Consider the following 71,623-nt stretch of genomic DNA (forward strand, 5'->3'; position numbering starts at 1 on the left):
AGCTTTGACAATGATTATTAATGATCTAGTGGATGGCTTACACAGTAAAATATAAGTATTTGCAGATGATACAAAACTATGTAAGGTAGTTAACACACAGGAGGACAGTTTGCAACTACAGACAGATTTGAGTAAATTGGAGAAATGGGCTGAAAAATGGCAAATGAGGTTTAACACAGATAAGTGTAAGGTTATGCACATGGGAAGGAGAAACAGATGCTACAATTACTTACTAAAACAGGATTTTTTGGGTTGCTTACCGTAAAATCTGTTTCTCGGAGCCTTCATTGGGGGACACAGAGACCATGGGTGTATGCTGCTGCCACTAGGAGGCTGACACTATGCACAAAAAAAGGTTAGCCCCTCCTCCGCCGTATACACCCCACCGACCGGCAGGAAGTTCCTCAGTTAGTCAGAAAGCAGTAGGAGAAGTAACAGAATAGATTGAGAACAGAACAAACAACTCAACTGTAACAAACCGACAAACATAACAACAGGAGTTGTAGAACATGGGAGGGTGCTGTGTCCCCCAATGAAGGCTCCGAGAAACAGATTTTTCGGTAAGCAACCCAAAAAATCCTGTTTTCTCGTTCGCCTTATTGGGGGACACGGAGACCATGGGACGTCCCAAAGCAGTCCCTGGGGTGGGAAACAAACTTCCATCAGGCCAGTGGACTCGCCACCGCAGCCTGCAGAATCCTTCTACCTAGGCTGGCGTCCGCCGAAGCGTAGGTGTGGACCCTGTAGAATTTCACAAAGGTGTGAACCGATGACCACGTTGCAGCCTTGCAAAGCTGCAGCGCGGAAGCTCTGTGGCGCACCGCCCAGGAGGCACCCACCGCCCGGGTAGAGTGCGCTCTGACCCCTGGAGGGGCCACTCGATGCTTGACCCGGTATGCCTCCAAAATTGCCGATCTGATCCAGCGCGCAATAGTGGCCTTTGAGGCTGGGTGACCTTTCCTCGCCCCGTCAGGAACGATGAACAGAGAGTCTGACTTCCGCAAGGAAGTCGTCCGGGCTAGATAGACTCTCAATGCCCTGACTAGGTCCAGCTTGTTCAAGGACCGCTCCCGAGGGTGAGCTGGGCTCGGGCAGAAGGATGGCAGAACAATGTCCTCATTGAGGTGAAACGAAGATACCACCTTCGGAAGAAAAGAGGGCGGAGGCCGCAGAACTACCTTGTCCTGATGAAGGACCAAAAAAGGAGAGCGGCAAGAAAGTGCTGCTAATTCCGACACGCGCCGGATGGAGGTAATGGCCACCAGAAAGGCCACTTTCCAAGAAAGGAGGGAAAGGGAAACGTCCCTGAGAGATTCAAAAGGAGGACCCTGCAGAACCTGAAGAACCAAATTAAGATCCCAAGGATCCACGGGCGCTCGGTACGGAGGAACCGTGTGAGCCACACCCTGGATGAAGTTTTTGACCTGGGGCCGGGAGGCCAGCGTTTTCTGAAATAAAATGGACAGTGCCGAACAGGGTGGATAAAAATCTTGATTTTTTTAAAAAAAATCAAAAAAATCAGATTTTTTTGATTTAAATCAGATTTTTTTTATTTAAATCATTTTTCTTTTCATAGACTTTAACCATCCCAGTAAAATGTCTGTTAAAAAAATAGGTTGTAAATTAATTGCCAGACTTACCACTAGTACTAGGCTCCTGGTGCATAAGAAGCTGTGGGGGTTCATTGACATTAGTTGTATCACTATCAACATCTTCATTTCCCTTCTGGTTGCAGTTTTCATAATGTGATTTCAAACGGCAAACAAGTCCTTGGATATCCTTTTGACAGTATTTGCACTTTGCTCTTGCACCTTTCTTTCCAAGATCTGCTGCTGGCATCTCAACAAAATGAACCCAAATAGGGTCTCTCTTACGACCTGCTGCCATGGCTCACACAGATCACTTATGAAGTTTGATTGTTACTACAGCCTGAGCCAAGCACTGCTGATGTTACTACAGCCTGAGCCAAGTACTGCTGACTATCCAACAAGTTTGGGCATGTCAACTGAATGCAGGGAAAAAGAAACTAAACCAAAACTGAAACCAAGCTAGAAGTGTGGAATTAAAGGGGCAGTATGAACAAAATGTGGAGGCTATTAATAGTTTATACAATTAAGACATGCTGCTTTTAAACACCTACCTATTGCCATATAGTAAAACAAAAAAGATTTTTACTTACTTTGGGGTCCCCCCCTCACCCTGGCGTTAGATCGTTGCCCCTAGTTTCGTCCGTGTAACTATGGGCGCACATGCACACTGCTCTCACTTCTCATTTTAATCGTGATTTATATTAAAAAAAAACCTTTTGATTTAAATCAGTGATTTAAATCATGATTAAAATCATGATTTAAATCGATCCGATTTAAATAGAAAAAAATCTTTTGATTTAAATCGTGATTTAAATCATGATTTAAATCGGCGTGATTTAAATCAATCCACCCTGGTGCCGAAACTTGACCCTTCAAGGAACTGAGAGCAAGCCCCGCATCCAGCCCTGCCTGCAGAAACGCCAGAATAGAAGGGAGCGAAAAAACCAAGGGCGCGATGTCATTGGTCTCACACCAGGAGAAATAGGCTTTCCAAGTACGGTAATAGATCTTCGAAGAAGAAGGCTTTCTGGCGCGGATCATGGTATGAATCACCCGATCAGAGAATCCTGCCCGTCTCAAAACCTCGGTCTCAACAGCCACGCCGTTACATTGAGCGACAGAGAATTGGGGTGGCAAATCGGGCCTTGAGACAGCAGATCTGCCCTGTCGGGAAGCTTCCAGGGGGCGTCCGCGAGAAGGTTGACAATGTCCGCGAACCAAGACCTTCTGGGCCAATTCGGGGCGATGAGGATGACTGGAATCCCCTCTGCTTTGATTTTCTTCAACAACTTGGGAAGAAGAGGCAGAGGAGGGAACAGGTAGGGGAGCTCGAACTGTGACCAAGGGACGGCCAGAGCGTCGGCGCCCACTGCCAGAGGGTCCCGAGACCTGGACACGAATTGTGGGACTTTCCTGTTGAGGCGAAATGCCATGAGGTCTACATCCGGAGTTCCCCACCGACGGCAGAGCAGATGAAACACCTCCGGATGTAGGGACCATTCCCCTGCCGCGAGACCCTCGCGGCTGAGGAAATCGGCGGCCCAGTTGTCCACGCCGGGAATGTGAACCGCGGAAATCGTTGGAACAAAGGTCTCTGCCCATTGAAGAATTCTGGACACTTCCGCCAGAGCTGAGACACTCCGTGTCCCCCCTTGGCGGTTGATATACGCCACCGCTGTGGCATTGTCTGTCTGAATCCTGACAGGCAGGCCCTTGAGGCGCTTTTCCCAGTGGACGAGAGCTAGATGGATCGCTCGTATCTCTAGGACATTGATCTGCAGAGCTGATTCCTGAGTCGACCATCGACCCTGAACAGTGTGATTGCGGAACACTGCACCCCAGCCGATGAGGCTGGCGTCCGTAGTGACAATCTGCCAGTGAACGGGAAGAAAAGACCGCCCCAAGAGAATGAGGGGAGACGTCAACCACCAGTTGAGAGACCGCTTGATCCGGCATGAAAGGCGAACCGGACGATCCAGAGACAGAGCAGACCTGTTCCACCTGGACAAAATGGCCTGCTGGAGTGGCCTGGCGTGAAATTGGGCAAAGGGAACTGCCTCTATCGCCGCCACCATCTTCCCCAGGACCATCATGGCTGTCCTGAGGGATGGAAATCGTGTGATCTGTAATGATCGCACGCCCTGCTGCAGGGAAAGGATCTTGTCTTGTGGGAGAAATACCCTTGACCGACGAGTGTCGAACAGAAGGCCCAGAAACACAAGGCGTTGAGTAGGGACCAGACAGGACTTTTTCCGGTTGACGATCCACCCAAAACTGGACAGGGTGTCTAGAACGATCGCCACACTTAGGCGGGCCTGTTGAAAGGAGGGAGCCTTGATCAGGATATCGTCGAGGTACGGAAAAAGAACGAGACCTCTGATCCTCAACAAGGCCATCAACGCCGCCATAATCTTCGTGAAGACTCTGGGAGCGGTGGCGAGCCCGAAAGGAAGCGCGACGAACTGGTAATGTTCGTGGTGAATCGCAAACCGCAGGAACTTCTGATGTCCGGGAAATATGGGCACATGTAGATAGGCATCTTGGATGTCTATGGAACCCATGAATTCCTGCTCCTCCATGGAAGCAATTACCGAGCGTACAGACTCCATCCGGAAGTGGCGAAGGCGAACTCTCTTGTTGAGTAACTTGAGATCCAAAATGGGCCGAACTGCCCCGTCCTTTTTCGGCACCACAAACAGGTTTGAATAAAACCCTGTGAAGCGTTCCGATTCGGGAACGGGCACAATCACCCCGGAACTGAGAAGAGAGGCGATGGCCGAACAGAACCCCGGGACCAAGGTCGGATCCCTCGGCGGACGGGATTGGAAGAAGCGAAGAGAAAGAGAAATGAACTCTATTTTGTATCCTGTTGATACAACCTCTCTGACCCAAGCGTCCTCTACTGAGGCGAGCCAGACGTCGCTGAAGAAAAGAAGTCGACCTCCCAATTGGAAGGGAACCACGGGAGACCGATGGTAGTCATGCGGATGTAGACCGTCCAGATCTAGATCTGGACGGTCTTCCCTGGGAAGAGTGGGACCGCCAGGACGGAGTGGGCCTGAAGGAAACCTTCTTTCTTTCCTGACGTGCCTGTGGCCTTTGCTGGTTGGAAGGGTTTTCCGCCGTATTGAAACGGCGGAAAGTCCGAAAGGGACGAAACTGACGCCTTGGAGGAGGTCTGCGAGGCTTGGAGGGGAGAAGAGAACTCGTACCTCCGGTAGCGTCCTTAATAATCTGATCCAATTGTGATCCGAAGAGACGCACTCCCTGAAAAGGCAGATTGGTCAGAGACTTTTTAGAGGACAAGTCCGCCTGCCAGGCCTTGAGCCAAATTGTACGTCGGATTGCCACGATGTTACTTGACGCCTGAACTGTGCAAGATGCGGCATCCAGGGAGGCAGAAAGCAGATAATCCCCCGCATGGGAAATCTGATTGGCGAGATCGGCCAAATGCTCTGGTCGTGCCTTATCCAGAATGCCCTGCCGAAGGTCGTCTGCCCAAGTGGATATGGCCTTTGCTGCCCAAGAAGAAGCAAAGACTGGACATACCGCTGCTGATGCCGCTTCGAAGGCAGATTTTGCTAGAGATTCTATGATCCTATCATTAGAATCTTTTAGAGACGCCACACCTGACAGCGGAAGGACCGTATTATTAGAAAGTCTGGACACGGGAGGGTCCACCGAGGGAGAAGCGGCCCAGTTGTCCGTGAGCTCTTTAGCAAACGGGTACAGTACGCCGAGACGCTTTCCTCTTTGAAAGCGTCTGGTCGGATCTGCTCTCTCCTTTGTAAAAATCTTTCCAAACTCAGAATGGAAGGGAAACACCCTGCATGGTGTTTCCGCCCGTCTGAACGAAACCTCCTGATCTGAGGATTTCGCAGGGGCGTCAGCGATGTCAAAGGTATGGTGAATCGCGGCAATGAGGTTTTGCACCGTAACCTTCATGTTCGCATCCTGGTCCGAATCCAGCTCTAAGACCCCTTCCGATTCCGAAAGCGCTTCGCCTGACTCGGGAGAGGAGGCCCGAGAGGGAGACTGCTGGGGACTATGGGGTGAGGTAGGACGAGGGGAGGACTCCGCCTGGAGGTCCTGCCTGGGCCTCTTGCGACTGCCGCTGGCTGGCTCAGATGGGACGTCCTGAGACGTGCTGGGTCCCGCCGAAGCTCCCAAGGGCAACTTGTCCAGAACGGCTACTAGGGACTGAGACACCTTGGTGAGGTCTGCCACTGACTGTGATAGAGAGGAGGCCCAGCCCGGCATGGGGGGCTCACTCACCACTGGGGCTATGGATGGCTCCTGAGCGGCGTCGGGCTGGATTGGATTGCTACAGTCCAGGCAGAGGGGAGTGGACTGACCTGAGGGAAGTTTGCGATTGCAAGAAGAGCAGGCAAAGTACTTGACTAAGGTGCCAGAGGAGGAAGGGGAACGAGCGCGGTCAGACTTAGAATTAGACATACTGACGGACAGTCACTGAAGCCTTGCCGGAAGGTGGGGGGACAGGAGGCAGAGGAGGGTGTCAGTCTGCAGTATGCAGAGCTACTCACGGTCCGGTGTCCTATCGCAGCTTCCAATAAATGGAGATGCACGGTTCGTCCAGCTTGCAGGGGCACGGCTGAGGGAACAGCGTCCGGCTGACAGGCTGCGAAAATGGCGGCAGCCAGAGAGGAGCCGAGCAGGAAGCGCGCGCTTTCCTGCAGATGCAGAGGAGGGAGGTAGGCAGGGCTAGGCGCCGATGATAAAAATGGTGCCGCCCGCTAAGATGGTAGGGTGGGAGGGACGGCGCCGCCTCCGGGACGCTCAACCTGAGGGGAGAAGGCCGTGGGCGGGCTTAGAGCGGGCGGGAGGGAAGCCCGCCCGAGAATGGAGAAGGGGGGCGTGGCCGCGACGCCGGACAAGGCCCCAGATGAAGCCGGGGCCTGAATTAGAAGAGGCGGCCGCCTGTCAGCACAGGGCGGCGCGGAGGCGTCGCAGAACCGCCGCTGTGGCTGCTACTGAGGACAGCTAGGACCCGGCAGAGGGGGGGGGGAAGAGCTGTCCGATAACCAGCCAGGGCCTAAATAGCTGCAGCGGCCGCCTGGAGGCGTCGCAGCACTGTCACAGCGACCGCTGCCGAAGAATCCATGGAGTGGCCTGGCGTGGAACCCGCAGGGGAGAATGGGACTCAGGTCTCATACTTACCCTCCTGATCCGTTTCATCCAGCGTACTGTTTCAAGGAGAGTATCCTGCGCCTCAACCGACCGACCGGCTCTGGTAGGCGAGTGGGTGGGAGACGGGGAGCGAGGACCATCTGGAACGCCACATCCATGTTAGGGGTCTTGGTCCTGCTGTAGACTTATGAGGTTACGGGGTGGCAGTATACGCCGTACTCATAGTCTCTTTGTGGGACTACAGATGTGACTATTCACACTGTATCCCTCCGGAAAAACCTGAAAAGAAACGACGCACATCGAGGTAGATATGGGTCTAATCAAAGACCCGTGTCCACCTCCTACTGACACTAAGCTAAACTGAGGAACTTCCTGCCGGTCGGTGGGGTGTATACGGCGGACGAGGGGCTAACCTTTTTTTGTGCATAGTGTCAGCCTCCTAGTGGCAGCAGCATACACCCATGGTCTCTGTGTCCCCCAATAAGGCGAACGAGAAATGGGAAACTGCTGGGGAAATCAGACATGGAAAAAGACTTAGGCATCTTAGTCAATAAGAAGCTAAATTGGAGTGCCCAGTGTCAGGCAGCTGCCACCAAAGCAAATAGGGTCATGGGATGCATTAGAAGAGGTCTGGGGACACGAGATGAAAACATAATTCTCCCTCTGTACAAATCACTCATCAGACCACACTTGGAGTATTGTGCAATTTTGGACGCCGGTGCTCAAGAAAGACATTACTGAACTTGAAAGGGTTCAAAGGCGGGCTACTAAAATGATAAATGGAGTTGGTTCACTACAATACCCAGAAAGGTTATCAAAATTAGGTCTATTTACTCTAGAAAAGAGAAGACTTAGGGGAGACCTAATATATATGTACAAGTATATCAGAGGGCAATACAGAGATCTCTCCAATGAACTGTTTGTACCAAGGACTGTGACAAGAACAAGGGGGCATTCTCTTCGTTTGGAGGAAAGACAATTTCTGCACCAGCATAGAAGAGGGTTCTTCACGGTAAGAGCAGTGAGGCTCTGGAATTCTCTTCCTGAGGAAGTGGTGATGGCCAACTCACTGAACGAATTTAAGAAAGGAATGGATGCTTTTCTTGTGAGTAATAGTATAGAAGGTTACGAATAACAGAATATTATATGTAGATGGTTGACCCAGCTAGGGGAAGGAATTTTTTTCCCTATGGAGAAAATTGGCTTCTACTCTGTGGGTTTTTTGCCTTCCCCAGGATCAACAATGCAGAACAGCTGCACTAAAAATAGGCTGAACTAGATGGACATAAGGTCTTCCTTCAGCCTTCAAAACTATGTTACATTGGCTTCCACTTTCTTTTCCTTTGAATCTGTTTTGATATACCAATTTTCCTTGTTATCAGTTGTCGCATGGCCAGATTACTCACCTGGGAAGAACTCTGTAAAGGTTTCTCGAAGGAGAGAAAGCAGCAGTTCCCGGAGGCGACTCTCATGATGAGATGGAGAGCAGAGCGACACAAGATTTTTCATTTGATCTTCTACCTTGAAGAGATAAAGACATTTTCTATTAAATCAGTACAGTAAGCATTGATGTCAGACTGTCACCCCACATAAGACATTTAGTAGATTGCTTTAGTTTTTCGCTATTAAATTATACGTAGTTTTATAAAAGTATGAACATTCCCAAAGGTTCAGTGATAACCTATTGATCGGTGGGCATCTGACTGTTTGGCAGAACGACGAACTTTCATTCCTGTTAGAATGGATCGGCATTGCATATGATCCACCGCTGCTCCATTCATTCCCTACTGAACCACGCTTTACTCAGCTTTTTACAGAAGCTGCATAGAGAATGAATATAGCGGCAGTCGGAGCAGATCCCAATGATTGGACCCTCATCGATCAAACTTCTTTTAAGATGAAACCCCCTTTAAAAAGTATTAACGTAACACCACCCTTTCGACTACGCCAGTTCTTTTTCTTTTCGTTTACTGAATAAGATTTAGCCCAGAGGTCAGAAACCTGCGGCAATACAGCCATCGTGAAACGACAACTCTCAGGGAGCTAGCTGTTAAAGCAAGCTGGGAGTTGTTGTTCTACAACTGGAGTCCGGACCAGTGATCTAGTAGTTTTCTTTCCTTTAATACTTACATCAGTACAGTGTATGAGCTGTTTGCTAAGCGTTTCAGGATCAGGAGGCTGCAGACTCCGGTGGTTTGCTCCTTTCTTGTTTTTAAACTCTTTCTTTTCACGTGGTTTTAATTTCAGGCGACGACCTTCCAGTGTAATGTCAGCCTGAGAAAGAGCGAGGTTCACGCCGTCCTGATTCTCAAACTCTACGATGGCATAAATGCCCTAAAGTGAGGTAAACAAAAGTTAGAAAAGGCACAAAACAGGCTTGTCAAATCAACAGGTTGCAATGACTTTTAATGGGGTCTGCTGTACCCCAACACCTATGTGAACTTCTACTAAGTATTTATCCAGAGAAGCAATCTGCATCGAACTAGAAATATTAGGTGCTGCATAAACTTAGTAAAAGATCATTAAACATTTCAACCCTCCTAGCTCTAATGCCACCAGACTTATTAGCTTGTGATTCAATTCTTAAGCTTTATAAGATCTGTTTGCGGTCAGTGAATATAAAGCTGGAAATCCGTGCAGGCCAAAAACTTCTGTCAGCTAAGGGTTTGTACAATGTCTACTTTTACTCCTCCGCCTTTATACAAAATATGTACTTGCCCCACATCGCCAAATCCATGTGGTTAATAATACCGGTCTTCAACTACATGGATGGAATTGTCAAAGTAAGAATGCCAAATGCTGCCTACAAAGGACCTAATTTTATTTGCCCGTGTGGTCCCGCACCAGCTGGAAGGTACTGTGAGTGGCCTCTGGCAGCAACTCCATCAGCATGGCCAAATTGCTTATATTAAAGCATCAACTGAGGGTGCTGCTTGTACTCTCCGGGCACACGGGAGGTATGTTTTCGAGTAGACAGATGTACCACTACCACCAGTGGAGAACCTAAGGCTAAAAAGGTATATACACTCCAGCCAGGCTCTCTCTGACATTCATAAGTACCCCAAAGATATAACAGAAAATGTAAAAGCAAGGTGAAGAACATTCTAACCCGATCTTTGTCCATCACAATATTCTTTACTTGGGATATTCTTTCAAAGACTTCTTTAATTTGCTCCTCGGAGGAGCTTTTTGAGAAGCCGGTGACAAACACGCTGCGCTCCTGCTGCTGCTGGCGCTTTTCTCGCTCCTCGCACAACCCCTTGTGGCGCCGTCCCTGCAAGTGAGCAGTGAGGCTTGTACCTGTGAGAAAGATTCTTTAAACACTGAAATCCAACATGGTTGATTCATTAGCAGGAAAGCAGACTGAAAACACGCTACATTACGTTACCACAGGCAAGATATTACATAGTGTTTATATCCATCAGGTCGGGGTGTCTGGAGAGGGTAGGTGCCGGCTGGGTAATACATCAAGTGTTGCCTGTAACAGTGCCAATTGCTACTCTTTAACCCAGGACATTTTTTTTTTTTTTTTTTACTATGGGCATAAAAACTAACAGACAGGTAGTGGCTAACGGAGGCATCTACCTGCCTATTCTACTCAGCGTGGGCTTAGAGCAGTCATGGACAGCTCCAATCGGCAAATCAGCTGCTCCACATCAACAGAGCAGCCCCTCTTCTGGGCTGCTCTGTCGTCGGGACATGACTGCTGATCTCATGCCAATGGACAGCCGGCTCCCCAGAGTTAAGCAGAGGGGAGCTAACTGTCATTCAGCATGATGCTGGCAGTCATAATCCGACAACAGAGCAGAGAGGAAGAGAAGCCACTGAATTATCAGCAGGAGCAGGTTGTGACCACTCTGTGCCGGCAGAGGTCGGTGCTGGGCACAGCAAACAGTTAGTTACCAGCTGCGTTCTTAGGCCTGTAGTAAGCAAAATTAATTCACCTTGGATAACCCCTTTACAATGCTGCAGTCTATTTCTTACAGACATTTAACTCATTTGATCTTAGTGGTGCTTCTGTTCTGACGCCCACTGACGTGATCGTGATTGGATACCTGCTGAAGACCCATCTTGCTATTCTTGTAAAGCCCGGCCATCGGCTTGGCTTATAGAAGTCTGTCATTTGTTCTATATAATGCAGCACTTCAGTATTAACAAATACAAATAGCCCAGACTATACAGATAAAAAGAAAAAAAAAAAATCTTCAATGCTTTATTTTAAAAATTAGAAAGCATGATTCATATAGAAAGTGCTGCAGAAAGATCACTGCATTAACCAATGGGGATAATTGGTATTAGGGCTAAGAAAGCTGTGCTAATACCTCAGAGTCCAAGATGGACTGCACCCTATGCTAAGTACTAGCTGCATCTGCTCCGATTCGAAAATGGAGCCACATAAGTGTTGACTGAATGTGTGCACCATTCACTCTGACAAAGATGGCACCTGCTCCTTGTGCTGGCGCTTCCCCATCTTTTTACCGCTCGCTGCATCTGTTCAGATTCAAAGATGGCATAAGCACCCTGTTAAACACTGGCTGTGTGGATGTAGAACGCAACCAGTACTTAGTAGAGGGGGTGGGTGCCATCTTAGATTTTAAGCTTTGATGCACACTTCAACACTGCTCCAACCGGCTCTTCACTTTACCCGTACGTAGAGCTGGTCGGAGCAGTGTTGAAACATGTCTTGACCTTGGGGGCCAAGGGGTCTTCTTCTTGATCTGTGCAGCACACCACCACTATGGGTAAGCACTCTATATAGATATTGATAATATCACTTTGTTCATCCTGGAGAAAGGGTATGGTGGGTGACTGAATGGTACCAATATGGTTTAATGTCATTTAACGCACCAACACGATGATGAAGCTGGTTTCTTATTCTGAAATTTATTTTTTTTCCATGTACAAAAATTACAATAATGAAATACAATGCAGTGAGGTGCCCTGATGTGAATACACTTAAAAGCAGCTACAAAAGTTATAAAACTGGCATGAAGTGAGCACTAAAGGGTGATATTGAAAGAGTTAAATAACTTTGGGCCACTGATCTCACACGGCAGACACATAGATCAGGGTGCCCCACATCAAATTCAGGTCACTCCAGCCTGGCCATAATGTGTTCTGGGCATCAGAACTACAGTAGCATCAAAGTGGGCAGTCAGTTTAGATTATTCGAATAAGAACCGGGGTTTTACATGCGTTAAATGACTTTGGGCCACTGATCTCACACCACCATTACACACAGAGTGAGGGTCCGCATCCAATTCAGGTCACTCCAGTCTGGCCCAAATGGGTTCTGGCATCAAAGTGGGCAAAGAGCCAACATTGACAGTTTTGAATAAGTGGCTATTTGCCCACTTTGATGCCCAGACTGGAGTGACCTGAATTGGATGTGGGGCATAAAAATGTGTGTGTCCGCCTAAAGTCATTTAACCCTTTCAATATCCCCTTCAGTGCCCACCCTGATGCCCATTTTGTGCGAGTTTTATATCTTTTGTTGATGCTGTTCGGTGTATTCACATCACAGCTCCTCGATGTGTTTTATTTCATTATTGTCATTTTTTTTTTATTTTTGTTGTTAAACCTGTAAAAAATAAAAAAAAAGGAAAAAAAATTGACGAATAAGAGACCAACATCAGTTATGGGATAAAGGGCTGCAGCACTAACAGTGGGGGGTCCCCAGCTTTCATGTAGGGGGGCACAAAGCTCCTCTATGAGCAGTGGAGGACCCCTTACCCTTTTGTATATAGGGGAGTCGCTCTCGCATGTAATAACCTCTATATACGGTGTGCGCGGTCACAACAAGCTGCAGGAGCCGAGCATGGCACCCGCCAGGCAGGGACCCGGTGATGACGCCACTTACGGTTCGGGATGCTGACACCGCACAAAAGGCACCGGAAAGCGCCTCTGTTTTTGCACTGCACGTCTGCAGGGATCTGACCGCAGCCATCGTTTTCCACGGCCGCCATGGTGCCCGGCGCACAGTGATGACGTCACCAGAGTGGCGGCCAGATGAGTTCCGGGTGGGCGCGCTTTGATGTCGTCATGAACATTATGGGGTGATGGACAAAGGAGCAGAGCAGCGATGCGCCGGCAGCCACCCGCCTGTGACAGGAGGAAGGCGCACAGTACTCAGTGCCACACAGCGCAGTCCTCATCCTAAACCTCTCTGGGAGGAAACGCTAGCATTTTCCATGGAGATTCCGCTTTGTTTATTTTTTTTTTGCATTCCCCCCCCAAGAAACAAGTGCCTATTACTAAGGCAAAGATCGTGATGGCAAACACTCCAAAATAGGCCCCGTCCAATCCATAGGAGGCAAAAAAAATACTCCAGGAAATGACAGGTTTTTTTTTTAATGCCTTAGTAGTGATGAGCGAGCGTGTTTGGATCAGGTGTTATCTGAGCACGCTCAGGTGCTGACCAGGTGTCTTCGGCGTGCTCGAGTAATATGGTATGTTGGAGTCCCTGTGGCTGCATTTTGCACTGTGCTGGGATAAGGTGTTATCTGAGCATGCTCAGGTGCTGACCAGGTGTCTTCGGCGTGCTCGAGTAATATGGTATGTTGGAGTCCCTGTGGCTGCATTTTGCACTGTGCTGGGATAAGGTGTTATCTGAGCAAGCTCAGGTGCTGACCAGGTGTCTTCGGCATGCTCGAGTAATATGGTATGTTGGAGTCCCTGTGGCTGCATTTTGCACTGTGCTGGGATAAGGTGTTATCTGAGCAAGCTCAGGTGCTGACCAGGTGTCTTCGGCGTGCTCGAGTAATATGGTATGTTGGAGTCCCCGTGGCTGCATTTTGCACTGTGCTGGGATAAGGTGTTATCTGAGCATGCTCAGGTGCTGACCAGGTGTCTTCGGCATGCTCGAGTAATATGCTATGTTGGAGTCCCCGTGGCTGCATTTTGCGCTGTGCTGGGGCTCACTTGTGTCTTTTGGTGGCAATGTTAGCACACCGGTCCCTGGCCATGCTCCAAGGACATCGGTCAACCGTCAAGGGCGCGTTGGGCTGGATCTCGGCCGGGTGACTGGCAGCTCTGGAGGACACCATCGCCCAGCTGTACCTAATGTGGCCCTGCCCAAAGCTGCAGCTCATCCAGGGGCTTCAGGCTGTGACTTCAGATATTCTTTAATGCAAATACAGAATGGTAACTAAATGTTTACTTTTTATGCAGAGGGGTTTTTAAAAAAAAAAAAAAAAAATAACGGTAAAAGGTTTGATTAATCTGTATCACTTTTTTTCTGCAAATAAAGGGTCCATATAAAACATCACTCGCCGTGTAGATCAGTGATAACGTACTGATCAGTGCAAGTCCGACTACACGTTACAAAATGGAGCGCAATTGGGCTCCCTGAAAAAGCAGAGCACAGAAGCCTCATAGGAAATAAGCGGAGCAGTGGTAGCACACGTGCACTCGTTGCATTTTGACAGGGGTAAAAGTGCTCCATTCTACCCCTCAGTGCAGCTCCCAACGCACGTTAAGGCAGCAGGCCAGGGGAACCTTTATTATACATGGCTAGATGTAAATACAGCACATAATTTAACTTACAGGCATTTAAGCCCGACTTGCACTAGAAGCACTTTAGTCTTTTTTATATGGAGTGAGCCTATTCAGCATAACAGCCAGTAGTGACTGAGTGTATGCCAGTATTGGATCACAAAATGCGTCCACATGGCATTTTTGTAGGGCGCTTATATATTGATAGCATTTTCTGTCAGTAGTAAATGTTTTACTGTGCTCTGAGCCATATCTTAATTATTTAACCCCATGTTACATGCCTGCTTAGTGAGTTGCTCTGTCCATTCATGCGTTTTAATTTGTTTGAATAAATGTTTAATTTTTATCTCTAAAATACTCTGACTTTTTTTGCTAGAAATAGCTAGGAAGAAGTTTCATTGTTAAGATTCCACAACATGTGCACACATCCTCAGGGTATGTGCACTGTGCGGATTCTGCTGCGGATCCACAGCAGATTTAGGTGTGTTGTACAGTACCATTGTTTTCAATGGTAAACTGGAAAACGCTGTGCACATGCTGCAGATTTTTCCCGCGCGGTTTTGCTGCGGTTTACAATCCCCAGCATGTCATTTCTTTTGTGCAGAAACGCTGCAGTTTTACACCTCATCAATTATGAGGTGTAAAACCGACTTTAGTCCTGCGGATTTCACTCCAAAATCCGCAGAGCCAAAAAACTCCGTGTGCACTGCTCACAGCACTTGGGACCGGACTGTACGGCTGCGTCTTTCTATGCAGCTGAACACTCCGCCGGCAGCAGTGCTATGTACTGATGCAATTTTCTTGCATTGCACTTGCAAGTGTGACCCCGGCCTAAGGGTGTGTGTGCACACACTGCGGATTCTTCAGCGGATTTGTTCGCTGCGGATCCGCAGCAGTTTTTGCTGTGGTGTATACAGTACCATTATTCCCTATGGGAATAAAAAAAACGCTGTGCAGACGGTTTTCCTGCGGTTTTGAAACCGCAGAATTGACATGTCAATTCTTTCTGCGGATTCCGCTGCGGTTTGCCACCTCCTCCATTGTGGAGATGAACCGCAGGCCAATCCGCAGGTAAAACCACAGGTCTTTTGACCTGCGGATTCTACAAAATCCGTGCGGCCAAATCTGCACCCCAATCCGCAGCATGTGCACGTACCCCGAGTGTTCCTTGTTTAGATCCTTGCATGGAGTCTGGCATGAGGAGGAAGTAAGTCTTCACAACATGCATGCTCTCTCCCATTTGCACAAAACATAGGGAAATCTGGAGGAACAATAGCACAAATAGTCTTATCAGACACATTTGATTTAGATAAAAACAGGTATGCTAACCTGATCCAATAAGAATTACACTTTGAGGCCAGTAGTCCGCTGCTGCAGATCCACAGGGCACCGGACCAGCTTAGATATGGGATGGAGGCTCTATGGAGTAATTCAGATGTTTGCACCCAAATAACATTTTCAGCATAACTTCATCGGGGCCAGGTATGTGCCTCCTGATGAAGCTATGGTGAAACGTACGTTGGGTTCAAACATCCGAGTAGCGTGAAATAGCTCTGCAGATCTTCCAACCCATACCCTTCGCATAGAGAAACACACTGAAATCCTAGGAGCTTGGGCTTGCATGAAATGTCAGTGACCTCAATGGCTTCATGTTCTATACAAGTTGGAGAGTGTACACACTGTATAATACACTTCTCTCCCCACAAAGCCAGTGTACAGATCTTCTCCATCAATGCACACTTTGGGGCAACATTTACACATTAATTAGTTTTGCAGAAAGAAGCAAAATCAGGTAATCAACGTTTGCCATTTCTAGAAATTACAGTTGTTGCACAGAAAAATAAGTTGACTCTTTAAACCCATGTATTACTTGAGGTCTATTAGTTGACAAATGCAATTTTATACTACTTTATGCTCCTCAAAGCTTCTGTTAGGTCTACACAAACCTTCTCTTAATTCCTTAAGTAAAATACTTGTTTCTCTGTGATCCAATTTTTCTTCCCAAATATGGGCTCTACTGCTATCAGGGTGGTTGGACGGATTTTCAGCGATATCTTTTTGGTCCGGCTCCTATTCATAGTACAGCCCACCACATGCCATAACCCAGGGTATGTGAAGGCAACTGTTGTGCATATCAGGATCGCTGAGGGCACCAGCACCAATAACTCCTATAATGTAAAAGGTCACTAAAGCCATAGAACATCAGGTGCATAGATTCTTCTATTTACTGAGAAGGTAAACATCGTGATGGACCATTGCACAGGACTTTCAAAAATTTCATGGGATCCCCAAGACAGTGGATTTTGTGGGGTTCACTTTTGGGCCACTACAATCCCTTTAAAGAGCATGATATCCATTAGCACAACCATTGGTATCACCATGCCGTCCATATGGCACAGGGACAATGACACTGCGGTAGAATAGGTGATTGTAGGACAGACTAAAGACAAGGAGTCTTAGCTGGTGGTAAACGTAAGCCTAGTATATGCCTACACCATGAGCAAGGAACGTGAGGCTGAGCCCAGTGTCAGCATCATAAAGACCTTACTACGTGAAGGACTCTGGGGACGTACTGAGAAAAATTGACGGCATCCCTCTTGATAAAGACATGTGGCTGGTCACCATGGATGTGGAAGCCCTGTACACATCCATCCAGCATCAAGATGGGATTTTGGCCACAAGAACGTTTCTATGTATGTCCCAGTCATGTCCCGACTTTACCGAATTCCTGCTTTTGCTGCTTAGATTTGCTCTGGAGCATAACTTTTTTATTTTTAAACAGAGCATCTATTTACAACAGCAGGGGACTGCAATGGGTGCAGCCTTTGCATCCGCATATGCAAATCTTTTCATGGGCATGTGGGAGCGGGAAATCTTTCTCACTAGACCCATAGCGCACATCGAGGGGGTCCTGTTCTGGGCCCGCTACATCGATGACATCCTCATGGTGTGGTAGGGCTCGGAGCGGGACCTCCTCGATTTTGTCGAGACTCTAAATGACAATAAATTAAATATCAAGCTTACCTGTAAGTACAGCCAGACCTCCATTGATTTTATTGATATTAAAATTACTAATCCCCCTGGTGGCTTCTTAGAAACCAACATCTTTCGTAAAGAAACTTCCGTTAATTCGCTTTTGCATGCGACACCCTCCCATCCCCAATCATTGATAAATAGCATACCCAAGGGACAATTCCTTAGAATAAAGCGAATTTGTTCCACTGAGAAGAACTTCGCTGAGCAGGCTGATGACTTATCCAACAGATTTCAAGAGAGGGGATATTCACGGATATGCATTAAGAAGGGATTACAGGCAGCCGTAAAAGCGGATCGCAATGAACTTTTAAAACCGCAGTTTAAGCCTGCACAGGACCCTAAGGTAAGATTCATTACCACCTATAGCGCTAATTGGCGTGGGATGCAAAATTCTTTGAAAAAATTCTGGCCCATTTTGCAGGATAGGGGTTTGGCAAAATTCTTGCAGGATTATCCATCCATCACATATAAGAAATCTTCCAATTTAAAAAATCATATTGTTCGCAGTTATTATTCAGGACCTCAACCGGATAAGTCCTTTGGATCCAAAGGTCCTGCTTGGGGTTTCTTTCCTTGCGGGAATTGTATTGCATGCCCCAATATGACACGAGCTGCGACTTTCCATTCCAGTGTTGGCCAGAATTTTTTGATTACGCAGCATATCACTTGTGATTCAATTGGAGTCGCATACTGCTCATGCTCTAAAATCTACGTAGGGCTAACCTCGAGACCGCTTAAGACCAGGATTAGGGAGCATTACCGTGACATTATTAATGCAGCAGAGATACAAGACATTTCCTCCCTAAAACCGATACAGCGACATTTTACGCTAGTTCACAATTGTAATGCGGACCTTTTAAAAGCATTTGGCATAGATAAAATACACATTGATGTTAGGGGTGGAAATTGGAGAAAAACCTTGGCACAATTGGAGGCGCGATGGATCTCTAAAATTGGATCCATACAGCCAAATGGTCTCAATGAGGTCATCAGTTTCACCCCTTTTCTATAATTTTGTTGTAAACAGCTCTGTTCTTTCCGTTCTTCTTTATGTATTTTAACCTTATTGTTTTTATTTATCTTTTTATAGATTTCTTAATTTGTCGCTGTTTTGTCCCTGCTCTACCACAAGTCTGATGTTTCAAGTTTCTTGATTCTGGTTGCCCTGGTTGGAAGATTGACCTTTATGGACGAATAGTTCATATTTATTATTTCTTGTGCATGAATTTATTTTTTATAGGACGTACCTTTCTTTGGACTCCCCTTTTTTCATCCACATCTTATGTATCCTAATGTATTCTAATTAATTTCTTTCTGATGCAGATCCATGTATCTCATTATGAAAAAAATCTGCATTATTTGTATTTGCACTATATACTATGTTTTTATTCAAATGAATGTATTTATGATTCACAATTTAAGATACTTTTGTAGATCTCACGCGAACTTCACGGATGTTTTTAATATATGTATTACATTCCATTGCGCTTTTTGTGCACTCTAGCTATTTTGCACTTCTGTCACCTGGTCTTTTCACTACATGAACATGTCCATTGTTCTTATATTCATTCACTCATCCACCCACTCATTCACTTTCATACTTAGTTTTTTCATGCATCTTTTGCTTCTCCCTTCCAGGGCAGCGGGACCCGCTCTGGATGTGGTTCGGCTCTCAGCGTAGTCATGGCGACGCGTCTCCATGCCGCCGCTTCCTGCTCTGACGCGTCGGGCCGGGAGGAGGCGCGGCTTGCATGACGCCGAGCCGTGACGGCTATGATCCGCGCCGCCTACCGGAAGCGCTCCATGGCGTTTGCCTTCCCCATTCCATTTTCACATAAACAGGGCGCAAAACTACTCTATCACATGCCCCTTGATAAAGCTACCGCGAAACGCTCGTCGGGGTTCTCCTGCCCGAAACTAAGGTAAATATGCCATAATCATTCATATCTTTCTTCACTCCCAGCCTCGGGGTATATTTGTATACATTACCATTCGCACTTGCATGCAATTATTTCCATACGGTTTTTGATATTAGTTACCCCTGATTGGTGTTTGAAGAGCACTATTTCCATGGAGTCCATTTATTTTCTCTGTGCATTTTTGCATTAATCATACAATAACCATTGGCACATATTTATATGGCTTAATTTGATGGTATTTCTTTGATCCTTTTGCATTTTGCACACAACCAATTTATCTCATGGATACACCTATTCAACACGTATTGTTGATATTGCTATTTACCCCATGATGCGGTGACCCTATTGTTATGTCCTCCACCTTTTTATGAATATTTTGCAATAAAGATACATAATTTTAGACTTAGCTTCTGTTCATTTTGGATGTATTTGTTATTTGAAGCATTTTGGTCTCCTAGGTGATCTTGTTTTTGAGTAAATAAAGACCTTACTGTTAGATTATGAGAACTTACCACTATAGCATATGAGAGCAAAAATTAAAGATTCTAGAGTAAAACTTAAATTCCCTACCATCATTATGTTTCTTGTCTGTTCAGGAGGATTAGGTACCGTTACATCCAGAAGCCCTGGCTGATAACCTCAGTAGAGGAGCCTTAATGTCCAGCAGAGATGTGACCCAATCTATCCCATGCAGTGGCCCTCCTTGGTATCCCAATGCCTTCTCAAAGCAAGGCACTTTTTACATAGGCATGCACTTCAGGCTGTGGTCAGACGACCGTATGTTCTCTCATGTGAGAAAATAGGGCTGACTATGCTAATGGAACTTGGCTCAAACAAAGTCAGGGTTTAAGCAGAGTGTCCACCCCTTAGCATGATCTGATTTCCATACATGAGAAGCGCAGTGAGTGAGTGTACATCAGACTGTACTCTGATGACATCCGAGTGCAGTCCCATGTTATCGATGCACTCGCAGCACCTCGATTCGGCCTGAGAAAATATTCGCAGACCTGCACTGCCCCATAGTAAAACATTAGGCTGAGTGCTATCCAATAAAACACCAGATAGTAATCAGCCGTTTTATACGGCAGTGTGACCAAGGCTTTAAAAAAAAAAAAAAAGCTGTCCGCCTTTGAGGAATTTTCTTTTACTTCAATGTATTAAGGGCTAAAAAAAAAAAAAAAAAACATAATGTGGTTTTATTACAAATTTGCACCGCTTGGCTCTTACAGGCTTTTTGTTTCTCTGTATTTTCAGAGTTGATGTGAACTATGGTCATAAATCAGACAAGAGGTCAGAAAAAGACAGAAGGAAAAAAAAAAAAAAAAAAAAGATAAATCCTTGTGGTTAAGACTGTCATAGCGTGCCAACAAATCCTTAAGTAAAGGGGCTGTTCTCTTTCAATAAATATTGGTCTCCGACTGCTGATTATTATAAGGAATTAAAAAGCACTTCCTCTCATTCCCTGCGTCACTGGCGAGTCTCCGCTGTGGCTCCCGGGTTTGACATTGGCTACTGCCATGTCGTCGGCACCACACCCAAAGTCAGACCCCAGTAGCAGCGGCAGAGACTCGCCAGTATATCAGAGGAAGGAGAGTATAGTGTGGATTATTTCTATATGTAATAACCTGCAGGAGGAGACCATCAGTTATTGAAAAGGTAACAACCCCTTTTAATCATCCCGGAGCCAACAATAAGCAGCGAAACGTGGAGGCTACAGAATGCAAACCAAGCAATATGTCATTATGAAACTCAGTAGCAAAAAAATGTATGTTTATCCCAAAATACATGCATTTGAGTATTTTAAAAAAAGTCCCGAAAAGTGAACAACCCCTTTAAAATCACCCAAATGTTTGTGGCCTCTGTAATACGGCACAATAAATGGATAACTGAGATCAATGAATGTCAGAAGAGCGCACAGAAGTGAAGAAAGCCACTAGCATGGGGGCACCTTGACTAACGGGAAGAAATGGTCTTACATCATTAGCCCCCATTCTGTATGATCGGTTATAGATAACAATGAAGTGATAAAATTATATCAGAATGAGATTGTGCTGCCAAACTTGGTTCCTAAAATGACTTTGTAATGTAATTAAGAGCATCTTTGTAGTTAACTTCAGGAGAAAAAAAAAATTCAAATTCTTTCAGATAGAAAAAAAAAAACTTCTACAAGAAAGCAGCAATCACAAGTCGATTAGTAAGAGCCCAAATCTGAATGTACGCACATAAATGTGTGATCAAATATTATAAACCTATGAAAAAGTCCTAATGGTTCTGTCCTATATTAACCAAACGGCAAGCACCCATGGACAAGCAGTGCATTTTTTTCCCTTATTTTACTGGTGGACCTCATTTCATTGTACAAAAAAAAAACAAAACCTAAAAACAAAAAAAAAAAAATTTAATTGGGGACGCAAGCCGAGAGCATTAGCACTCCCAACAATTAGGGAAGGAAGTATATGAAGAAAAAAAATATACATTAAAATAAAAGGACGTGGGTAAAATGAAAGACGGGAGGTGAAAGAGCAAAAACAAGGCCCCGTCGCTGCTAGGTCGGAGGGGTGATATTTGGGAGCTGGATTTCAAAATGGGAGGTCTTCACTCGGGGGTCCTTCTGTCCTCAAGTGTATTTGCCAGTGAGATAAGCACCGAGTGAGCAGTACTGACTAGGAAGGGTGAAGGGGACAGAATTTGTTTTCTACGGATGGTCATTTTTTAATTTTTTTTTTTAAAAGTCCCTTAGTCTTCCAAAACAATTGGTTCACTTGTACTGGCAGGATGGGGTGTAGTGAGGGAGGGCAGGAGCCCAGATGGTCGTGGGGGCAATGGTAGCTTCAACTTCAGAGGCTGATTGGGACGTCGGGCAGCTCGGCGCATCTCCATGTGTGATAGGGATTTTCTTAAGCATCTGTAAATGGAGAAAACAATCAAGTAAAATGCTAAGTGATGGAATAGAAAAAGATCATAAAAAAAAATACTGTAAAATGCCATTAATCCTGGCACAATGGTGTTTAGAAATCCTATGCCAGAATAACAGGCCTTTAGTAAGTAACAGTAGATTAAGTCTTAGGGAAGAGCCAGACGGCCACATAACTGACGAGGATCGCGTCGCAGTGCACGGACTGGAATTTGTTTCTCCACACCCAAGTGCGACAGCTGCATAGAAACACACTGTCACGCTCATCTAGGGAGAGCAGACGGCCCGTCTGAGCATTGCGTCGCGATCTTTGTCCAAATTATACGGCTGACTCTTCCCTTAGAGAAGCGCTCACAGAATATCTGGGGCATACATTTGCTGGTATGGGCTCTTAAAATGTACGTTTTGTGCCGTGGTGGTACTGAGGCTCACACATGGGTATGGACCCTGGAGAGCCCGGTAAACATACACCTTGTGATGTCAAAATTCTAGAACTCTGGTGCTTCCCTCAAGGATTCTAGATTATCAGAATTTAACTTTTGCATATGGTTTTCACTTCTGTAGAAGTTGGACTCTGTAGGTGGTAATAACCAGGGCTGTGGAGTCGGAGTCGTGGAGTCGGTGCTCATTTTGGTGGAGTCGGAGTCGGTATAAAATGGACCGACTCCTAAAATATATAATAAATTGGGTACAGTAATTCAATGCAGGATGTGCTGAATATTTTTTCATAGGAGTTTGGGAAAGTTATGAAATGTCCTATAAATGGCTGTTATATTCCTGATCTAAGGCTACATTCACACACAGCGTTTTTCCTGTGTTTTTTGAGGATACGTTTTTCAGCTGCAAAAGCTGATCATCTTTTTAAAAAACTGCATCACCTGAAAGGTTTTTGAGCTCATAGATAATGTTTTCAATAGCAAAAGCAGATTAGAAATCTGCTCTATCCATTTATCCATATCTGTCTATCCATATCGTATCTGTACCAAAAAGAATGAAAACCGGGTAGTACACCAATATATATTCTGTTCTATCTAAATATCTTGATTATTGGATCATAAAAATTATTAAATGTCTGAGATTCACATTGTACTACAATAAATTTTTCACTTAAATATAAGCAATATGTGTGGGAGTCGGAGTCGTGGAGTCGGAGTCGTGGAGTCGCGGAGTCGGAGTCGCGGAGTCGGAGTCGCGGAGTCGGAGTCGCGGAGTCGGAGTCGCGGAGTCGGAGTCGCGGAGTCGGAGTCGCGGAGTCGGAGTCGCGGAGTCGGAGTCGCGGAGTCGCGGAGTCGGAGTCGCGGAGTCGGAGTCGCGGAGTCGGAGTCGCGGAGTCGGAGTCGCGGAGTCGGAGTCGCGGAGTCGGAGTCGCGGAGTCGGAGTCGCGGAGTCGGAGTCGCGGAGTCGGAGTCGCGGAGTCGGAGTCGCGGAGTCGGAGTCGCGGAGTCGGAGTCGCGGAGTCGGAGTCGCGGAGTCGGAGTCGCGGAGGCGGAGTCGCGGAGGCGGAGTCGCGGAGGCGGAGTCGCGGAGGCGGAGTCGGAGTCGCGGAGTCGGAGTCGTGGAGTCGGAGTCGTGGAGTCGGTGTAAGGGAAATTGAGGAGTCGGAGTCGCAGGTTTGGCTTACCGACTCCACAGCCCTGGTAATAACTAGGATTTTAGTCACCTTGTGTCTTTAGTAGCCACAAAAACGACAGGATTAGGGGCATCGGCAAGATTGAGTTTCTGCCTCTTGACATTGGGTTGATTACTAGAACGGACACCTGATGAGAAGGAACGACCATTGGCAGAGAATGGCGGAACTACCCCCACGCCGGATACCTAAGAGAAGAGATAGATGAAAAATTGATGATTTAACAACTACATATAAAGTAAAATAATTAAAGGACACAGGGCCAGATTAAACAATAATTTGAACAACTCAACTTATACATTCACCCCCAAAAATTCAGCTGAGTTTAACAGGGAGTGTGGTCGAGCGCAACTGGCAAATCCATTTCTAACGGGAGTATACATTTCTTGTCGAGGCTCCGCCAGCTTAAAGAAATGCCAAATTTACTAAGAGGTGTACGCCACTTTATGAATTTGGCGGATCTTATTCCAGCGCTCTGTTCATTAAGACTGGAGTGCAAGACCCTACTCTTTATGAAGATTTGGGACTAAAATCTTTACCTCTAGTGGTGTGCTTAGCTATACACTGTGTTCCAAATTATTCTGCAAAAAATATTTCCTCATATTTTCTCTAAATTACCTATATGAATTGCAGTCAATGTTATTTTCCAGTCATCTAATATTCTAGTATAATTGCAATGTTTTTGAACAAACTGCCTATGAAAACAGTATATTTTTAAATATAAGAAACACTCAGAAGGCATGTTCCAAATTATTATGCACAGCAGAGTTTTCAACCTTTTTATTTTTATTTTGAACAAAAAAATGGTGAATTGTGAAATTATAAGCATTATCAGCTTATTACAAAAAGAAATCAAACAGTTTTCAAGTCAGAACTTTATTCTCGGTGATGTTACATTTGCACATAGGACCCCTTGTTGGAAAGAAGCTTCTGAACTCTCTCGTCCATTGAATGTCAGTTTTTGGATGGTTTGTGCTTCAATTGTTTTGCATGTGGACAGAATACCCTCCCAGAGCTGTTGCTTAGATGTGAACTGCCTCCCGCCATCATAGACACTCCTTTTGATGATGCTCCAGAGGTTCTCAATGGGGTTGAGGTCAGGGGAAGATGGTGGCCACACCATAAGTTTGTCCTCTTTTATGCCTATAGCAGCCAGAGATGCAGATGTGTTTTTTGCAGCATGAGACGGTGCATTATCATGCATGAAAATGATCTTGCTGTGGAAAGCACGGTTCTTCCTCTTGAACCATGGCAGGAAGTGCTGTTTTAGAAACTCCACATAGATTATGGAGTTCATCTTTACCCCTTCAGGGATCCTAAAGGGGCCGACAATCTCTCTCCCCATGATTCCAGCCCAAAACATTACTCCACCTCCTCCTTGTTGGCGCCTTAGCCGTGTTTTCATGGGGTGTCCATCAACGAGCCATCCTCCACTCCATCCATCTGGACCATCGAGCGTTGCACGGCACTCATCGGTGAACAGAACAGTTTGGAAGTCAGTCTTCATGTATCGTTTGGCCCACTGGAGCCGTTTCTCCTTGTGTGCAGTGGATAGAGGTGGTCGACAGGATGGCTTACGCACAGCTGCAAACCTCTGAAAGACCCTGCATCTTGTTGTTCGGGGGACGTTGGAGGCACCAGCAGCTTCAAAAACTTGTCTGCTGCTATGACAAGGCATTTTTGCAGCTGCTCTTTTAACCTGACGCAATTGCCTGTTGGAAAGAGTCCTCAATTTTTCCTTATCAGCACGCACACGTGTGTGCTAGGAATCAGCGACATACTTCTTGATTGTGCGATGATCACGATGAAGTGTCTTGGCAATGTTGATTGTAGCCATGCCTTGACTTAAATACTCCACAATTTGTTGCTTCTCAGCAGCCGACACATCCTTCTTCTTTCCCATTTTGGCAAAAAATGTAGGCTGCTTAATAATGTGGAACAGCCTTCTTAAGTAGTCTTGCCTTTATTTGGACACACCGGCCAAACTAATCTGCACAGGAATCTGCAATTGCTTTCAGTGATATAAAGAGCCCTGACACACATCACCATCAATGAGTTTAAATGACAAAAAAATTCTAACCTTATCACTCCTAAACTCTTTTTGCATAATAATTTGGAACACAGTTTATAGTCTGTACACATCAGATTTGACTTTTGGGTGAAGTGGATTTAGTTTCTTTCAGTCTGAGAGCCCCTTTATACTCTATGCTGGTGCTTTATAAGGCAGCAGAATAAGATTTAAGGGTTTATCATGTGTTACTCACTCCTGCATTGAATGTAAGGGGTTAACATTACGACCCACACAACTTGCTGGGACGTGTGGAGGATAGGCAGATATCGTGCATGTGTCCTATTCTAATTAACAGTACATGTGCACATTACCTGACCAACATGCACGACCCTCCATAGGTGCGTGAACTCGTACCATCATCAGTTCCGTTCACTTCCAATGTGGAAGTGAGCGTCATATGTTAACCCCCTTACTGGCTGCATGCAGTCCTTATCAGAGAATCCAGGCTGCAGTTAAACTGAATTGAAAGAGCAGCATGATTTAGGGGCAGAGACCCTGATTCCAGTGATGTCACTTACTGGGCTGCTTATTCTAGTTTTGATAAGTTATCTGCTGCAGATCTAGCAGTTCTCTAAATGATGAGCTCTGTATAACCCCCCCTACACTGCTGATTGACAGCTTTATTTATACACAGTTAATAGGTAGAAATCTGCCAGTGTCTGGGGCAGGTTGGGCTACTTGGCTGAAGGTTTACTAGTCCTGCAGGGATCATACATTTCTGTTAAACAGTGATTCTATGAAAACTACAGCAAGCAGCCCAGTAAGTAACAAAGAAACAAGATCCATGCCCTTACATTATGCAGCTCTCAGATTAGGCAGCAAAAACCTGGTGACAGATTCTCTTTATCAGTACCTGCAGGGATATAATATGTATAGTACTTTTTATATTTATTCATCGTTACATCGCACAGCTCAGAGTCAATGTGTGGAACAGTAACCCTATACTTACTGCTTCAAATGCTCTTTTGGCGGGTAGTACACCAATAGTACTGACTCTACTCTGACTCAGTTGATTACGGTTTATTGGAGTTTTTGTTCCCCGAGGAGTCTTCGGTTTCAGCGGTGCTTGAGCAGCTTAGAGAACAGAAAGGTTTATCAGAACATAAAAGGGTTATAAAGTCCATAAAAACAAGGAGGCAAAAAATGGAAGGAAAAAAAAAAAAAAAAAAATCTACTTCTTACCTAGCTCTTTTACAATGGCTGCCAACGGTGGACGCACCAAGGGCGATATTTTCAGAGGCGTTTTAGCTGCTTTCGGTAGCCGAATGGAACCTGGTCAGAGTGGTTGCCACATGGTAAGTTCTCAAGTTACAAGGCAAGGGAAAAGGGGGGGGGGGGGGGGGATCACGATTCTTTGGACAACTCACATTCTGCTTTAATGGAATTTGAGTTGATCGGGGCATAGGGTCGCCGTGCAGCTCGCCTAGGCTGCAAGATATCTCTGCACATGCGACGTGCGATGCGGGTTAATTTGGTCGTTTGCAGGAGGAACGTCTGCCGGTTCTTTGCCAACAGCTTAGCACGGTTTGCGCTGGAGCTGTATGGAGACAAGCTCTGAGCTTCAGGCCGAGAGAGATGGGTACGAGGGTGGGCTTCCTAAAGAGAGAAAAGAATATTGTCACTGAAAGAGAAAAAATGTTACCCCTTATTACAGCAGTTAATGTTCTCTTCTAAAGTTGAAAAAAGGTTTAATTCTCCCCCTTAATATGCATGGGAACAACGATTTCAGAATGATCAGCATCGTACCCCGATATTGCGAGTTGCGCCTTCAAGTTGCGTTGGCGTTTTAAGTCCTCCATACTTCTTCCAATAAATCCAGCAAGAAGCACAGAGGCGACATTGCATGTTGGGTGGACCCCATGCATACCACTGTGCTGACACTGTGGCTGTAACAGGGGAAGGAGGATAATACATGAGTAAAAAACAGCATATGCACAGAGATTGGGACAAATGAAGGTTTGGAGTGAGCTTACTATGGCAGCTTTCACAGGTAAGACCTTTCTGGAATCCGGCTCCATTGAGTCCAGGCTTCGCTCCGACAGAAATAATCTGATTGGGGTTAGGTTTGGTGCTAAATGAGAAAATGTGTGTCATTGAAAACAAAACACATTCCAACGTATTACATAGAATACAAAGAAGCGCTTCACTCACTAGGTTGGGATGTAGACTTGTTTCAGTTTGCTATCAGCTTCGGCAGCCTTCAGACGTTTCTGCAGGAAGAACCCAAATGGGTAGGATGCCATTTTTAATCCTAATGTACCAGTTATTTAACAATACTTAGAACATATACACTTCTTACCTGCTGGATGTATCGGTCTGTAGTTTTCCACATATAGTAAAACTGGACAATACTAGCCAGAGACTTCCAAGGCAGCTTGAAAGAGAGTCAAAAAATGGGGCATTTAGTTTCTGTATTTAAGAGGCAAGGGGGACTAGAGTAACACAGATCAAAGCAGTCACTCAACCTACAAAGTCTTGCCGAATATCATTGAAATCCTTTCCGTATTTTTCCAAAGCTTCCTCAAATAGCATGGCTTCTGATGCAGACCACTCCTCCATCTCATCCCGACATAGGACAGGACCTCCTTGAGGGACAAGAGTAGACATGGCACGTGCAAGATCGTAACCGTTCCTCTGTAGTGTATCCATAGCGTGAAACTAGAGGAAAAAAAAGAAAAAAAAAGCAGAAAAGATCAGCATAAAACTCACTGCATCAGTATTTGCAAAGACATCTAACCTCCTTACTGCCAGGATAATTTTTTCTCTTTTGGTTAATACAAATAAAACCTAGATTATAAAATAAAAAAATCCATCAACCATAAATTTTTGGACACATCTGAGAATGTCAGCCAGCAATAAAGATATTTATTGAAGATGCAATAAATCTTTGTAGCCAAGTGTCTTTTTTCTAATCGATTCACGGGAGCCTGGGTTTATCGGCCACGTCAGTAATCTGTGGTCGCCGGACAGAAGTCCCGAGATACGCTTCCTACCTCCCGACACCTGCAGCTCTTTTTTTTTTCCTTCCATCAGCCGGCCTGCACTGATCTCAACGTTCTGGCAGACCAGCTAATCAAATGAAGAACTGGAGATGCCAAAAGGAAGGTGAAGGTTCTCAAGACTCCAGTCCAGAGGCCACAGATGGCCAACGTGGACGGTGGACTGAGTCCTGTGAAGCGATTTGCATCAACTCAGCATAAATTCAAACAGTGAAACCATAAAAGGAAAACCAAAAATGAAAGGGCTTCTTTCTAACCAGAGTGATGTCACGAGAAGCAGCTGCAGCACTCATATGTAGGCTCGGCTGTCTGATTGAGCTGCTGCAGTCCAAGGCTCTTGCGAATGTGCCAACAGCTCTAAGGAGAGATCAGGACAATGATGAGATTTTAATATGCCGCCAAAAACATTAGAGAAGAAATCGCAACGAGCAAGTGAGCGAAACTCTCTACCTAGCAACCACAAGAAATTGGTCAATTTGTCTGTCTGTCAGAGGATTCTCTGGATCCCACACTTTCATTTCCATCTTCTGTTGGTTTCGATTATCGGATTCACCTGAAAGATAAAAGTAGGTTATTCATGGGAAATTGCAAGAGCTCCAGACCGTGCAAATAGCACTTAAAGGAGTTCTCCCACTCACTGATTAAATTTGCGAGAGGTGCCAAGGTGGTAAAAATAAATAAAAGATTATCTACTAACCCTTGGGTTTCGCTCACAGTCCTGTCGCTTTCTGCCAAACTGTAAGCAATCCCATCACTGACCACCAGTGACCAATTGGCAGCAGGGGGATCCCAGCAGACAATCAGTGAACTTTGAGTCTAGTGAAGAGTGCCAGGGTTTGGAGCAAAATCCAGGGGGAAAGTATATCTTATTATTTTACCACCTTAGCCCCAATCTGACAAATTAAACAATTGTGTAGAGAACCCCTTTAGCATCCAGTACTTAATTTTACCCGTGTCCAGTTACTCACCCTCTGCTAATTGGTCCGGAATGTCTGCCTGATACTTAGAACCGACCCGTATCTCTCCTTGATCAGCCAGCAGAGTCTTCTGTACTGGATCAAACACCAGCGAGTAGAAGAAACAATCCTAAAACCACAAGTAGGATTAGTAAAAAAAAAAAAAAAAAAACAAACAAAATAAAATGAGACGAGGAAAAGGATGAAGCAGTGATATGATGCATTTACCTCTTTTTCCAAATACTGACTCAACATGTCAGTCTCATTTAACAGGGTTACACTACATTTACCCCTGCAGAGAAAAAAAAAAAAATAATGACAGTGGCAGTCTATAGATTCCACCTAGACAAACATAAAAATCATAGTCCATTAGGAATTTCTGGCTTAGGCAAAGTTCACACCTTCAGTTTACCTGTTCTGTCTGCTGCATGCTTTGTTCTTGTTTTTAGAACAAACGGAAACCAGACAGGCCGCATGGTAGTGAATGCGGCCCCCTCTGCTTCCGTTTGCATAAATGATGCAACAGATCACTTTTACATTTGTTTGTTCCTAAAATGGATCACACAAATGGAATCTGTCAGGATTCCCCATTAGTAGGGAGCTTAATAAACAGATCGCTGGAGGTCCAACTCTGTTTTAACCTGCAGATATGGGGTTAATCTGCAGGGTAACAGCATTGTGAACCTGCCTGACGGTTAGACCCCGCTGCTGGGAGGAAATAAACCTTATCTCCCCCCCCCCCCCAAGCAGTGGTATAGAGTGGAGGCTGCAACTGCACCCCAGCACTGACTGACAGCTGTTACTAATACTGAGCTGCTGTCAGTCAGTGTCGGCGCGTGGTTACAGCCGCTGTACTTTATACACGGCCCCAGCTCCCGTGACTGAAACCATAAAGTTTCCGGCCGGACGGAATAAAGTTCATTTCCTCCCGGTAGTGGGGATCTAATTGCTGACGCCAGGCAGGTTTTGAACACTATTAGCCTGCATATTAACCGCGTTTTTTCAGGTGACAAGTTCCCTTTAAAGTCTTTTATGCCTTTAACATGCACATACCTGATGTGTGTGGCCGGCAAGGATTCAAACTGGCGGGACAGAAAGAGCTCACGGTGTTTCAGCTGGTGTCTCTGTTGTTCGCCCACCGTTGGCTGCTTTGACTCCTCCTCGAATTCTCCTACAAAAGGGTGGAAAATCAACATCAGACTTGTATAGATATCTATAGAGAACAAGGAGAGCAGAGCAGACTTTCCATGGTGGGTTCAATGCTCCCGTAGGTAACTAGCCAGTAACTTCCATACATTACACGCCGTAGCAGTTTCTTGCAGCTTTAATACTTATCTAGATGTACCAAACACAAATTATTTTACAATCTCAACTGCACCTCTTGATAAAACAGGATTTTTAGTTGCTTACCATAAAATCTGTTTCTCTGAGCCTTCATTGGGGGACACAGAAACCATGGTGTGTATGCTGCTGCCACTAGGAGGCTGACACTATGCAGAAAAAAAGTTAGCTCCTCCTCCGCAGTGTACACCCCACCGACAGGAAGTAGGATGTTCAGTTAGTGAGAAATCAGTAGGAGAAGCAATCTGTAAACGAGATAAAAACCACAGAAAACACAAGTCCATACTGTAACAATATTATACAGTAAACCGTGCTGTTCAACTTGGGAGGGTGCTGTGTCCCCCAATGAAGGCTCAGAGAAACAGATTTTGCGGTAAGCAACAAAAAATCCTGTTCTCTATCGCTTCATTGGGGGACACAGGAACCATGGGACGTCCCAAAGCAGTCCCCAAGGGGAGGGAACAGCAAATAACTCCATCCGGATGAGGAAGTCATCCTCATCACCTGCGAAGTTTTTACCTCGATCGGTACTTGCCGAAGCTAGGCATGGGCTTTGAAAATCTTATGGACCTGTGGGGAACATATCATGGCACTGCAAAGGTGCCCGACGAAGACCCCAAGAGTACAGTCAGGAGGAGACACACTGCTCGGGCAGAGTGCGTCGTACTGAAAAGAATGCAGTCCTTCCTGAGCCGGCAACCCTACTAATGCCGACCAGTTTCCTCGAACAGAAGTTTAACCTGAAGGCCCGAGGAACTCTACACTTCAAGCCTGAGCTTGAGAAGAAGCGTTGCTGTGGCCAAGTAGCCTGATGAGAGGACGTCATGAAGGGAAAGTCCGAGGCGGATGAAAGAAAGGGAATTCAGAATGACGGAGAGTGGACCTTTGATAAACAGGAAGTGCACCACAGCTGTTACAGACTCTGTAAGACCCCAGGAGTGGTTGAGAGTCTGAAAGAGAAAGATACCAACTAAAACGGGGAAATGAACCCGTTCGTGCAAAAGCGGACATCGCCAAAGCCTTGAAGAATCAGGAACTGGATAAGAGCTTCATTGAATAAGGAAAAATCCTGCGATTCACAGAAGGTAAATGTTAAACGAAGAAATTTCCTTCCTGAAAAACAAGGATGGGCTCAACCCTAGATTTCCAAACGTCATGCAGAGGAAGAGGCACCGAAGAAACGACGAGGCTGACACTGAGGAAGGGGGGCGCTTGTCCTTCCGGTGATCTCTTTAATAATTTGGTCTATTGGAGCTACAAGGAAGGAACGGAAAATTGGTGAGGGACCTAGATGGGCATAATTTCGCTCATGAACAGAAAGCCAACTGGACCCTTAGATGGGAACAATTAGGCGAAAAACTGTCTCCCTGCAAGGAAAAATTTTTTGGACAGTAGGAACGGTCAAATCTACCAACCGGTCTCCAGGAAGAATTCTCTGAGCAAACTAGGCCGCGCGTCCATAGAACTTCGCCACACTAGAGGAAGCTAAGGCAGGACACCCTATAGCGGCGGGTGCTTTGAGGTTGATCCTGCTAACTACTGTGTGAATTCGACGTTGGTATCCCTGAGAGCAGAACGTCTGGGCGAGGAAAGGCCGTAGCAGAGAACTTGGAACTGGAGGGTTCGTAGTCGCAGAAGTAGTCTAATTTGTGAAGCGCTTAGGAGAAAGATACACCGAGGCGCCTCCTTATTTGGAAACGGCTGAAGTCTGTTCCATGAGAATATGACAAGCTCTGAAAGCAGGCCCTGAGAACCTGTTAAAGAACCGAACACTGAAAACATACTGAATGGAACCAGGGGATAACCTGGATCTCATCGCTGCAATGTAGGCACCTGTTGGCTACGAAGAGACAACTGATCACTCGATTAAGCAGGTAGACTGAAAACTACTGGATGCCCCTTCAGACTGAAATCAAGGGGAAGATAAACCCCACTTACAGGGATGAGGGCGAATATAGAAAAAATTAGCCTAGCTAGACTTACAACAACAAACAGTCGAGCCAGGAAAGTCCACGGCAAAACATGAAGTATGGCAACTGCAAAGAAAGTTGGCTCTAGGTAGCCCAAATAGACCCCAGAAAGACGACTAGGCTGATGAAAGGAAGGTCAATTCTTATTACGATGTAAACGGCCGAATCCATCCTGGTCCCTCCAGAGTAGGGAGAGGATTACAGTGTGTAGAACCACGTGCCTAAGTCTAAGACAACACGCGCCCGAAAAACAGAAAAAAAAATACAATTCCGGCTGAAATAAGAAACATGTTATCACCAGACTCATCCTTAGATCCAAGACTGGAGCAGCTTTCTACCCTGGTCGATACTTGCGCAGAGTGATATACCACTCCTGTCTGAGGTGAGATACTTGCTCCAGTCACGGCCAAAAGTCACATCTGTGATCCGCTGGAGGCTTTATCTGGTGTCTGTAAGAAAGGATAGGTAAGTTCCGACAAATAAGGAATGTAGGTAATGTGGTAGCTCGAAGGCCCTTGGGACATACTAGAACCTATAAACTACTATTAGCCAAACCTTAATGATAGGTGTAACACACCGGGCAGTAAAGCTAGACTGCAGACGGTACTGTAACTGGACAGAAAGTGGGACAAAACTCTTGTGGAGTAACTCACCCCTAGGGTCCAGATCCTGCTACAGTAAACCTCGACCATCCGTACCTGACACGAGAGTGTCTGACCTACCTGAAGGTGGAGTCTACAGATATGTTACTACTGAAATCCGCCCTGTGGTACAGAGATCCCCTCCGTTTGGACCTGGTAGCCTTTGACGTTTAACTGCTAACAGACCACAGATGTTATTGACTATGAAATAAGCAGCTGAAACATGTCTTAGACTCACATGAAAGACACTTGAAAGCACAGCTGCTGCCCGCTGGAGGTAATAAATGCCGTCACCTCATCTAGAGTGTCGATTATACGGGAGCTAGGCAGACGCTGCAAAGGACCCTGAGGAACGTGAGAGAGGACGCTCCTGACTCATCTGCCAATGGGACAGTAGAGCCGATCCGGTATAGTCTCTCGACCTTGGGTACGGTTGAATTACCGGAAAGATGGCGTGTATCGACTAACCATGTCTGGCAGAGGACTATCCAAATGCTCGATAAGGATAGAATACTGCTGCAATAGGACGCGAGGAACTTGAATACGAGGGGGTGTGACTCACCTGAATACGGTACTGAACACCAGTACCATTGGAGCAGTCAACCTTGGACACGTCTCCACAGTAATACGGCCATTTCAACCACTATACCTGGTAGGTGTTGCGTCTGAAGCTTGGATAGCGGATATAGCATAGCTGCCAACAGCTCTAAGTAACCTGTGAACAAATCAGCGTGGAGAGAACCCAGAGAAGGATATAGGAGACAGCCGCTCTGTGTTGCGGTGCGGTCTAGGCCTAGGTACCTGACAACATTAGGCTGAATAACGGCTTCTGTGTTGTGGTCTGGGCCTGGGATAGAATAATGGCTTCATGTGTGGTAAGCCGTACCGCGCAGTCTGTATTAAAGCATATTCTGACCAGTCAATTCTTTTGACAGTAGAACAGTAGACCTGGAATCAGTGGGAGACTAAACTCTACTCTCCGTTGTGCGACAGGGTTCCAACTACTAGATCTGCGAGTTGTGGTCAGCTTCTTTATCCACTGAGCCACCGCAGAAAATTGCCGGGTCACACAGATTTGACTTCTTATCCAGCTGGAAATCCGTCCCAAACACTGCAGAAGTGAAGGGACAGAAACAGCTCATCATTCTGCTTCGAGCAGTGTGATGCCAGCGTCCGGATTGCTTGCGAGCAGGAGATATGGAAGCATTTGCTATGCCGAGGCTCCCGAATCATTATGTGTGAAGCAATGGTCGAGTCCTGCTCCGCCGAGAATCAGGGTATGGATCTGCGATCGCAGAAACCACAACAGCCGTGAGACAAAGTCAGATCTCCGAGGCAAGACGTGCGAGAGAAAACTTCTACCAGGCAGACGCCATATGGCAAGTTTGAACATGTCCAAAGTACTTGGGCGGACGCAGAGTGGATCGTGACACAGAAGACAGCCGCAAGGGGTAACTAATACACCATCGACTGCATGGCTCTTGTGTGCTATGATACTGGACGTACTATTCCACTAGAGACTGAGCGGCAGAAGATTACCATTACGCCAGTGAATTTTGTGCATGACCCCGGACCTGCGAGCGCAGGCTGGTCTCCCATTCGGGTCTCAGCCCAGGCTCAAGCTGCTTATAGGTCGCATCTGACGAATGAGGTCACGCTCAGCCTAGAATGGCCTGTGGCACTGGGTTACGATCATCTAGGGCTGCACGGCTCTAGATCACCATTACCCCAGTGACTACACGATGCCCAGGAACAATTACGTTAGCGACTGTACGGCTCTGGAGCACTGTTACGTCGGTAAACGCACGTTTCCAGAGCACCATTACGCTAGTGACTGCCCGGCTATATTACTATTAATGATAGTACAGCTCGGGGTACTTATTACACTAATGGCTGCACTGTTTACATGAGAGACTTAATCGCTATAGCACAATTCCCATCAGTTTCCATAGAAAAGATGGATTCAATGCGCCATCACTGGCCTGCGGATAGTGAGGCCCAGCTTTATCTTACTATAAGTGGAATATGCTCCGCACTATACCAGTTTAGGCCGAGCGGAGATTAGGCGGAATCAACCGCACTGTTACAAGGCCGAAGATGGCGCAGCCTAAAGAGAGTAGGCAGGCTAGGGGGAGTGGGCGGGGCCGTGCGCCGCCTCAGGGACGCAGGACGTAGAGGGAGAGAGCGGTGGGCGGGCCCGAAACGGGCGGGAAAAAAGCCCGCCCGAGGATGAAGGCGGGGGCGTGGCTGTGACGCCGAACAAGGCCCAAATTGAAGCCGGGGCCTGGAGTAACTGCGGCGGCTGCTGGGGAACGCGGGGCGGCGCGGAGCCACCGCCGCGGCGACCGCTCCCGACATAGATCTCTGCATGAAGCCCGGCTGCAGAGATGAATAAGTTAAGTGCAGCCAGGAGGGCAGGAGCCCTTAGTAAAGAAAGGTGCAGGGAGAGGAGGGGGAAAGCCAGCATGGAGGCCTTGTACCTAATTGCCACAAGGAGTGAAGGAGCCGTGATTCCTCGCTCTTTTTGTGTGAGGAAACCTGAGGAAAGAGAGGTACCTCATTGTCCAGTGAAGTAAAGACGTCCGTGAATTTTCTTAGGATGTCCGCGTCTCCTCCAAACCGACAGGCTCTGGTGGGCGAGTGGGTGGGAGACGGGGGACCAGGACCATTCTGGATCGCCTGACACACATCTGTGTTAGGGGGCTCTTGGTCCCGTGTGGAGAGCTATGATGATACGGGGTGGCAGTACACAGTCTCTTTGTGGGACTACAGATGTGACTATTCACTCTGTATCCCTCCGGAAAACCTAAAAAGAAACGACGCACACTGAGGTAGATATGGTCTAATGAAAGACCCGTGTCCACCTCCTACTGACACTAAGCTAAGCTGAACATCCTACTTCCTGTCGGTGGGGTGTACACTGCAGAGGAGGAGCTAACTTTTTTTCTGCATAGTGTCAGCCTCCTAGTGGCAGCAGCATACACCCATGGTTCCTGTGTCCCCCAATAAGGCGATAGAGAAATGGAATTTAAAGGGAATCTGTCACCCCTTTTTTGAGATATCATATAATGATATCATTCAATTGTGTCACATAAGGATTCTCTTATTACTTTTGCTTCCCCCTGACCCCGCACCTTTCATGCATAAATGCCTTTTTTATATCGGCTCAGATGTATGTAAACTGCCACTGTCTGGTCCGCTGGACGGGGCTTATTCACCTGCTTCCCCCCTCCCTCCCTGTCTTGCTCTATGCATTTCTTCCTGTGTAGAACAAGACGGGGAGGGGGGAGCAGGTGAATAAGCCCCGTCCAGAGGACCGGACCGTGGCAGTTTACATACATCTGAACTGATATAAAAAAGGTATTTATGCATGAAAGGTGCGGGGTCAGGGGGAAGCAAAAGTACTAAGAGAATCCTTATGTGACACACAATTGAATGATGATATTATATGATATCTCAAAAAAGGGGTGACAGATTCCCTTTAAATGTTACACATTAATGGATTATTCATGGCCTATATCCAAAACACACAGATGTTAATGGGGAAGATGGTGCAAGAAATTGTTCCTAGTGGGGAAGACAGATGCTTTGAGTTACGATTCAAATACCCTTTTCAATTAATAGGAAGCCAACGTGTAGAGAATGTAGAATGACACGGTCTGCAGCATTCACAGCGCTGCAAACAATCACCGTGCTCAGCAGCCCTGAGCAACTGTCACTACAGCTCTATTCCCGGCCCAGCGCTGTCTCCTCCTGCTTGACTAATGGCTCCTTTGCCTGAAGTCACACAGTAGCGAGGCTATCAGTCATACAGGAGGCAGCAGCACTGAGTGGGGAATAGTGCTGGGGTGACGGAGGCTTCAGATCTCCCATAGCTCTTCAGCCTCATATTCATATCAATTCAAAGGCTAATTACTCAGTAATGAAGGATTGGACTGGCCATATAAAGGTGTTGCTGGACTTGTCTTTAAAAGAGCTACTCGTGCATATAAATTAGATTGAAGGGTCAAATTCTGCTGAGAGATTCCCTTTATATAAGCTTTTTAGTCATCCACTGCCTTTTAAAAAGCATTTTTCAGGTTTCATAAGGGCTGTAGCGTTCACGTGTTCTAGATGAGACGACACCATGTCAACAAAATCGGAAGGCAGCTGCATAGATACATCGCTGGATAGCCAAAGGGTAAGTAATGTGCCTTTTTATTTTTATTTTCAACCCTTTTGGCTCTTGTTAAAATTACCACTCAAAACTGTACAAGTCCCACAAACCAGAACTTACTTGCGTTGCTGTCAGCCAAGCTGTTCAGGCTGCTGGAGATGTCTCTGCGACGGAACAGGCACACCACTTTGGCTTCCACGTTACCGTTTGCAGTCTACATTGGGAGAGGACACGCTTTAGTCAAATGCCGCTAAAAAAATTTAATTACCTCCTGAATGGATCTAATTGAAGTTCTGCTACCTTGTTCAGCTCCTCGATTCTGCGGATCAGGTACGGGTTACTGGAGGAGTTTTCAAAATATACATAATCTGCAAACACAACAAAGAATTTCATTAATGGCTGATATAACCTGTGACGTATCATACATATGAGCGACTGGGAACGGCCGACTAAAGACTCCGACGACCATATGATGTGTAATGAGGCTGCTCAACTAAAAAAGTCAGAGAAAAGGCACATTGGGCATGTAGGGTTTTAAAAGTCAATAATGTTCCCAAGGAGATAAACTGCAGCTGGGTGACTGGCAGCGGCCTACTCCACTCTCTCCACAGACACCCCACAAACTGTATGAGCAGACAGGAGAGAGGCTGTCGCTCCCACAGTCATATTTTGTGCTAACATATCCAAAATTTATTTTCAGGCAGTGCTCGCAGCTTAGCAAGTCCTCATAGCCCATAGGCTACTAAACAAAGCCAGACTCCATGCACAGTTCCCCAGTATGGTCTGCACGCCCCTATACATCACCCAAGAGTCTGCATAAGGGACAATGGCAAAAAACAGTCATACTGGGAGAACTTGCTCCCTGCTAAAAGAACACCTAGAAAGAAAACCCTTAGAACATGACAGTAACAAAAAGGTCAGGGAAAAAGACCAATAGATCAAACGTATGCACGATTCACACCATACTAATCAATAAATCTAATAAACCCACACTTAGTACGTCATCTCCACTATATGATCTATGATAGATACAAATAATAGTAGTCAATTAATCACAATACAAAGAAGGACAGGTGGACTCAGTATAGAAAAAAAACAACAGGATTTTGGGCCGCTTACAGTAAAATCTGTTTCTCTAAGCCTTCATTGGGGGACACAGGAACCATCAGTTTTAGCTTAGTGTCAGTAGGAGGTGGACACGGGTCTGCGTCTCCTCAAACCGACAGGCTCTTGGGGGGCGAGTGTGTAGGCGAACGGAGGCAGGACCGGGTCCGGATCACCTGAACACGCTTCTGTGTTAGGGGTTGGGGTCCTGCCGAACAGACGTATGAGGATACGGGGTGGCAGTAAACTACTCAGTCTCTGCGTGGGAGTACAGTTAGTGACTATTCATACTGTATCCCTCCGGAAACCTGAGAAGAAACGACGCACATTAGGAAGATAGCGGTCTCAAGAAAGACCCATGTCCACCTCCTACTGACACTAAGCTAAAACTGATGGTTCCTGTGACCCCCAATGAAGTGATAGAGAAATATAAAATCCCAGGTAATACCACATATGGCCTATGAAGCCCTGAGATGTCCGCTATATGCTTCCCGGCAGGCAGCGGAGGTTAGCACCCTAGATAACAAGGTTTTGGCGTCCCCGCTCCACAGCGGCTCCAGTCAGCCGCAAGACCGCACAGCAGCAGCGAAGGAGACTTTTTTGCAATGATACTGTATGCATCACCATAGAGAACATTTAGGGTGTGTGCACACATTGCGGATTCTGCTGCGGATCTGCAGCGGAATTGGCCCTGCGGATCCACAGCAGTTTCTGCTGCGTTGTACAGTACCCTTTTAGTCTATATGGGAAATGAAATCCGCAGTGCACAATCCGCGTGGATTTGCTGAGGTTTCAAATCTGCAGCATGTCACTTCTTTGTGCGAATTCCACTGCGGTCTGGCACCTGCTCGATGACAGGTGTCAAAACGCAGGGGAAAACCGCAGGCTAATCTGCAGAAAATCCGCAGGTCTTTCGACCTGCGGTTTTACCTGCGGATTGAGACAAATCTGCGTGGAAAATTCCGCAGCAGAATCCGCAGAGTGTGCACACACCCTTAAAGGGACCTGTCATGATGAAAATGATCTCTGATCTGCAGGAGGGATGTTATAGAACAGGAGGAGCTGGTCGGATTGATAGACATTTTAGGAGTGAAGAGTTTTAGTAAAACATGCATTTTAGTCATTGAAAAACCAAACATGGTCTAAGGCTATGTGCACACGCTGCGGATTCACCCGCGGATTTGTATCTGCAGATCCGCAGGTAAAACCGCAGGTAAAATGACCTGCGGTTTATCTGCGGATTGGCCAGCGGTTTTCCTCTGCGGTTTGACACCTGGAGAATGGAATAGGTGGCAAACCACAGCAGAATCTGCAGAAAGAATTGACATGTCATTTCTTTCTGCAGATTCAAAACCGCAGCTTTTCCGCAGTTGAAAAACTGCAGCATGTGCACAGCGGATTGTAAATCACACAGACTTACATGCTACTGTACACTGCTGAACTGCTGCAGATCCGCAGCGGCCAAATCCGCAGCGTGTGCACACACACTAAAGAAAGGCATGGTGCTGCTCCTGTGGGGGGAGCGCAATGTTTTTAACCTTGAACTACTCAAACCATGTGTTTCTACCAGGACGAAAAAAACAAAAAGACCCTGAACTTTGCGAATGTGCACACCTCTGCAAAATGCGATTTGCATGTACACCTGACAATTTTTATTACAGCCATTTATCCATAATACACTTGTCTGTACTGCTACACTACAGTCACGAGATAGATTGATAGAAAATTATATAATTTTGTAAAAGCAGTAAACTGAAAATAAATAAAACCCCCCACCACTATAAGGCTGTGTGCCCACAGTAGCATTTTTTAAGCGTTTTTAGGCGTCAAACCGCTTCAAAAACGCTTAAAATAAGCTTCCCATTCATTTTAATGCTTTCTGGCCTTTTTGTGCCAATGGATGCTTTTTTTACCGCTAAGGAAACGCTTAGCGGCTAAAAACGCAGCATGTTCAATAATCTTTAGTCGGCATTTTTAGCTATTTCCTATGGTCCAGAAGATGCGCGGAAAAAAAACACATCAAAGACGCACGTTTTTCTGAGCAAAAATGCGCAGAAAACGCGCAAAAAACGCGGAAAAACGCACGTTTTCTGGGAAGGAGTCCGGTTTTGTCTCAGGTTTAAGGCTGTGTGCCCACGTAGCGTTTTTTAAGCATTTCTGCAGCGCTTTTAGACAAGCGACTCTGCTGCAGAAATGCTTAAGCATCCAATTGATTTTTAATGAAAAACGCACATGTTGTACCAATGGTGCGTTTTTAACCGCTTAGCGGTTAACGCAGAATGCTCATTAATTTTGCGGAATCGCACGCAATTCTGCATACCATATATTGGCAAAAACATGCGTTTTCCCAGGAGCAGGGTGTGCGATTCTGCTCAGGGTTATTCTGCTTCAGAAATCGCTACGTGGGCACATAGCCTAAATGTTCTTTAGAAGAGATAGAAAAAAAAAAAAGGGGGGGGGGGACATAAAACAGAAGCCTAGCTAGCAGGCGTGGGTTAATAACGCAGCTACACAACACTTTCTTTCATCTTTGGTTACCTCTGTGCTTTTTATTAACTATGGCGACTTTTGTTACCGGCTCTATACCACTCTAAACTGATATCCTTCATCTTATATTGAGCTAATAAAATGGATTTTTAAGTCTATTGTTTACTAATGGTTGCCTAGGTTACTGACCACCTCTGCAGTCTATCAGCAGTAGCTGGTCTCCTAGACAAAGGGGCGCAGTGCTTAGAAACGCTTTTGCTAGAGAGTTTGTAAGCGCTGCTCTGTAGTCGGCTGGATCACCGGATCTGGCCAACATCGGTGCCCCTGCACTCATCCACACAGTGGGAAAGCTGAATCTGAGGGCACACAATTCAGGCCAGTGACCCTCTGATTCTGTTGGTCCCAAACTGTCAACCATTAGGAGGGCATCAACAGACGGCAATCAGAAAGCCGTGAGACAGGGGAGGGGAGACCTAATGATTGAACATGAGACTGGAACCAATAAAGAAGAAAGCATTTTATTTTTCTTCATTCTTGGTCTCATTACAGGAGCCATAGTAATTTTATTTTTTCACAGACAGTTGTAGGAGTTCTTGCTTTTTTTGCGGGATGAGTTGTATTTGTCAGTGGTAACATTTTGGGATACATACATGGATTGTGTTCTATGCCAAAGCAACCCGATCACACTGCAGGGGTGCCACTGGGCTGACAGAAGAAGCAATCTCCATCTGTCAAGCCCTGCATGTGCTGCTGTCACTAGTGACAGCATCATATGAGGGGTTAAACTGCTGGGATCGGTGAGAACGCTGATCTTAGTGGGCAGAGCAGGAGCTAGGCTGTGTACATAAGCAAATTGCACCGGTACAAAAGATGTATCAGCATGTAGAAAATATCAATCATGGAGCAAAAAGTGACGTGCTCAGCTCACATTGAATCCATGCATCAAATACCATTAAGGGGTTAAAGACAAGTTAACAATTAGAGCTGAAACCCTTCCATACATGGATGGAGGCTTTGGGCCATGTATACACTGCAGATTTCAGCATCCCAATCATTTGTTCTCATGCGAGATAAGTTGCTACCAGGGGAGTCTGCAACTGCTTATCCTGGTTTCCCCAGTGAGGATCCATGCAGCATTTTGGGGTGAGAACTGGAAGGAAAAGCTGTCAGTCTTTTGAATGTTGGGATGACTTCTCATGCAAGCTTCAGCCAAAAAAATGCATGCTCTCAGCCAGGCTGCCTGCAGGTTTATGCGGGTGGTGGGAGAGGAAGAAGCGTTTGGCTGACAGCTTCATCTTACCACAAAATTATCTGAATTCCAGCCTCAATATTAGAATTCCCATAAGTAGCAGCGCTGCCCGCCACTCTGAGTCACTGCTGGCATCTCTCCGCCTTCTGCCCGCCACTCTCAGGGTCACTGCTGGCATCTCTCCGCCTGCTGCCCGCCACTCTCAGGGTCACTGCTGGCATCTCTCCGCCTGCTGCCCGCCACTCTGAGTCACTGCTGGCATCTCTCCGCCTGCTGCCCGCCACTCTGAGTCACTGCTGGCATCTCTCCGCCTGCTGCCCGCCACTCTGAGTCACTGCTAGCATCTCTCCTCCTGCTGCCTGCCACTCTCAGAGTCACTGCTGGCATCTCTCCGCCTGCTGCCCGCCACTCTCAGGGTCACTGCTGGCATCTCTCCGCCTGCTGCACGCCACTCTGAGTCACTGCTGGCATCTCTCCGCCTGCTGCCCGCCACTCTCAGGGTCACTGCTGGCATCTCTCCGCCTGCTGCCCGCCACTCTCAGGGTCACTGCTGGCATCTCTCCGCCTGCTGCCTGCCACTCTCAGAGTCACTGCTGGCATCTCTCCGCCTTCTGCCCGCCACTCTCAGGGTCACTGCTGGCATCTCTCCGCCTGCTGCCCGCCACTCTGAGTCACTGCTAGCATCTCTCCGCCTGCTGCCTGCCACTCTCAGAGTCACTGCTGGCATCTCTCCACCTGCTGCCCGCCACTCTCAGAGTCTCCCCGCTGGCATCTCTCCGCCACTCTTAGAGTCACTGCTGGCATCTTTCCTCCTGCTGCCCGCCACTCTCAGAGTCACCGATGCCATCTCTCCACCTGCTGCCCGCTACTCAGTCACTGATGGCGTCTCTCCACCTGCTGCCCGCCACTCTCAGAGTCACTGATGGCATCTCTTCGCCTGCTGCCCGCCACTCTCAGAGTCACTGATGGCATCTCTCCGCCTGCTGCCAGCCATTCTTAAGAGTCACTACCATTCCCAGAAGCTTCCCATCCTCCGATAATTATTCCTTAAGTTGTATGTTAGCTGCCCTGCCGAGAAAAGCCCCATAAAACAGACAATTGAGAAATACTGGCAAGCCATGGTGCCAGCACAAATGGCAATGGCGATCAGGATTAGAATATAGAGCTGAAAACCAGCAAAAGGGAAAGCAGTAATCAGGAGCGCTGAACCTATATCACTGCACGCCAAACAATCGGAAGGGTAAAGAGGACACCATTGGCATCGGTGGGAAACTCTTCTAAATGCCTTGTTAATTAGGACTAGTGACTGTACCCCAGATAGCGCAATCATTCTCCAAAGGTATATCCAGTTGTTTTGCTTTTTTTTTTTTTTTATTGTGGAGACAGACGGTGTGTTCAAAACTCGCTACAGGAAACAATTTCTTTTTGAGGAGTTTTTCTTCTTTTTGAACAGTTTTCCCACCCAGCCTTTTGATTCCATCAGGATCTGCGTCAAAGTAGTGACGACAAATGTGCTTTTTTTCCCCCACAGCCAGGCATCTTTCAAAACGGTTAGTGGAAAGAAAAATAAAATGTGACTTTAGTCATTTTTCTGGCCTAAAATGCATCATGAATCAGTCTCACTGTCTTTTCTTTACATGCGTCTTCCAGTTATAATCCATTGTAGAATTGACTACAGAAACTAAATCAAAAATCCCATTTATACTGCCATTAAGTGACCCATTTAGACAGGCCGGTCACACTCCCGTGCGCAAAGTACGATTGCTTACAAAGAACATTGGGCTGCTGACAATTATGATTTGTAAAGGGAATCTGTCAGTGGGATCAACCCTCCTAAGTCATCTATATGAGCACGTAGGTCAGAGGAAGGAGAATACAATGATACCTTGATATCCGCAATCCGATACTTTATTACAGAGAAATCCACACTTTTCTTAGATACAAATGAGCTGCTAATGGGGTTTGGCACGAAAATTTCACTGGCTGCAGATTTGTCAATCTTCAGGGCATGTGCACACGGTGCGGATTCTGTTTCGGATCCGCAGCGGATTTGCCTCTGCGGATCCATTGCAGTGCCGCAAACAATGGATTTTAAAAACCGCTGTGCACACGCTGCGGAATTTTCCGTGCGGATTTACTGCGGTTTTAAAACCGCAGCATGTCAATTCAATTCTTTCTGCGGATTCCGCAGCGGTTTGACACCTGTTCCATTGTCTCTTCCCCACTATCCCATAGAATGTAAGTCCGCAAGGACAGGGTCCCCTCCCCTCTTTACCAGTCATTGTAAATTTGTTTACTGTTAACGATATCTATAACTTTGTATGTAACCCCCCTTCCCATGTACAGCACCATGGAATTAATGGCGCTATATAAATAATAATAATAATAATAATAGTCCAGGTGTCAAAACGCAGGGGGAATCCGCAGACAAAGCAGCAGGTAAACCGGAGGTCATTCTACCTGCGGTTTTACCTGCAAATCCACGCAGAAAAATCCGCACTGTGTGCACTCACCCTTAGAATGTGCACAGTGCACGCTGTCAGGATTCTCCGACACCAGGAGCAGGCGGTCATGTGAGTGCAAGTATGCAATATACTTACTCCTGGCCAAAATCTGACCAGACGTGAAATACAAGTGACTGCAGATATTAAGGTATCGTTTTATTCAGCTTCCTATGACCTACATGCACATATAGACAACTTAGGACGGTTCTGAATATCCTAGACCCCATTCACAAGTCTAAATTCCACCTAATGATAATTTGCATTTATGACTGTGGAAAGCTGACATGAGCAGGCCAATAATGGGCAGCGTGTGGTTACTTAGCTGGAGATGGCAGATCCTCCCGACCACTTCCTGTGCTCTGCTTACAGTAACCCACAATTACCGCATACAGTGCCATAAATCAAGAAGAGCTCGGGAGTTGCGCGAGTATGTAGACAAACTGTTGGGAGAACTGCAAAATCTGCGGGCTCTAGCTAAACAATGGGGCCCGGACAATTGATGGGGGGCAAATAACTCTGCACATACAGCACCTGCTGTCCAACAAGAAAACCCTGTGTATAACGTCAGAGGCACAGTAAGAGGACCCACAACAAGGCCTCATTCGGACTTTGCACTTGTTTTTTTTTCTTTGTGGGAAAAAACCCCCAACTCATTTTCATCAGTTTGTCCGCTTTACGATCAGGGATTTTCTTGTATAAACTAAACAAAACTGTGTGCTTCTCCAAATGGACGACCCATGGGTGCCCTCTGAGCGCGGCCTGTTATTTTCACAAACCATTATACTTGTATATGATCTGAAGCTCGGATTTAAAAAAAAAAAAAAAAAAAAACCATTTTAAAAAACATTTCTCTGTACTTTTTAAAGGGCAACAGACTGCAAAAAAAAAGTTAAAAAAAAACCTGGGACAGGTGAGAATACATAAGTGTAAGATTAAAGAGCCATTAGTTGGCGGTATACAATCTTGATGACAGGTTTTCTTGAAACTGCACTAAAGACGCAACAACCACTGAATTACCGACAGCAGATTAGGGTGGTTTCACATTAGTGCTTTTGTGCGCAGCGCATTGTGCGCATGCAAAAAAAGGCATCATGCGTTTTTGCATGAGTTTGCGTTTTTTAGGCGCATTTGTTCTTTATGGGTAAACCCAGTGTCCACACATTTTTACGACAAAAACGCATGTTCATCAAAACGCAGGTATGCGCATTTCCATGCACACGCCTGCGTTCCAATAGACTGTAATGCGTTTGTCGCATTCCGTGCGCAAGCTTTTTTTGACAAATTTCAGCGCACCCAAACATGCAACATGTTGCGTCTGGAGTGCAAAGGTGCACACGACTAAAAAAACGCATGCGCACGAAAACGCATACGAACGTGTGCAAATGCAAGACCATGCGCCCCCCATGTTAAAGATAGGGGCGCATGACGCATGGATGCGCCGCAAACGCTGCGGACAAGAACGCTAATGTGAAGCCACCCTTACAGAGACTAAGATTCACAGAAAACACATCCGGAGCATCCAAGGATCAGGTTGTGGATCCACCCTTACTTATTTTACTAGGCAGTCTGCACAAATCCTGCGCTCATATAGCAGTACATATTCCATGTCCCTGTAATAGACGCCTATAACACCTCTGAGAATAAAGAGGTCTCAGGTGCACCGCACAGAATCCATGCCCCTCATCTACAAGAGATATAGGAGCAGTTTATGTCCCCCTAGTGCACCGCTATCACCATCATAGGGGTAACCAAGCGCGTGTGGTCACCTCTGACCTGAACTCAGAGAGATTAGCCTTTTAACAGCTGCAGATCCTATAGATATGCCATAAAAATAAGTGCAATAGAAAAGCAACATCCTTGGACATGTGTTACATCTGTGCAGCAGAGGTGCACCTGTAGACCACCAAGATCCGCCACCAGACTTTACTACAGAATACTGTAAACAAACATTTTAAGAAAAATGGTGCAACAACAAAACTAATACCACAGTCATCGTAAGTGTGAACAAAGCCGTATCTACAAGTCGGGCAAAGTCGTTCTTAGGCACACACCATGTCTGTACGTTCAGGCTTCTTCCCATAAGAAAATCCTTTCATTATTTTTTTCAAGTTGTCCACTAAAAGACAAAGCATTCTTAATTGCTAAAGTACCCCACATAAAATACAAAAAACACTTGCCTCCCGGACCAGTGCCATTTCGACAATGTTTGCACTGTCTTTACACTGTCAAAAAACCACTGTAGACAGTCAGAGACTGTTCTGTTGGAGTTGGTATCTTTAGCAGTTACAAAGGTGTTAGGCTAGGTTCATATTGCATTAGAGCAGTCCATTCAAAGCATGCGTTAAATGGACTGCGCTAGCGCAACTCCTTATTTATGATCGCGTTATACGATCGCGCTAGCGCAGATGCTCTATCTGTGCTAGCGGTGACGGACCCTCGAACGCTGCAGACCGCGTCCGAGGGTCCATCACAGAATGACGGCACATCGCTAACGCATGCCGATTATGACATGCGTTAGTGATGCGCTACATTATGGCAGTCTATGGGTGCGTTAATGCCACTATGTAACGGACGAGTTCAAAGCAGCACCATAACGCAATATGAACCCAGCCTTATCCAGGAGTGGATAACTTCTTGAACCATCTAATCTATATGCTATGAGCGACAGCTCAGGGTGTCTCCTGCGGGAACTCACAAAGTCATGGTACCACTATGCGCGGCGGTGTGTTTATTCCCGGTGTTCAATCTGAATCGCTAATAATCAAGATCTGGAAGTGCCCCGGTGGATTCATTATGTTAATGAGGCAAACGAAGTACAAAGTATGAAAGGTTGTCCACTGTGCTCCTTTCTGGAGGTGTCCATATTTTCTGAGTCACAATAACATGTAGACCCTAAGGGTATGTGCACACGTTGTGGATTTGGCTGAATCCGCAGGTAAAATGACCTGAGTTTTACCTGCGGATTTAGTGCAGATTTCCTGTGGATTTCGCCTGCGTTTTTACACCTGCGGATTCCTATAATGGAAGAGGTGTAAAACTGCTGCAGATTCCGCACAGAGGATTGAACGCTGTGGAAAATAAACCACAGAAAATCTGTGAGGAATTTTCGGCAGCATGTGCACAGCGGATTTGGTTTTCCATAGGTTTACATGGTACTGTACACCGCATGGAAAACTGCTGCGGATCCACAGGGCCAAATCCGCAACGTGTGCACATACCCTAAGGCTATGTGCCCACGTTGCAGAAATGCTGCGGAATTGTCCGCAGCATTTCCACAACTCCCCGCCTAGCATTTTGCAAACTTTTTTAGCGACGGGACATCATCAGAGGTCATTCACGCAATGCAATTCTATTTTTTACAGGGATATGGTACCCAGGGCATGGAGCAGAGTCTCCTCTCCTCCAGACCCTGGGTACCATCTGCACATGAAGCGCTCACTTTACGCATGGTGGGCATAGCCACATGCGTAAAGTGAGCGTTTCAATGCAATCCTATGGCGGCGGCAGTGCCGCGATTCTGCAAAATCAATGGACATGCTGCTGATTTTTACGCTATGCGATTCCGCAGTGGAAAAATCCGCAGCATTGGCACAGCAACTGCGGAATCCCATAAGATTGCATGGGGATGCGTTTTGCTAGTGTTTTTTAAGTGTTTCCGCAACGGCGAAAACGCTTAAAAAAACGCAACGTAGCCACACAGCATAAATGTCCGTTTACACCAGCGTTTCTCAAACGCCAGTCCTCACTGCTCCCCCAACAGGTCGTGTCGTGGATGCATCAGGAATTCTCACACCTGTGCAATACTAAGGAAATCCTGAAAACATGACCGTTCGGGGCCTTGGAGACTGGCTTTTAGGAAACACTGGTCTAAATGGACCGAACAGCAACACAATTACTGATCACTCAATTCCTGTTTACATACCAATGCAAACGATGCACATTGAGACATCTATACTACAGTAGATCGCTCAGTGACCATCGTGCTCAGCAACGCAAGGCCAGTTTACACTGCACGACGTCCTGCCAAAAACGATCATCAAACAACATACAAACTCCTTGCAGATGTCGTCCTTGGTGGGATTTGCACCCAGGACCCCAGAGTGGCAAGGCTGCAGTGCTAACCACTGAGCCACCGTTATTCTGCCCAATCCACAGCTCTGACTCTACATGATCAGACTCATTGAAAGCAGCGCTCCAATGTTTGCTTCTGTGTGTAGCAGCTTCTAATTGTATACTTTCTAGCAATGTTGCATTAAAATAGTAGTAAGGAAATGTTGTGAATTCTGTGCAGTGTACAGCAGATTATTATACTTCCTGCCATTTTTTCATCCATGTAAATTACCGTGCTGTGTGGATTATAAAGGGGGTTTCCGGAAATCTTTAAAAAAAAAATAATAATTTGTCCAAGAATGTGATAAAATAAAGAAATAACCCCCTTTAAAGAGATCCTGACTGTTCTTAATCGCAACTGAAGTGTCATGCCGGTCAATCCCTTTATTCTGCTATGGTGTCTATGTGCTTGCTTAGGTTGCAGGCTTTTATTCATCAGTGTTATATATGCTAACAAGGTGGAACTAATCTGGAGTGTTGTCCCTCGAATGTGTCATCTAATCACGCCTCCCTGGTCATGACTGACAGCTCCAGATCAGCCCAACCACAATGTAGGAGGTGTGATTGGAGGTGATGTGAGCCGGGACAAAACTGGGGTAAGAGGGTTCCCCCGGACTAGTTCTGCCTCATTACCATATGCATCGCTGCAGAATAAAAGCACATTTCTAAAAGGTCTGCAACTTAAGCAGGATCCCTTTAATTATTTAGCCCTTGAATTCCCAATCGCTGTTCTGGTGATCGCTGTTCTGGTGATGCCCGTTCCATCATTCACATAACCACCTGCAGCCGATCACTGATCTCAGCAGTCACATGCAATCACCGCACAGGCCAATGATTGACTGCAGAGGTCATGTGAATGATAGATGAAACGGTGGAAGAGTTAAAGGGCAATTAGTGACAATGAGCGAATGTGCTCAGATAAGGAGTGTTATATGAGCATGCCCGGGTGCTGACCGAGTGTCTTCAGCCTTCTCAAATATTATGTTCGAGTCCCCGTGGCTGCATGTCTCGCAGCTGATAGGTAATCCCTGCATGTGTTACCGCCGTCTTATCAGCCGCAGGGACTCAATCTTATTACTCGAGCACGCCCGAGATACTCGAATAACACATTTTTTATTTCTGAAAACCTCCAAAACACCTTTAACCCCATAGTAACTGGGCAGTTTACAATTATCAAGAGTCATGGATGCCAAGAATCATGTCATCACAGGTATGCGATTTGCATAGTTCCGGTCACATTCCAACTAGACATGTCCGGCCTCGCTCAATACACTTTTACTGGCTACGTTGGTGCCCATCTATTCGGCAAGTGTATTCACACACCTGCCGGAGCTGGAGAATCCTCGCAGCGCGCACTGTGCATGCTGGGAGGATTCACAAGTCTGCAGTCATGTACAGTGACTTGCAGCACACTTGAGCCCCAAGCCTGGGCAACTCCTTGGAAGAAGAAATTGGTTTGTGTCATCATTTACACAGACCCATAACTTTTTTTTTTTCCTCTGGAGCTGTGCTTTTTTTTCCTGGCGTGGCGTGCTGTAATTTTGAATCACAATTATCTTCAGGTATAATAAAAAAAAGTTTTAAAAACTAAATTTAGAGCGAGTTACCTACAAAAAGTAATCCCCGGCGTTTCGCGGTATTCTTTTTCTGTTTACCCTTAGGGTACCGTTACACATAGCGATGCACCAGCGATCCCGACAATGATATGGATCCCTGGTACATCGCTAAGTGGTCGCTAGTGAGCTGCCACACAGGCAGATCTCACCAGCGACATCGCTGGGGTCGCTACTTACCTGTCAGACGCAGCGACCCTGACGTCCTCCCGCCCGCGTCCACGCGTCGTCACAGCAGGAAGCTGATGAGAAATGGTCCAGGACGTTCTCGCGCAACAAGCGATGAGCAGCAGGGGAGCCGGTCAGAGGTAAGTATCACATGTAGCGATATCGCTGCTACGGCACAAAATCGGTGACTTTACAGCGATATTGCTAGCGATATCGCAGTGTGTAACGGGGGCTTTATAAGTTAAAAATGAAGCAGATGGTTCCTCTATTTCATAATTTAATAGTACACATGAAAATTAGAAACTTTGTAATATATGTTATCAGAGAACTAACTCTGCTTCTTCCTATTCCTGGAACTGATCTTTTCATTCTCAGGTAAAATGTGTCTTCAGTCAATACAGATTTCTACATTACTGAGATACGAGATGACAGTTGGTGCTGATGAAATTCTATAGAGAAGAAGAGGAGCCATCTATACAGAAACTCATCAGCAGCAGTATTTGGAAAGTCTTCCCTGAATACAGATTTGAATTTTGATCAATTCCGGAAGGTAATTAAGCAGATTTCTCTAAGATCTATTATAAAGTCGCTTACTTTTATGTGTACTATTGATTAATTAGAAATTAAAGTGACGGCTACGCTTTAAATAACTTTATATTTTTATCTGACTTATGGAAATAGCTCTTCTGAATATGCTAATATTCTCCCCCCCCCCCCTTTAGTTTTAAAGAAGGAGAGGTGAATAGTTTTGTTTCTTCAGTTCACCTTTAGTCTCCCATGGTGGGCTCCGATCACTATTGTTAGAGCAGATTGTAGACCATAGCAGGCACCCGCCCTGTGTGGAGTGGGCCTGGCACCCAATTACATGACAGCTATACATGTCATCGGACATTGAGGCTGTGTGCCCACGTTGAGGGTTTTTTTTAGCGTTTTTGAAGCGGTTGTGCCAGATCAGACGCTTCAGAAACGCTTAGGCTGAGTTCACACGTGGCGTTTTTTTTGCGTTTTCGCGGCGGTTTTAACCGCGCTATTTTGCCGCGAAAAATAAGCATCCCATGCATTCCTATGGGATTCCGCAATGCTGTGCTAATGCTGCGGTTTTTACCGCGGCGGAATCGCTTCGCGGTAAAAAACGCAGCATGCTCATTAATTTGCGGAATCGCGGCGATCCTGCACCCATAGGAATGCATTGTTCCACTTACTTCCCGCATGTGGCTGTGCACACCATGCGGAAAGTAAGCAGAACAATTGCGGATGGTACCCACGGTCCGGAGGAGAGGAGACTGTCCTCCGGGCTTTGGGTACCATATCCCTGTAAAAAATAGAATTTAAAATAAAAAATATTGTTATTCTCACCTTCCGGCGTCCCGCGCAGCATTCCCGCCTCTCTTCACGCTCCCGTTCCCAGTAAGCCTTTGCGAAAATGCCCGCGATGGCGTCCGTTCTCGCGGGATCGCGAATTACCGCGAGACATCGTGATCCCGCGAGAACGGACTTCATCGCGGGCATTTTCGCAAAGGATTACTGGGAACGGATGCGCGGGACGTCAGAAGGTAGGATTAACACCATTTTTTTTTTTACATTCTATCATTTACTACTGATGCCGCATAGCCAGCCTCAGAAGTAAAAAGTTGGTCACACTCGTCAAACACTGTTTGATGAGTGTGACCAACCTGTCAATCAGTTCTCCAAGCGATGCTACAGATCGCTTGGAAAACGCTAGCATTTTGCAAGCTAAATACGCTTGCAAAATGCTAGTTTTTCCGCGGGAAAATCGCAGGAGTTTAAAATGCGATTTTCCCGCTGAATGGAATTCCGGAATTCTCGCGGTAATTTCCGCGAGAGTTCCGGTACATGTGCACTTAGCCTTAAAATAAGCTTCCCATTCAATTTAATGCATTTTGGCCTTTTTGTGCCAATGCATGCGGTTTTTTCCGCTCAGAAAACGCTTAGCGGCTAAAAACGCAGCATGTCCATTCTTTTCCGCATAGGTCCGCGTTTTTAGCTGTTTCCAATGTTTCCAGAAAACGCATCAAAAACGCGCGGTTTCTGGGAAGGAGTCCGTTTTTTTTGAACGGTTTAAAATGCTAACGTGGGCACACAGCCTTAAAGGGGTTTTCTACTAAAACTGTGCTTTCCTCGTCCACTCTGGGTCCGCTGCCGAGTCACCAATGCTGCTCCTGGAGTCGGTTATTGCCAAGGAGACTGTGCTGCAGGCAATCGCTGAGTTCAGCAGCTCACGCCATCTATTCTGACAGCTCAGTGCTGGACCTGGGGATGGTGAGTAAAGCCCTTTTTTGTTGTTTTAAATGGGAAGAGGTTCTCAGACACCAAAAAAAAAATAGAAAGACTCCTTATAAAAGGGATGTAAATCCGATTGCAAGTTTGGAAGGGGGAACATTCCGCAGACGCAGATTTTGCTGATTTTTCCATATTGTGGAGATGAATCAGAACAGAACCGGGACCAGAAACTGGGGGCGTTAAAGAGATAAAATGCCCCGGACAGAAATCAGCCCATTCACATACAGAAGATTCCAGAACATCACCCACTGCTAGAAGGGAGACCCCCGGGGGTCGTACAGGGACACAACATGCCTCGTGCGCCCCCTGCAGGCCGGGCAGGAAGCACAGTGAGGGGAGCAGGCAGCACGGAGGCCTGTGGCCGGTCACCGCGGCCCGCACTCCATTACAGCCGACAGGAGCATGGACGAGCAGCACACAGCCCTCCCCACAGTAGCCGAGGGCTGAGGACCCGGCACTCACCGCCCACCCGGTACATATTCGCCGCCATCTCTCGCTCTCCCGCGCACAATAACTCGGGGCGCCGAGTGTGCTTCCGGTGCCCGTGGTGGGGGCGGGGATAGAAGGGGGGATACTTCCGGTAAGAAGAAGAAGGAGAGGGAAGGACTTCCGGACAGCAAATAAGAAGAGCTGGTTGAAAGTATCACTTCCGGCGGGCAGCTCCGAACATACACGAAGACGGTTTACGGAAATAACCGAAAGTGCTCGACATCGGCCGTTGGTTAGCCTTGATAGCCAATCAGATTGATGCGTTACAATCACGTGGCTTATAATGACAACTCGAGTAAATGATGTTTACTGGAGGCGCGGGTGCAGTGTAGACGGCCCGTCACTGAGCGCAATGCAGCTGCAGTGTAGACGGCCCGTCACTGAGCGCAATGCAGCTGCAGTGTAGACGGCCCGTCACTGAGGGCAAGTGCAGCTGCAGTGTAGACGGCCCGTCACTGAGGGCAAGTGCAGCTGCAGTGTAGACGGCCCGTCACTGAGCGCAAGTGCAGCTGCAGTGTAGACGGCCCGTCACTGAGGGCAAGTGCAGCTGCAGTGTAGACGGCCCATCACTGAGGGCAATGCAGCTGCAGTGTAGACGGCCCGTCACTGAGGGCAATGCAGCTGCAGTGTAGACGGCCCATCACTGAGGGCAAGTGCAGCTGCAGTGTAGACGGCCCGTCACTGAGGGCAAGTGCAGCTGCAGTGTAGACGGCCCGTCACTGAGGGCAATGCAGCTGCAGTGTAGACGGCCCGTCACTGAGGGCAATGCAGCTGCAGTGTAGACGGCCCGTCACTGAGGGCAATGCAGCTGCAGTGTAGACGGCCCATCACTGAGGGCAATGCAGCTGCAGTGTAGACGGCCCGTCACTGAGGGCAAGTGCAGCTGCAGTGTAGACGGCCCATCACTGAGGGCAATGCAGCTGCAGTGTAGACGGCCCGTCACTGAGGGCAATGCAGCTGCAGTGTAGACGGCCCGTCACTGAGGGCAAGTGCAGCTGCAGTGTAGACGGCCCATCACTGAGGGCAATGCAGCTGCAGTGTAGACGGCCCATCACTGAGCGCAATGCAGCTGCGGTGTAGACGGCCCGTCACTGAGCGCAATGCAGCTGCGGTGTAGACGGCCCGTCACTGAGCGCAATGCAGCTGCGGTGTAGACGGCCCGTCACTGAGCGCAATGCAGCTGCGGTGTAGACGGCCCGTCACTGAGCGCAATGCAGCTGCAGTGTAGACGGCCCGTCACTGAGGGCAAGTGCAGCTGCAGTGTAGACGGCCCATCACTGAGCGCAATGCAGCTGCGGTGTAGACGGCCCGTCACTGAGCGCAATGCAGCTGCGGTGTAGACGGCCCGTCACTGAGCGCAATGCAGCTGCGGTGTAGACGGCCCGTCACTGAGCGCAATGCAGCTGCAGTGTAGACGGCCCGTCACTGAGGGCAAGTGCAGCTGCAGTGTAGACGGCCCATCACTGAGCGCAATGCAGCTGCGGTGTAGACGGCCCGTCACTGAGCGCAATGCAGCTGCGGTGTAGACGGCCCGTCACTGAGCGCAATGCAGCTGCGGTGTAGACGGCCCGTCACTGAGCGCAATGCAGCTGCGGTGTAGACGGCCCGTCACTGAGCGCAATGCAGCTGCAGTGTAGACGGCCCGTCACTGAGCGCAATGCAGCTGCGGTGTAGACGGCCCGTCACTGAGCGCAATGCAGCTGCGGTGTAGACGGCCCGTCACTGAGGGCAATGCAGCTGCAGTGTAGACGGCCCGTCACTGAGGGCAAGTGCAGCTGCAGTGTAGACGGCCCGTCACTGAGGGCAAGTGCAGCTGCAGTGTAGACGGCCCGTCACTGAGGGCAAGTGCAGCTGCAGTGTAGACGGCCCGTCACTGAGCGCAATGCAGCTGCGGTGTAGACGGCCCGTCACTGAGCGCAATGCAGCTGCAGTGTAGACGGCCCGTCACTGAGGGCAAGTGCAGCTGCAGTGTAGACGGCCCGTCACTGAGGGCAAGTGCAGCTGCAGTGTAGACGGCCCGTCGCTGAGCGCAATGCAGCTGCAGTGTAGACGGCCCGTCACTGAGGGCAAGTGCAGCTGCAGTGTAGACGGCCCGTCGCTGAGGGCAAGTGCAGCTGCAGTGTAGACGGCCCGTCGCTGAGGGCAAGTGCAGCTGCAGTGTAGACGGCCCGTCGCTGAGGGCAAGTGCAGCTGCAGTGTAGACGGCCCGTCGCTGAGCGCAAGTGCAGCTGCAGTGTAGACGGCCCGTCGCTGAGCGCAAGTGCAGCTGCAGTGTAGACGGCCCGTCGCTGAGCGCAAGTGCAGCTGCAGTGTAGACGGCCCGTCGCTGAGCGCAAGTGCAGCTGCAGTGTAGACGGCCCGTCGCTGAGGGCAAGTGCAGCTGCAGTGTAGACGGCCCGTCACTGAGGGCAAGTGCAGCTGCAGTGTAGACGGCCCGTCACTGAGGGCAAGTGCAGCTGCAGTGTAGACGGCCCGTCACTGAGGGCAAGTGCAGCTGCAGTGTAGACGGCCCGTCACTGAGCGCAATGCAGCTGCAGTGTAGACGGCCCGTCACTGAGGGCAAGTGCAGCAGCAGTGTAGACGGCCCGTCACTGAGGGCAAGTGCAGCAGCAGTGTAGACGGCCCGTCGCTGAGGGCAAGTGCAGCTGCAGTGTAGACGGCCCGTCGCTGAGCGCAAGTGCAGCTGCAGTGTAGACGGCCCGTCGCTGAGCGCAAGTGCAGCTGCAGTGTAGACGGCCCGTCGCTGAGCGCAAGTGCAGCTGCAGTGTAGACGGCCCGTCGCTGAGGGCAAGTGCAGCTGCAGTGTAGACGGCCCGTCGCTGAGCGCAAGTGCAGCTGCCGTGTAGACGGCCCGTCGCTGAGCGCAAGTGCAGCTGCCGTGTAGACGGCCCGTCGCTGAGCGCAAGTGCAGCTGCCGTGTAGACGGCCCGTCGCTGAGCGCAAGTGCAGCTGCCGTGTAGACGGCCCGTCGCTGAGCGCAAGTGCAGCTGCAGTGTAGACGGCCCGTCGCTGAGCGCAAGTGCAGCTGCAGTGTAGACGGCCCGTCGCTGAGCGCAAGTGCAGCTGCAGTGTAGACGGCCCGTCGCTGAGCGCAAGTGCAGCTGCAGTGTAGACGGCCCGTCGCTGAGCGCAAGTGCAGCTGCAGTGTAGACGGCCCGTCGCTGAGCGCAAGTGCAGCTGCAGTGTAGACGGCCCGTCGCTGAGCGCAATGCAGCTGCAGTGTAGACGGCCCGTCACTGAGCGCAATGCAGCTGCAGTGTAGACGGCCCGTCACTGAGGGCAAGTGCAGCTGCAGTGTAGACGGCCCGTCACTGAGGGCAAGTGCAGCTGCAGTGTAGACGGCCCGTCACTGAGCGCAATGCAGCTGCAGTGTAGACGGCCCGTCACTGAGGGCAAGTGCAGCAGCAGTGTAGACGGCCCGTCACTGAGGGCAAGTGCAGCAGCAGTGTAGACGGCCCGTCGCTGAGGGCAAGTGCAGCTGCAGTGTAGACGGCCCGTCGCTGAGCGCAAGTGCAGCTGCAGTGTAGACAGCCCGTCGCTGAGCGCAAGTGCAGCTGCAGTGTAGACAGCCCATCACTGAGCGCAAGTGCAGCTGCAGTGTAGACAGCCCATCACTGAGCGCAAGTGCAGCTGCAGTGTAGACAGCCCATCACTGAGCGCAAGTGCAGCTGCAGTGTAGACAGCCCATCACTGAGCGCAAGTGCAGCTGCAGTGTAGACAGCCCATCACTGAGCGCAAGTGCAGCTGCAGTGTAGACAGCCCATCACTGAGCGCAAGTGCAGCTGCAGTGTAGACAGCCCATCACTGAGCGCAAGTGCAGCTGCAGTGTAGACAGCCCATCACTGAGCGCAAGTGCAGCTGCAGTGTAGACAGCCCATCACTGTGCGCATGTGCAGCCGCAGTGTAGACAGCCCATCACTGACAGCCCATCACTGAGCGCAAGTGCAGCTGCAGTGTAGACAGCCCATCACTGAGCACATGTGCAGCCGCAGTGTAGACAGCCCATCACTGAGCACAAGTGCAGCTGCAGTGTAGACAGCCCATCACTAAGCGCAAGTGCAGCTGCAGTGTAGACAGCCCATCACTGAGCGCATGTGCAGCCGCAGTGTAGACAGCCTATCACTGAGCACATGTGCAGCCGCAGTGTAGACAGCCCATCACTGAGCACAAGTGCAGCTGCAATGTAGACAGCCCTTCACTGAGCGCATGTGCAGCTGCAATGTAGACAGCCCATCACTGAACCCATGTGCAGCTGCAGTGTAGACAGCCCATCACTGAGCGCAAGTGCAGCTGCAATGTAGACAGCCCATCACTGAGCGCAAGTGCAGCTGCAATGTAGACAGCCCATCACTGAGCGCAAGTGCAGCTGCAATGTAGACAGCCCATCACTGAGCGCAAGTGCAGCTGCAATGTAGACAGCCCATCACTGAGCGCAAGTGCAGCTGCAATGTAGACAGCCCATCACTGAGCGCAAGTGCAGCTGCAATGTAGACAGCCCATCACTGAGCGCAAGTGCAGCTGTAATGTAGACAGACCATCACTGAGCGCATGTGCAGGTTGTGTCTGCAGTATAGACAGCCTGTCACTGAGCGCATGTGCAGGCTGCAGTGCAGACAGACTATCACTGAGCACATGTGCAGTCTGGGTATTGGTGGTCCATCACTGACAGTGCGAGGACCCACTCAATCACAGCATAAATATCAAAAATTGCCCATTAAAATTTTTTGAAAACTTTAGTATCTTTTTTTTTTTTTTTTTGCATTTGGTATAAGTTGGTTTCAGTTTACCATTTGTTTTTTTATATAGCAAAAATTACACATTCGCCTCAGTTCATCAATCAGTTTTGAAGAACCTGACTTCTGCTGTGTTTACACCAGTCTCTGACAGCTCCGTTGTCATTTTGAAGAGTCGGTGCCACGTAAGTGTCATAAACTACGGCGGTGACTGCAGGACTTTTGTTGCGGTGACGCACGGCAGATGAAAGATGCAACAAATTTGTTAAAAATCCCATGTTTGATCCGAATTGGCGCTTCGTACTCCAGCGAACTCTTCATGTAGACTGGAGTGCACAGAAACCATGGATCACCATACAGGAACTCCATTATAGAGGTCCACAGTAATCTATACCGCCACCGCCATACAGTAACTCCATTATAGAGGTCTCACAACCTGTGGCAATCAGTGGCGGAACTAGAGTCCAATGGCAAAACTCCCTCTCCCAAACATTGGGCAGATGTTTGGGCCCTTGTATCATTATAATTCCTATAAGGACATGCAAGTTTTATCCCCTCTCCTATTATGTAGTAATGTCCCCCAATGAATTGAGCGCTTGAGATCTCCCCTGAGTGGCTCAATGATATTGAGGTCAGGAGACTGAGATGGACACTCCAGAACCTTCACTTTTGTTCTGCTGTAGCCAACGACAGTTTGACTTGGCCTTGTGTTTTGGATCGTTACCATGTTGGAATGTCAAAGTACGTCCCATGTACAGCTTCTGGGCTGTTGAGTGCAAATTTGCCTCCCGTATTTGCTGATAAGGTGCTGCATAAATCTTTCCTTCAGCTTTACCAAGTTCCCTGTGCCTTTGTAGCTTACACATCCCCAAAACATCAGCGATCCACCTCCATTGTTTACAGTAGGAATGGTGTTCCTTTCATCATAGGCCTTGTTGACCTCTCCAAATGTAACGTTTATGGTTGTGACCAAAAAGTTCAATTTTGGTCTTATCACTCCAAATTACCTTGTTCCAGAAGTTTTGAGACTTGTCTCTGTGCTGTTTTGCGTATTGTAGTTGTTGTAATGGCTTTCTTCAGGGACTCGACCATGCAGCCCACTTTTCTTCAAGTGCCTCCTTGTTGTGCATCTTGAAACAGCCACAACGCCAGTTTTCAGAGAGTCCAGTATTTCAGCTGATGTAATTTGTGGTTTTTCTTTGCATCCTGAACAATTTTCCTGGAAGTTGTAGACAAAATTTTTGCTGGTCTACCTGACCGCGGTTTTGTTTTCACAGAGCCCCTGATTTTCCATTTGTTAATCACAGTTTGCTGCTGACTGGCATTATCAATTCCTTGGATATCTTTTTGTATCCCTTTCCTGTTTTATACAGTTCAACTACCTTTTCCCATAGATCTGGTGGCAATTATTTTGCTTTCCCCATGACTCACAATCCAGAAACGTCAGTGGCTGGATGAAAGATGCAAGAGTCTGTCTGGATCCCAGGAACTCACTCAAATTTTATGAACACACACTGATTACAAGCAAACAGGTCACAGGTGAGGATGTTACCTTTAGTAGCCTGTTGTGAGTTCATTTTCCCCTTCACTACTGAGGCCCAAGGAACTCCCTCTTCTGGTAAAGAAAGGTAGTGAGCCTGATTATCAAACACCTGAGCCTGATGATGACTGGCTGAGTGGAGTTACTGACTGGATATAAGGCTGCCGACGCCCTTCTGCCCTGCGGGTGATTTCTCTGTGGGATCCTTGAAGACCAGTCTGAATTCCTGCTCTTCTAAAGCTAAGTTTTCTGCTCGGCTTTTTGCATTTGTGCTTTGACTTTGTTTTGCTTTGTTTTTCTGGATTTCTGCCATTCCCTGCTGGGGTGTGCTGAATTCCTTTAGCTCTGTCTTCTGAAAATACCAGAGTGCTGATTTAGTTTTTGAAGCCTAGCTGCTTCAGGGTCTTTTTCCATATCAGCTTGTTGGCTTATGTCTTTGATAGGTTCAGGGGTCTGCCATTTGATAGTTGCCAACTTCTCTGGTTTTCTGGACGTAGCTTCTATTTTTGTGTCTGCCTCCTACGGTGACTCAATCATAACAGAATCACCCGCCATACCGCAGATCCTAGGGTACTCAACAGCAGGAAAGAATTGTAAAAAAAAAGTGTATATTTTTTTCCTCTATATCTCTGAGGCCGTAGGGGGAATTTTTTTTTCTCTCAATGGAGATAAAGCAATTGTCTGATCGTGTGGAGCAGCTCGCTGCGGAAGTGCGGGGAATTTCCGCCTACCTTGCTCATTCACATGCTGCTGAACCAAAGTTTCCTACACCTGATGTATTTTTTGGGGATCGGTCTAAATTTTTGAATTTCAAAAACAATTGTAAATTATTTTTTGCCTTGAAGCCTAACTCGTCAGGGAGCTCCGCACAGCAGGTTAAAATTGTCATCTCTTTGCTGCGTGGCGATCCCCAGGATTGGGCGTTTTCTTTGAAACCAGATGATCCTATTCTAACTAATGTGAACGCATTTTTTCAGGCCTTGGGGTTGTTGTATGACGAACCTAATGCCATTGATCAGGCTGAAAAGACCCTGCTGGCATTGAACCAGGGTTGTGATTCTGCAGAATTGTACTGTCAAAAATTCCGAAAGTGGGCAGTACTTACTACCTGGAATGATAACGCCTTGGCTGCTCTCTTTCGGAAGGGGTTGTCAGAAGCCGTAAAAGATACTATGGTGGGATTTCCTGTTCCCTCTGGTCTTGACGATTCTATGTCATTAGCCTGAACGCAAAGCTGCACGAGAGGTGTTGCCACCTGTTGAACAAATGTTTGAACCTATGCAATGTGATAGTTTTTTCCAGAGAGCAGCGTCAGAAGTTCAGAAGGCGTAATAAGTTGTGTTTTTTCTGTGGAGATGCCTCGCATATTATTTCTGTCTGTCCTAAACGAGAGAAACGCTTTGCACACACGTTTTCTGTTGGTGGTGTTCAACCTAAGTTTCTTGCTATTACTCTGATCTGCTCCCTGTCCACATTTTCCGCCAAGGCTTTTGTGGATTCGGGAGCAGCCCTAAACCTAATGGACTTGGATTTTGCTAAACGTTGTGGATTTCCGATGACACCACTGCAGATGCCTATCCCTTTGAGGGGGATTGATGCTACTCCTTTGGCTAAAAATAAACCTCAGTTTTGGACCCAGGTGGTAATGCGGGTCGCCCCAGACCATCAAGAAAATTTCAGATTTTTGGTGTTGCATAATCTGCATGATACTATTGTTCTGGGGTTTCCCTGGTTACAAATTCATAATCCAGTTTTGGATTGGAAATCTGTGTCTGTGGTGAGTTGGGGTTGTCGGTGTGCCTTTAGTGAGGCTCCGGTGTTTTCCACCTCTCCTCAGTCGCATGATGTTCCTGATTATTTGGCGGACTTTTATGATGTATTTAGTGAGAATGAGTCTGCGTCTCTGCCTCCTCATAGGAGTTATGACTGTGCAATTGAACTGAGCCCGGGGTGTAAATTTCCCAACGGTCGGCTCTTCAATTTATCTGTACCCGAGCACGAGGCTATGCGATCCTATATTAAGGAGGCATTGGAGAAGGGTCATATTAGACCATCCTCGTCACCCTTAGGTGCCGGGTTTTTTTTTGTAGCCAAAAAGGATGGATCATTAAGACCTTGTATTGATTATCGTGCCCTCAACAAAATTACTGTTAAATATCAGTATCCGTTACCCCTGATTTCTGATCTATTCTCCAGAGTTAAAGGTGCTTGCTGGTTTACCAAGCTTGACCTCAGGGGGGCGTATAATCTTATTCGCATTAAGCATGGGGATGAATGGAAGACGGCGTTTAATACTCCGGAGGGACATTTTGAGTACCTGGTGATGCCTTTTGGGCTCACTAATGCCCCTTCTGTCTTCCAGTGCTTCATGAACGATATTTTCCGATATTTTGTCGATAAATTTTTGATTATCTATCTGGATAATATTTTGATCTTCTCCAAGGATTGGGATTCTCATGTGGAACATATTCGGACTGTGTTCCGGATCTTGAGGGAGAATTCCCTGTATGTCAAAGGATCTAAATGCCTTTTTGGAGTACAGAGGATTTCTTTTTTGGGATTTATTTTGTCCCCGTCAACTATTGAAATGGACCCGGCCAAGGTACAGGCCATTTACGATTTGGTTCAGCCCACTTCTTTGAAGGCCCTCCAGAAGTTTTTGGGTTTTGCTAATTTTTATCGGAAATTTATAGCAAAATTTTCTAGTATTGCCAAGCCATTGACTGATTTGACTAAGAAGGGTGCTGATGTGATAAATTGGTCTCCGGAGGCTGTTTCTTCCTTTCAGGAGCTGAAGCGAAGATTCACCTCCGCCCCGGTTTTGCGGCAACCTGATGTCTCACTTCCGTTCCAGGTAGAGGTGGATGCTTCTGAGATTGGGGCAGGAGCTGTTTTGTCCCAAAAGGATCCTGTAACATCTAAAATGAATCCCTGTGCTTTCTTTTCCCGAAAGTTCTCTCCATCTGAACGTAACTATGATGTGGGGAATCAGGAACTGTTGGCCATGAAATGGGCATTTGAGGAGTGGAGACATTGGTTGGAGGGAGCTAAGCATCAAGTCGTGGTCCTCACTGATCACAAGAATTTGATTTACCTAGAGTCGGCTAAGCGCTTGAACCCTAGACAGGCTAGGTGGGCCTTGTTTTTTACACGTTTTGATTTTGTGGTTTCTTTTCTTCCCGGAACTAAGAATGTCAAGGCAGACGCCCTCTCTAGGAGCTTCTTTGCTGATTCTCCTGTGATGACCAAGCCTGCTACCATCTTAGGCGAAGGGGTAGTTCTTTCTGCCATCTCGCCCGATTTGAGACGTGCTCTGGAAGAGTTCCAGGAGGACAAACCTGAGCGTTGTCCCAGTGGAAAGTTGTATGTTCCTGACCAGTGGAAGAAGAGAGTGATGTCTGAAGTTCATTGCTCTGCTTTGGCTGGTCATCCAGGTATTTTTGGTACTAGAGATCTGGTGAGTCGGTCTTTTTGGTGGCCCTCCTTGTCTCGTGATGTCAGCAATTTTGTGCAGTCCTGTGGGACGTGCTCCCGGTCTAAATCGTGTTCTCGCTCTAGTGGGTAGTTGATGCCTTTGCCTGTCCCCAAGAGGCCATGGACCCATATTTCAATGGATTTCATCTCTGATATGCCTGTCTCTCAAAGGATGACTGTTATTTGGGTGATTTGTGATAGGTTCTCTAAGATGGTTCATCTTGTACCACTCCCTAAGTTGCCGTCTTCCTCTGAATTGGTGCCCCTGTTTTTACAACAGGTGGTTCGCTTGCACGGGATTCCTGAGAACATTGTATCTGACAGAGGAGTCCAGTTTGTGTCTAGATTTTGGAGAACTTTCTGTTCCAAGCTGGGAATTCAGTTGTCCTTCTCCTCTGCTTTTCACCCTCAGACCAATGGGCAGACAGAGAGAACAAACCAGACCTTGGAGTCATATTTGAGATGTTTTATTTCTGCTGATCAGGATGATTGGTTTTCATTTTTGCCCTTGGCCGAATTTGCTTTAAATAATAGAGCTAGTTCTGCCACTTTGATGTCACCTTTTTTTTGTATCTTTGGGTTTCATCCTCGATTTTCTTCAGGGCAGGTGGAGCCCTCTGCCTGCCCAGGTGTTAACACTGTGGTGGAGAGAATGCACCAGATCTGGGACCAAGTGGTGGATAAGTTATCTCTCTCCCAGGAAAAGGCCCAGCGGTTTTCCAACCGACATAGGACCATTGGTCCCCAGTTTAAGGTTGGTGATATGGTGTGGTTATCATCAAAAAATATTGCTATGAAGGTGGCTTCTCCTAAGTTTAAGCCTAGATTTGTTGGACCTTACAAGATTTTGGAGATTATTAATCCGGTCTCTTTTCGTTTGGCTCTTCCTGTCACATTTAAAATCCATAATGTGTTCCATAAATCTTTGTTGAAGAGGTTTGTTGAACCTGTTGTTCCGGGGTGGCACCTCCAGACCCTGTATTGGTTGAAGGTAACATGGAATATGAGGTAGAGAAAGTACTGGATTCCCGTCTGGCTAGACGGAGACTCCAGTATTTGGTTAAGTGGAAGGGTTATGGTCAGGAGGATAATTCCTGGGTCTCTGCCTCTGATATTCATGCCAAAAGATTGGTGCATGCCTTTCATCGGGCTCACCCTGATCGCCCTGGTGGAGTGGTTGAGGGTTCGGTGACACCTCCTCAAGGGGGAGGTACTGTTGTGAGTTCATTTTCCCCTTCACTACTGAGGCCCGAGGAACTCCCTCTTCTGGTAAAGAAAGGTAGTGAGCCTGATTATCAAACACCTGAGCCTGATGATGACTGGCTGAGTGGAGTTACTGACTGGATATAAGGCTGCCGACGCCCTTCTGCCCTGCGGGTGATTTCTCTGTGGGATCCTTGAAGACCAGTCTGAATTCCTGCTCTTCTAAAGCTAAGTTTTCTGCTCGGCTTTTTGCATTTGTGCTTTGACTTTGTTTTGCTTTGTTTTTCTGGATTTCTACCATTCCCTGCTGGGGTGAGCTGAATTCCTTTAGGTCTGTCTTCTGAAAATACCAGAGTGCTGATTTAGTTTTTGAAGCCTAGCTGCTTCAGGGTCTTTTTCCATATCAGCTTGTTGGCTTATGTCTTTGATAGGTTCAGGGGTCTGCAATATGATAGTTGCCAACTTCTCTGGTTTTCTGGATGTAGCTTCTATTTTTGTGTCTGCCTCCTACGGTGAGTCAATCATAACAGTAGCCATTCAAACGCATTTGTTTCAACTTCTTTGCATGTTATCAGGCCAACATCAGCAGGGGATGTGAACTTTTGATCTGGGTCATTTGGATGTTTTGGGTTGTCATTATGATTTAAAAAGAGAAAACACATTAGTTTGGCGTGGCTATGCCGTGAGCGGGAGAGGACGCTGGCAAGGAGAGCTCCTCATTATCCTGTCGTATCCTGGACCTTGGACCCCTTCATGGTGGCTTACCTAAAGCTGGTTGGACCCCCTTAGACGTCGGGACCCCCCGGATATCCCGCGGCAGGTCGGGAGGCAGTTTCTGAGAGCGGGCGGTGGGGGAGACAGGAGCGGGCGGCTGGTTCCCCACGAGGCGGCGGCCATCTTGGGCGCGCGGCTCAGCTGCTGAGAGCTGCAGCGTCGCCCGGGCATTGAAGAAACCGGCTGAAAATCTGAGGAAGCGCGCGGTGAGTGCCCTGAAAAAGTGGGCCCTGCGTGGTATCCCTCTCATATTATCCGCTCACTGTGCATGCTGGCGCCATTACTAGAGGAGGCTCTGTGTACCCTCCCCCACTGCAGCTGTCCCTGTGGGGCCCCCTCTCCCTCCCCTGGCCATAAGGATCTGCACCTTACGAGGCTGGTTGCCATCCTCATAATCTTTGAGGCATCCCTCGGTAGCCTGACCCACAATTAACTGTTGCCAGCCCTGCTGTGACCCCCATCTGTGGCGGGTGATACCTGGGTCATACGTTCTCAGATAAACATGAGCCGACTTAAAGGGTCTGGAGCGGCGGAAAAATTGAAGGAGTTTGTTAGACCTGACCCCGCTGAAAGTGCACGACATAACAGGAGCACTTCCTCTCAAGTACAGCGCAAAAATCGCCCTTCTGGGTGTGAGGAGGAGACGGATCAGGAGGAATTGACCCTTAAACAAGCGTCTGAGCAGCTGATGCAGGCTATCTCCTTGACCAGAACATCCCTGACGGAGAAAATCGAGGATGTTTATACGGAGGTGGGGAGACTTCGTCAGGATATGCAGGCCATGAAGGGACGCATTACGGACGTGGAGACGAGGGTGTCCAAGGTGGAGGATATCATTACACCTATGGAGGCTAAATTAGCGAAGGCGGCGGGCTCCATGAATGCTTGGAGGCAGAAGGCAGATGATTTAGAAAACAGAATGCGCCAGAATAATATCCGTATCGTTGGTCTGCCTGAACGCTCGGAAGGTCAGCATCCTAAGACTGGCTTAAGACCTCCCTGGGAGCTGAATTCTCCTCAATGTTTGCTGTTGAAAGAGCTCACAGGGTCCCTACAAGACCCCTGCCTCCGGGGGCCCCGCCTCGACCTTTCCTGGCACGCTTGCTCAATTGTAAGGACAGAAATACCATTCTGCGTCTTGCACGACTGAAAAGTCCTATTAAGTTTAACAATGCTGTCGTTTCCATCTTTCCGGATTTTTCCATGGAACTGCAGAAGCAGCGGGCGCAATTCATCAAGGTCAAGAAACGGCTCAGGGACAGAAACATTGCATACGCGATGATATATCCGGCCCAACTTCGGGTTGTTCATGAAGGTTCCTCTGTATTTTTCACAGATACGGCAGAGGCGACTGAGTGGTCCCATAGGGGGTCCCCTGCGAAGGAATCCTAATGTGGCGGCTGTTGCTCCGGAACCTTTCAATCATGGTCTAATTGGAGCTCTCTCGGCGAATTCCCAGATATCAACAATACCGGACGCTGTGCTCAGTGATGGTATCCCCTTGTTTATTTTTTGATGGGGGCGAGAGACTGTGCTCCTATGCTGCTAGGTTCCTGTTTTGTTTTTTCTTTTTCAAAAGCTTTAGCTTTTATAGTTATTTAGGTAAATGCCGCAGCCGACGCCAATTTTGCTATCTGGGTGGGATCTCTGCACTTGGTTCGGGCACCATTATGCATCATATCCAAATAGATGGTAATGGGTTCTGAGTTGATTTGTATGACTGGAACGTAAGAGGCATAAAAAGCCCTCGACAGAAAATTAAGGTGTTCTCACAAATTAGACATTACCGTCCTCATATTGTGGCTCTGGTGGAGACGCACCTGACCAGGGATACGGTTCGGTGGGTGCAAAAATCCTGGGTGCAATGGTTTATACATGCTTTTCACACCAGCTATTCAAGGGGAGTTTCACTGTTAATTCATAAAGATGTTCGGTGGGAGGCCCGGAAAGACCCTGAGGGACGATTTGTGTTTGTGCATGTGTGGCGCCCCTGAGGCTCAGTCGCCACAGAGGTACTACCCCTCCTAAGGTGTGGTGCCCCACCATCCAGGTAAGTTGGAGGCTCCTGACCACGCTCCAACACTCGCTCCCCACACAATAGAGTAGTTCAGCAAAACCACATTGCGGCTCCTTGCTTAGAGAGAAGCAGAGCAGCTTTGGTGGTTCCCTGCTTGGAACACTAGACGTGCTGGGAGGTGGGTGGAGTTGAGAACATATAAAAGAGCGGGACAGTTCCAGGATTGAGGGTCAGTTGAGGTCAGTGAGTAGGAGAGAGGAAGCCACTCGGGAGGAGTGGGGATCCTTGGAAGAGGGATGGAGGAAGGAGTGCTGCAGCTGCCTCAGTGATCTGAGCCAGCTGGCACGGGAAAGGAAAGAAGGAGAAGGACATTGAACTGAAGCCTGAGCTTCCATAGAAGGGAAAAGACAAGTACGGAACGTAGGAGTAAAAGGGAACACAGAGGACGTGGGTTAGAGGAAGAACCCTGCCTAGAAGTTCTAAGCGCAGGTCCCCGAGGTTGAATGGACGCTAATGGTTCTGCAGCAGACACCGGTGGAGTAGTGGGCTGTAAGTGCACTACTCCCATCTAAGAATTGAGGGCACAACAGCAACACGAATAGAGAGCCGGGACTTAGGAGTAGAGAGTCCCCGAAGCAGGCTACAGCTGTCTGCCGTGCAAGTAGAGTTCTTGGGAACATCTGTCAGGAGGAACTCCAGTGTAACAGTACTAGGAGATCTTCACACTCAAAGGCGCTATAGAGGAGACGTTCAGGAAAGGCACATAAGTTGGCGGAGTGTGGAAGGGAGCATTCCATCTTGCCTGGAGGTTGACTGAGTCCCTGACCCGGAGGACACGGCACAGAAGCAGGCACTACAGACTATGAGTAAAGCTTTGGAACTACATGCCCTGGTGTCCTCCATTCCTTCCTACGTCCGTTCGCCTGGCGCTGCTACATCCCCTGAGCCGGACACTACACCATCTGAGTGTCTCCACATCTACACTGCCCTGGGACAACAGCCCTGACTGTGGAGGGCTACACCATCTTTGCTGCACCACACCATCTGTCCCAGAGGATCTGTCTGCAGCGTCGGCTTAACACCTCCCTTGCCAAACACCACAGGTGGCGTCACAAACTATTCATTTAACAACATTCCACCATTCACATTTTCCGATTACTTGGGCGCCCAGGGCCACGGTCCGGGTCACCGCCACTGTGACACATCCCACTGATACCGGCCCGGTACAGAGTACCCCGCACCCCTGGAGGGTGACCCACATGCGCTGATTAACTCTCAGAAATATGTTATTCTTTGTATTTATAATCCCCCTCCAGCCAATATATCAATTATTCAGAAGGCATTAAGCTTTGCTTTGAATTACCCAGATGCACACGTCATTTGTATGGGAGATTTTAATTTGGTCATGAATAGCCATCTTGATAGATTGAGATTAGATGATGGAGTACAGGGTGGGGGGGTCCCCCCCCCCCCCCCCCCCCCCCCGGGCACATCCCAACTGTCACAATTCATGGCGGGTAGTGGGTGGCTGGATCTTTGGAGAGTGCGCCATCCAGAGACAAGGGAGTATACTTGCCATTCCTCCACTAAACGCTCTCTATCTCGAATAGACTACATTTTTGGGTCCAGCAGTCTGGCGGCATGGGTGGATGATATTAAGCATGGAGGTAGGGGGATTTTGGATCATAGCCCAGTTATTCTTAAGCTTAAATACGGGCCATCGACTAATAGGATAACATGGAAACTGAATCCTTTTGGGCTGAAATTGATAACATCCCGATAGAACGATAGATCAGTTAAGTTGCTTCGTCTCGTCCCACCCTGAACCCTGAAATATTAATGTATTTTGGGATGCTCTTAAAGCCTATTTACAGGGGGTGTTTATCCGCTACGATCTCTAATATTAAACGGGTGACATCGGAGGAGGATGGCGAGATGGAGCGACATTCAGAGGCAGCCTATATATCTGATCAAACTAACAGTAATAGGGTGGAGTGGCTGACTGCTCAAAGGTTATATGCTCAATATACGGACACCAAGACGAAACGTAAATTATTTTTTGCCCGGCAGTCTTATTTTGAGATAGGGAATCAGGCAAGCAAATTTTTGGCTTACTTGGTACGACAGCATAATGCGACTAACACAATTCTACAGATTTGTGACTCGGGTGGTGCTTTGGTTTCCTCAACTGAGGGGATACTGAAATGCTTTTCTGATTATTATGGTTCACTATACAATTCTAAGTCCGATGTGGATGGCCCGGAGTGTCTAAATTATTTTTCAGATATGGAATTTCCTGTGCTAAGTCCTTCCCAACAGGCCTTTATGGATGCTGAGTTTACTCTGGAGGAGGTAGATGACACCATAAAAGACATGGCCTCCGGGAAGGCCCCTGGGCCGGATCTATTTCCTGTGGAATTATATAGGAAATGCCAGGATATACTAGCACCTCTTTTGTTGACAGTGTTTCGTGGGATCTGGAAGGGGGGATGCATGCCGGAGTCCTTTTATGAGGCCAATATAATAGTTCTTAAAAAGGAGGAGGAGACTTTGACAGGAGTCATCACCACTATAAATAAATTCTGCAAATATTCTGGCCTATATATAAATTGGGAGAAATCGGCTTTGATGCCTCTTTCCCACGCTCCAATGCCACGACTTGAGACTCTCTCCTTACTGCCCATTGTAACCAGCTTTAAATATTTGGGTGTTCATATTTCTCAGGGTAATAAATTTGATCTGCAACTCAATATACAACCATTGCTTGAGACGGTCAAGGGTAAATTCGCGATCTGGGGCAAACTTACACTGTCTGTAGCCGGACGTATTAATTTAATTAAAATGATATTACTTCCCAAGCTTAGTTACTTTCTTCAACATAGTGCGGTAGTGGTGCCCAAATCCTTTTTTTTGCTAATCTGAATTCCCAAACCACTTCCTTTATTTGGGGGAAAGCCAGGCCTAAACTTAAACTAACCACTCTACAGAGGCCCAAGAGGGGAGCGGGGGCAGCGTTACCCGATTTCTTTTTATATTATTTGGCTGGACAGGCCAAGGCCATAAGTACATGGATGCCTGGAGGTCATCTCCCAAATTCTGAGAGTCATCTACTTCATGCCGCACGGATTAGTTGCCCGCTGGGTTTTTTGGAAATGAGGAAAATAAATGTCTCGAGACTGCTACCTCTGCTTCGTCTGGCACGATTGATAATGGAGACAGATTAAGGGGGTGGTTGGATTTGGGGATATTATAGCTGAAATGCCCCTGTGGAATGACTACCTCCCGGTACTACTTGAACATCCATCCGGCGAGTTTTGGGCTCAGTATAGTCTCTACGATAGGTGATTTATACGATTATGGAACTTTGGTGTCCTTTGAGCAATTAGAACTTGATCGTAATGTCCCGAGATTCCAGTTTTTCCGTTATTTACAACTGAGGTCAGCTTTTCAGTCGCACATGAGAGGTATAGATAGTGTCATTTCGTCTCTACCTTTGATAGGGATCCTCAAATCACAGGGCCCTCAAGGCCTCATCTCCTCTCTCTATACATATATGTTGTCAGTGGGGACAGAATGTGCCTTAGATTCCGTTAAAAAGAAATGGGAGAGGCTCATCCCGGATACACAGGGTGAGGAATGGGGAGAAATCCTGGAGTCGCCAATCAGGGTGCCTCCGTCTGTGCCAATAACAGGATGATACAATTGTATATTATTAATCAATCATATTTGACTCCAATACGACTCTTTAAGATGGGCCGATACCCGTCATCGGAATGTTTGAGATGTCACTCAATAGATGCAGACTTTATTCATATGATCTGGTGCTGTCCTGTTGTTGCGCAATGCTGGAGGGAGGTGACATCACTATTGACATCTTTAGTACAAACCCCTGTTCCCCTTGAGCCGCTGATCTGTCTATTTGGAGTGTGGGATGAGGAGGCATGGGGTCATTATGTTGGGATTTTTCTACGGGAGACACTGTTTATCGCACGGAAG

General features: G+C 47.3%; 2 protein-coding genes and 1 long non-coding RNA gene across 3 annotated transcripts in view; 1 reads left to right on the plus strand and 2 right to left on the minus strand.

The window, feature by feature from the left end:
* The window catches only part of TUT1 (terminal uridylyl transferase 1, U6 snRNA-specific), a 16,887-nt gene extending 4,153 nt beyond the window's left edge, over positions 1–12,734 (minus strand). The window contains exons 1-4 of the mRNA XM_073554654.1: positions 12,598–12,734; positions 9,847–10,037; positions 8,868–9,071; positions 8,144–8,258 (exon numbers count right to left, since the gene is read on the minus strand). Coding sequence (XP_073410755.1) covers positions 8,144–8,258; positions 8,868–9,071; positions 9,847–10,037; positions 12,598–12,703 — 616 coding nt within the window. The 5' untranslated portion in view covers positions 12,704–12,734. The remainder of the gene's footprint in view (positions 1–8,143; positions 8,259–8,867; positions 9,072–9,846; positions 10,038–12,597) is intronic.
* Positions 12,735–12,873: 139 nt separating this feature from the next.
* Positions 12,874–19,592, plus strand: LOC141058403 (uncharacterized). Its single transcript, XR_012222155.1, has 2 exons — positions 12,874–13,880; positions 18,358–19,592. It is a non-coding gene; the product is annotated as an uncharacterized lncRNA (long non-coding RNA).
* Positions 19,593–20,939: 1,347 nt separating this feature from the next.
* On the minus strand, positions 20,940–54,015 carry MTA2 (metastasis associated 1 family member 2). Its single transcript, XM_073554655.1, has 18 exons — positions 53,860–54,015; positions 38,162–38,229; positions 37,982–38,075; positions 30,807–30,924; positions 29,982–30,045; positions 29,766–29,883; positions 29,248–29,350; positions 29,055–29,154; positions 28,268–28,456; positions 28,098–28,172; positions 27,950–28,008; positions 27,772–27,869; positions 27,545–27,684; positions 27,166–27,394; positions 26,981–27,070; positions 26,748–26,872; positions 23,761–23,915; positions 20,940–22,091 (listed from the first exon to the last, which is right to left on the minus strand). Exons 1-18 carry the CDS (start codon positions 53,885–53,887, stop codon positions 21,923–21,925), a joined length of 2,022 nt encoding a protein of 673 aa, XP_073410756.1. The 5' UTR covers positions 53,888–54,015; the 3' UTR covers positions 20,940–21,922.
* Positions 54,016–71,623: the final 17,608 nt, after the last annotated feature.

The sequence above is a fragment of the Dendrobates tinctorius genome, unplaced genomic scaffold, assembly GCF_039654945.1.
Source record: "Dendrobates tinctorius isolate UK_male_01 unplaced genomic scaffold, ASM3965494v1 ptg000211l, whole genome shotgun sequence".
NCBI classification, from domain to species: Eukaryota; Metazoa; Chordata; class Amphibia; order Anura; family Dendrobatidae; genus Dendrobates; species Dendrobates tinctorius.

Coding starts and splice junctions, on each gene's coding strand:
- MTA2 (XM_073554655.1), bottom strand. CDS start 53,887: ATGGCGGCGAATATGTACCGGGTGGGCG. Junction 29,155..29,247: donor CAATTTCTTGTGGTTGCTAG/GTAGAGAGTTTC, acceptor ATCTCTCCTTAG/AGCTGTTGGCACATTCGCAA. Junction 27,395..27,544: donor GCGCAACTCGCAATATCGGG/GTACGATGCTGA, acceptor TTCTCTCTTTAG/GAAGCCCACCCTCGTACCCA.